Source organism: Folsomia candida, unplaced genomic scaffold, assembly GCF_002217175.1.
Source record: "Folsomia candida strain VU population unplaced genomic scaffold, ASM221717v1 Fcan01_Sc013, whole genome shotgun sequence".
NCBI lineage: Eukaryota > Metazoa > Arthropoda > Collembola > Entomobryomorpha > Isotomidae > Folsomia > Folsomia candida.
The window spans coordinates 3,860,438-3,932,526 of record NW_019091205.1 but is presented as its reverse complement, the minus strand read 5'-3'; the positions used below and the strand labels follow the sequence as shown (position 1 = coordinate 3,932,526).

General features: G+C 37.8%; 4 protein-coding genes across 5 annotated transcripts; all 4 read left to right on the top strand.

The window, feature by feature from the left end:
• Positions 1-24,414: 24,414 nt before the first annotated feature.
• LOC118437504 lies at positions 24,415-25,698 on the top strand. The gene is made up of 2 exons (XM_035856547.1): positions 24,415-24,908; positions 24,977-25,698. The coding sequence occupies exons 1-2, from the start codon at positions 24,842-24,844 to the stop codon at positions 25,696-25,698; spliced, it is 789 nt and encodes a 262-aa protein (XP_035712440.1). The 5' UTR covers positions 24,415-24,841.
• Positions 25,699-27,364: 1,666 nt separating this feature from the next.
• On the top strand, positions 27,365-28,677 carry LOC118437377. The gene is made up of 6 exons (XM_035856334.1): positions 27,365-27,618; positions 27,705-27,803; positions 27,869-28,029; positions 28,108-28,198; positions 28,256-28,424; positions 28,493-28,677. The coding sequence occupies exons 1-6, from the start codon at positions 27,604-27,606 to the stop codon at positions 28,675-28,677; spliced, it is 720 nt and encodes a 239-aa protein (XP_035712227.1). The 5' UTR covers positions 27,365-27,603.
• Positions 28,678-28,736: 59 nt separating this feature from the next.
• On the top strand, positions 28,737-29,650 carry LOC118437376. The gene is made up of 3 exons (XM_035856333.1): positions 28,737-28,908; positions 28,966-29,096; positions 29,186-29,650. Exons 1-3 carry the CDS (start codon positions 28,794-28,796, stop codon positions 29,495-29,497), a joined length of 558 nt encoding a protein of 185 aa, XP_035712226.1. The 5' UTR covers positions 28,737-28,793; the 3' UTR covers positions 29,498-29,650.
• A 29,072-nt stretch (positions 29,651-58,722) lies between these two features.
• On the top strand, positions 58,723-63,793 carry LOC118437461 (galanin receptor 2a-like). 2 transcript variants are annotated; one of them, XM_035856479.1, is made up of 6 exons: positions 58,723-59,161; positions 59,554-59,801; positions 60,353-60,765; positions 62,723-62,930; positions 63,015-63,382; positions 63,503-63,793. In XM_035856479.1, exons 1-3 carry the CDS (start codon positions 58,837-58,839, stop codon positions 60,722-60,724), a joined length of 945 nt encoding a protein of 314 aa, XP_035712372.1. In that variant the 5' UTR covers positions 58,723-58,836; the 3' UTR covers positions 60,725-60,765; positions 62,723-62,930; positions 63,015-63,382; positions 63,503-63,793. The 2 variants fall into 2 exon arrangements, 1 of the variants encoding a protein (XP_035712372.1); XR_004836120.1 differs by lacking the exon at positions 58,723-59,161 and adding an exon at positions 59,175-59,358.
• Positions 63,794-72,089: the final 8,296 nt, after the last annotated feature.

Sequence of the window (72,089 nt, the reverse complement as noted above, 5' to 3'; positions counted from 1 at the left end):
TGGTCCATCTTGGTCATGCAAAAATTGTGTAAAATTGTTCCTAACTCAATAATCTTCTTTATAAACTCCAGATCGGCGATGATAGTGGTGAGAAATATTCGCCATCTGACCGCTAATATCCCAAAGGCATTCTCGACCACTATTCGCCCCCGTGACATCCGATAATTGTAGATTCTTTTCTTCTTCTCCAAAAATTTTCCAGGAAAAGGCTTCATCATAAATTTTCGAAGAGGAAATGCATCATCCCCCAGGAGTACATGGGGAAGTACCTTTCCTCCTACTTGCTTTGGCGGCGGCAGACCAAGTGTCCCAGTTTCCAGCGCCATGCCGAGAGACGATCGTCCGAAAATCCCACCGTCGGACTGAGATCCGCTAGCACCAATATGTACTGCCGTGAACTTGTAGTTGGGGTCTGCGATTGCTAGGAGGACGACCGAGAAGAAATTCTTATAATTAAAATGGGTCGATCCGGATAATGCTGGGGCTTGGACTCTGATGTGTTTCCCATCGACAGCGCCACACGCATTGGGATGGTTCCACTTCAATCGGAAGACGGATTCATTCTCCTTCCAAATCTCTTCAGTTGGTTTTGGCAAGTACCAATTTCTTGCAAATTGCTCGAGTTACTTCACGGAGGATACCGGAAACCGCTGATGGGGAGAACCGGTAACTTAGGGCTAGTGAAACTTGAGAGTTCCCGGATGCCATGTATCTGCACACAATAATCTTCGTTAATAATTTGAATAATTATCAGAATCATTATTCATTGGGTTACCTTAATGTTAGGGCAAGTTTTTCAATGGGCATGATTGGGTGACTGTGTGTCTTCTTACATGTGATATCGGGTTCGATCAGGTGAAGGATTTCATCAAAACGATTCTTGGTCATCCTAGATTTATTAAATATTTAGTACATTGAAAAATCTAATTGTAAAAATTTATATATATAAATATACCTGAAATATTTGTGGTGGTAGTCGGGATCATTGCGAAGTTCGTGAACAAGAAAACTTTCGCCATGCAGCAGACAATTGAACAAAATTGGTCTGATAGACATTGCTCGAGCTTTTCTTTGAGCCCGAAGTCTCTCCCTCCTCACCAAGATAATTTTAATCAAAAGTTTCCGATTAAATGAAGACATTTTTCGTAATTTGAAAAATTCAATTTTTACTTTCTTCGGAGAATTTGGAAGAGAAAGCGAATGGTCAAATAATTGGTAAATAAGCATAAATGGTCACAGAAGGACGGAGTGAGAACGCCATGGTGACATAAAGCAATGATAATGCAATGTATAAACCGGGGGTAAGCAACTTTTTTCTAAATTCGAAAGAAATTCCATATTAACCGGATGAAGTACCAGCCCACACTTCAAACATTACTACTTGCTTTTTCGAGTGTTGGTTATTTACCACCTTAGCAAAGGGGGTGTGGCTCGGAGCACCCCGGACATGAACCAAATTAAAAATTTATGGCCCTAGCTAAAATTTAAGGCGGTCTACGAAATAGTTCCACGTGATACTGCTTCCAAGATCTAACATTTTAAAAACGCTTGGAAAAAATTCCGAAAACTGTTTTGGAAAATCTGTCAGAAAATTTGAGGAAAAAATTTTAAGACATGCAAAATCGTCTGGAGGACCCACAGGACGTTAGTTAATAGCATACTACATATAAGAGTTTTTTCTTAGTGAGGCAAATACCTAACAACGAAAAAAAATTACTAAGTATGCATTTGACCCACCCCAAAAAAGTGACCATCTGCGATATCTCAGTCATTTCTCAACCGATTTCGATGAAATTTTGCACCGATTATTGATACATAATATAGAAACGGGATCTGATCCGACTAAGCGATTACGTGATCTTGATCGGAATTATGGGCAAAAATGTAGCCTTAGAAACACATTTGTAATTATTGCTAGTTACTAGCAAACTTTATCAACAGTTTGATACCCACGAATTGTAGGGTAGTTTATCCTGAAAATTTTAAGTATAAATATATTAAAATCCGTTAAGAATTGGCTTAGTTATTCCAATTTGAAGTTCAGAAATTCCTGCTCGTGCTACGAATCATTGTCATTGAGAACGACGCAAGACTAATAAATTGAAAACAAAATACATTCAAAACTGTAAACAGCACAATTAATCGTTGTTTCTGTAACATGCTTGGTAAACTGCGTGAAATTGTTGTTGTTGGTTTTGCACCTCCAGATCAGGTCTTTTGGTGTTTAGTAATCTAGGCCGGACATTTTGACCAAAATGATATAAATCGGTTAAGAAATGACGGATTTATTCAATTTTAAACACCCAGCATTCAATAAAATTATTCCGGATCAAACTACTGAAAAGGGGTGGTGCAATGCAGTCATCCAATGGAGAATCTAATCACCCAATTAAAAGTTATAAATAAACAAGGTCCCTAAAAAGGGGAAATCTTAGTGGGGGAGTGCAATCACAACTAATAAATAAAATTAGATTGGAGAATTTTTGCATCACCGCTCTCGGTACCATTTTTACTGGAAGCATTAATCGTTTAAATAGAACACTTGCTCCCTCAAAAGGTTCGATGATTTTGCATAGAGTAGCCAAATTAATATATCAAATTGAAATTTGTATATTTTTTTAAACAAATACATAGCTCATAATTATTTAGCCATTATATCTTACATATCTACCTCAGTTAATTTAACCCACTTCTCGTTCATCACTACAGAATAAAAATGTATTCCTTCCTCAATTTATTCAATAAAACTAAGAATTCATGCGTATGCAAAGAAAAATTTATAGTGCATCGAGTAAAAATGGAACCGAGAGCGGTGATGCAAAAATTCTGCAATCTAATTTTATTTATTAGTTGTGATTGCACTCCCTCACTAAGATTTCCCCTTTTTAGGGACCTTGTTTATGTGAATAATATGTTTTTCATGTGAAAACAACGATTGTTTGAGACTATACCTCACCTAGTCAGATAATTTCTGACCACGATGTAGTAGTGTGTGTATCTTGCATATCTACATTGTATGACAAAATTATGGAAGCAATGACATAATTTGTATGGGATCGTCCATATATTACGTCATCAAAAAATCTTGAAAAAACCACCCACCCACCCCAAAATCATCAATCGTCATCATTTCTCAAAAGCACCCATCCACCCCCTATGAGGACGTCAACATATGAAATCTCAAAATTACCAATCGATATTATGAAGCTAGTATTTAGTTCTTCAATTTCATGACCAATACAGCTTTATTAACTCCACTAATAAGAAATGTTGGGATTTGGGTAAAAGATATTAACACAGTTACAATCTGATTACTATTAAGCAAATGGGCATGCATATCAGTCATTTCGTGGATAATGGTATTTATTCTTGCTCAGAACTACAATTAGTAAATAAAAAATCCTACTTTTCATTTTCTTTTAAGCTTAAAAAATTTGAAGATCTTCATGCATTTTTCAAAATTCAGAAATAGTAACATAGTTGCCACCTTTAAAATCTTCTAGAAACATAACTAATTTTGAGAAAATATTCAGAATTTTTGAGATTGGGTTAGAATTTGTAGAATTTATGTAAAGGGTGTTGATTTAATTCGACAACATTGTTTACCGTAAAGGAAATGCTTGTTTTTTGAAAAGTGAAAGTATGACGAAAGCCAACTATTTATCTGAATTACCTTAGGAATTGGTGATTCCACAGTTGACTTTAATCAAGCCTCAACTCTTTGGTTTGGCTGTTCTTTATCCTCTATTTTGTCTGTGTAATTTTGGATATAACTCGATTTGAGATTCATCAGTGTCAAGGATGTGCCGACGAAATTATTTATCTTGTCAAATACCAAGTTTTTCAAAGCATTTATGCAAATTCAACTAGGACATCAATATTTTGGTGGAAAAATGCTTTTTTTGGCTTGGCCTGTTCCGTAATCCGTGACAACATTGTGCAGATTCGACGATATTTTTCACAATGATAAACAATTTATGTTTGATTTTCACATCATCAGTTTTCTAGTGTTTAACTCCCCTAAACCATTTGGACACGAACTTCAAGTTTTCGCATAAATTTCAGCACTATCTTTGTTTTCCTGGTAGAGGCGGGACAAATTCGGATTGTCATCAATACCCTTTGGTAAAAATTATGTTTTGGGCTAACAATTTGTATCAACTTTCTGTCATAAATAGTAGACAATACTCGCATTCAGGAAACCGCTAGCATACGGTCGGAATATTTATGTGCATTTGCAATTTTAAAATTATTTGGCCAAAATCAATGCGCAATTAAACTTGTTTAATTGCGCATTTTCAAAACACGACTAAAAGCTATCGCTCGCCTGAGATGAAGCTATTGTTGTAGTATTTAGTCTAAATTATTGGCATCAGGACTTTGCATATTTGTTCAGATAGGTTTGACTTTAAAAAAATGCCTGTTATTCATCCCCCATAGTTGCGTTATCATATTCGACATCAAACTCAGTTTTTTTAAATATACATTTTTTCCGTATAGTAACTAAAAAATATGCCAAAAATGATTAGAAATGATTAGACAATTAGAAAATTTTCAAAAATATTGAAAACCTCACAAAAAATATGAGTTTTGTACGGGAATCATGGATGACATTTTAAATGTATTATTGTTCCGAGCTTTCGACAGGGAGCTGCTATCTTCTTCAGGGAGCGATATTGATATTTAAATCACAAAAGATGAAATTCGCTTGAATGTCCTGATGCAACAATTCGAAACGAATTTGACTGCCCTAAATTTCGTGGGCACATTTTGACCAGTTTTTTGTAACTCACGAATTTCACTAACGTCCCGTAACTACCTACATATTATTTATAGTTTGAGAATAAAGTTGCTTAACTAACAAAACCAATTCGCTGCGGTGAGTTTGGTCAATTTTTAAACAGCTCCAAATACTATAATTAAGCATGTAAAACAAAAATAATATAATGTCAATGATTTCACCTTCGAGGAAAATAATTAGATTTTATCATTTTAACAGCTATATACGTGATATTGAGAGATTTTTAAATAAATGTGGACTTTGATTTAGCGTAGAAACTCAAATTGTAGCCGTGTCTATTTTCAAAATTGTATCAATAGTGACAGTACTCAAATAGCAGCCTTGCCCAAATAGTAGCCTTGTTCGAATAGACGCGTCTCTATTTCCATTCAACCATACTTCTTGACCGTTCATTACGATAATTAAATTATAAATAAATATAATCGCAGATACACGCTATCAAAGGGATGAGTCGATCAGAACACACGAATATAGCTCATCAAAGGAATCATTGAAGAGCAAGTCGAGCAGAATAATATTCCAATGCACTACGACTCTAAGGGAAAAATTGGTGTGGTTATTTCAATTTAATTTGAGCTTGATCCAGGAAATGAAAATAACAGTTGTATGCAAATAGTAGCCGTGTTCATCTTAATATTTTTTTAAATGGTGACGTTGCCCAAACAGTGGCCTTACTAAAATACATACTCGGACCATAAGTGCCCGTGCATGCATTTCTGGTGATAAATCACAAAGTATTAGAGCTATTTGCTAGAAATTTTTATGGATGACCAAGGCACTAATATTGTTTGGAAATCATAACTCAGTTTTCAAGATTTCATCCAGGGGCTTGTGCGCAAGACATTACTCGTGACGGAAACTGCTCGCTCACGGCACGCGCCGTTTTCAGGACAAAAGGTTTTCAGACTTTTCGCCTTTAGAGACAAAGTTAATAGAAAAAAATGGCCAGATATTTGCTCTACGGAACCCTGACATGCCATTTAGTATGCAGAGGTCAATCAGAAATTATCGCCCTGGATCTGACAGGAGCCAGTTGCATGCAAAAGGCAAATCTCTGTTTTTTGCCGCAAAGGGTAAAAGTTTAACCCAAGACTTATTTTCAGAGTTTCCAAAAGCTAATAGTTAATTCCCTGGACCATGAACGCTTGTATAACCAACATTTGACTTTTCAAGATGCTCTGGTTGGCGACCATTCTGCAAAAATTGTCCAAAAATGGCTTCGAACGAATTTTGCTGACCTTTTTTCATCCCAAGAACGGTCCTCAGCATCTGCAGACCTTAATCCTCTAAATTATGACCGGTGGTCAAAATTATAGATACAAGTATGTTCTAAATCTCACATAACCGTGGATGGCCTGAAGTCATCCTAACGAAAGTGTGGAGCACTTATCTCATGAAAACGCCGCGTGCCGCTAGCGAGCAGTTTCTGTCTTGCGTAAAAGCCCCTGGACGAAATCTTGAAAACTAAGTTATGATTTCTAAACAATATTAGTGCCTTGTTCATCCATAAAAATTTCTAGCAAATAGCTCTAATACTTTGTGATTTATCACTAGAAATGCATGTACGGGCACTTATGGTCCGACTATGTAGTAGCCCGGTCACAGCCACCGATTTTTTAAATAGTAGCCCCGGCTACTAAATAATTGAGTTTTTATTGTATTATTTACGGAAGCCAGATGGCAGATGCAAGTCAAAAGTATTCATACCTCCTACATACATATGTAAAATTCTGCGCACAATTTTTCAGTTTCAACAATTTGGTATGTAAAATAAAAAATTTATGCAGTTTTTGAAAAAAATGTGCAAAAACAAAGAAATATATATAGAAATATATAGAAATATTTAAGTTGACGTCATCAAGAGCAAAACCATCCACCCACCAAGTCAACAATCATCATCAATTCGGAAAACCACCCACCCACTATTTTGATGACGTAATATATGGACGATCCCTATGTAGGCTAAAGAGGCTAAGGACACGTTGGTCTGGTCGCCAGTGATCAACTTTTTGGGGGGAATTTGTTGTACGGCTTATGAGATCTTGCCTGTACCAGTTTTTTCTCGACCTTCTGAATGTGTTACTACAGATTTCTGTGCTTACATATGTACCCTTTGACTCACAATTTATGGGCCTTAATATGATACAAATAGTTTGAATTAATCTTTGACTTAACGGCCGCATCAGGCACGGACGTGGATAATTTCCTCAAATGCTGTACTTGAGGCTGACATTTTCTGATTCTGCATGATTTTTTATGCATGTCACATGTGGTAATTTTTCCACGGTCGCACCTTTATTCCCTTAAATGTTGTCAGTCCGTTTGCGAGTCTTTGTTCGAGTCTCTGTCATCAAATTCTGGTACCTACATAACCCTCGTTTAGCGCGTTCGTCGCTTCGAAATGGCATAGGCAATTTATTTTGCATTAGAAACATTTTGAAATTTTTGAGGCCAGTAGACAGATCTATATATAGATGTGATTTATCCATAGATGTACGGTACTAGCATATAAAGTTGTCCTAAAGACGGGCCACATGACATTTTTTTACCGTGGCCACGAAGTCTTTTTATGTTGCTAAGGAATTTTTTTAACGTTGCTAAGGAAAGTTTTTTAAGTATGTTGCTAAGGAAATTTTTTAACGTTGCGAAGGAAATTTTTTAACATTACTATTGCGGTGTATCGAAGTCAACCGGATGGATTTGATTTTCGGCCCGCCTCCAATGTTAATCAAATGGGAACGTGATTTTGGCGCGTAGAAATTCTGTCCGGTTGACTTCGATCCACCGCAATAAGGAAATATTTTTAGGTTGCTAAGGAATTTTTTTATGTTGCTAAGGAAATTTGTTTATGTTGCTAGGGTAATTTTTTATGTTGCTAAGGAAATTTTTTAACGTTGACAAAGGAAATTTTTAAACGTTGCTAAAGAAACTTTTGTATGTTGCTAAGGAATTTCTTAACTTTGCTTGGCAATTTTTTTAACGTTGCCAGGTAATTTTTTATCGTTGCTAGCGAATTTTTTACTGCTGCATAGGAATTTTTTTAACGTTGCTAAGAAATTTTTTTAACGTTGCTCAGAAATGTTTTTAAAGCTGCCAGGGAAATTATGTATATTCAGAATCATATTCATAATCATATTCAAAATCATATTCAAAATCATATTCAAAATCATATTCATAATCATATTCATAATCATATCTCTTCTCTGATTGGTCGAGCTAGAATTTCGGCAGCCAATCAGAATGCAGGAACGTCACGGAAAATTTCACGGGACGGACTTTTCGAAATTATAATATAGATTATAATTGCGAAATGTGCATGCATTCTGACTGGTTGACCAATCAGGGAAGAGATACATCTTCTGATTGTGCCTATGAATATGATTATGAATATGGTTATGAATATGGTTATGAATACGATTATGATTTGATCATCAATATTGTTATGAATATCATTATGAATATTAATATGAATATGATTATGAATGATTATGATTCTGACTTTGATTGTGAATATGATTATGAAAATAATTATGAACATGATTATGAAAATAATTATGAACATGATTATGAAAATAATTATGAACATGATTATGAAAATAATTATGAAAATGATTATGAATATGATTATCAATATGATTATCACCAAATTCCTTAGAAAAGCTAGAAAAAATTACCTAGCAACTTAAAAAAAATTTCGTTAACAAAATTGGTCAATTCGTAGTATCGTTGTAAAAATTATTTGATCAATTAAGACTTCAACAAAAAATACCCTTAATTAGCCTATTATGACCTCGTTACTGCACTCATTTGCTGTGTTTACTCTGGAATTATAATTTCCAGCTTAGTACATCGCGTTTATTATGTCCTGGAAGACCTTAATATTCTCAAAATATTCTTGTACAATAATTTATGAGGCTCGTTTTTAAGACGGCTAGTTTACCATATTCTACAAAAATTTCAGATTTATAAAGCTGTTTTTCACTACCCCACTACTACAATCCCAAGAGAACGGGTTCCTGAAAGACTATACATATAGCATTAATCACGATTTTTCATGTTAACGTTTTATTTTTAATCGATAGATTCGATCTTCATTCAAAACCAGATTGCCACAGACGTGTGGGTAGTTTACCTGGGCACAGTTGAAGAACAACATCATTATTTTAAGATAATCGGTTCATGAGCAGCTAATTTTTTAACTAAGCTAAATGGTTGTTCTGTTATAGTAAAATTTTCAGACTACCGTTGACCTGATCAAGTTGGTGTTGTTTTAAAAAAACAATATTTAATTATTTTACTCCAAGTTTACTTCGAGAGTAAATTTTTAAAAGTTATATACATAAGCAGTCTAAATTTATGGAACAAACCCAACCTATTTCTAGCGAAAGTTCTTCTGGTACCTTAAATATACTTCTAAAATTGTTCAGCGTTTTTTGGTCAAGTATTTTGAAAATAAATATTTTTATCATTTATTCAGTAAGAATAATTGTATAAGTATACATTAAACAATTCTCATGATTGAACGTCTAACAACTGGTTGCCTGGTGTGTAAATATAGGTGTGCAAATCATGGCATGTAGAAGAACGGTGATTTGAAAATTCAATCCGAAATCCGATCCGAAATCCGATGGAGAGCTTCGGATTGATCCGATCGGATTCTTCAACCAATCCGATCCGACCGGATCGGCTTCGGACCGGAAAAAACCTTGATCCGATCCGACATAATCCGTCGGATTAGGATCGGATCGGATTACCCATTCCTACTTATGGCTGGGAAATTCATATTGGGAATATTCCCAAAATCATCGAAAGCAAGAGGCGTAAACAAAACTTTTAGTGACGAAATTCAAAAGTCACATCAATCCAGACCTATTTTTAACATTGAGTTGAAAAAAATGTAAATAAAAAAATGTAGCCTTGACCGTCTTGATATTCGAAAAACGAGGCCGTGCTACGCCCACTTCTGGTGAGCACCACCATCAGTAGTGTCGCTCGGAGTTGAGAGACAACATCTCTGCTCTCATGACTCTCTATCGATCGTGAATATTGACGAGGACAGAGTCACATGATACCATAAGAAGTACTTATATTGCATATTTTGTGCCCAATGCGGGACATATTTTTACGGGGCATCTGTCAGTGTGGGTTTGGTTAGAATAATCGGATAAATAAAATCCTCAAGCTGGCAGAATCTGACTGGTACAAAGTATCAGCTGGACGAATGCCATGAAAATAAAATACACAATTGAAAGCTTCGTAAATGACATTTTTTTTATTTTTTAAGCCATGGAGTTAGCTAATTGTTTGTGTACAAAAGCGTAGAAGACAATTGGCTTTATGGTCATTTCCAAAATGGAAAGATGTACATATGCGCACCGTATGAGTAGATTTTTGAATACGGAGGTAAAATTAAATATCCCTTTTCCTCGTTCACGATGTTAAATCAGGTTACCGTTACCAAAGTTGACTATGAAATGGGAACTACCCAAAACTCCTAACACGACCCGTGCTTATGTGTAACTACAATGCATAATCTCGTAAAAAATGGAGCAATTCGTACAATCGCATCAATCTATGTGATTTGATTTGATTTGATTTATTTCAATGAGGCACCACACTGCATGGGACTTTACACCTCAAGGATAAAAAAGAAAGTCATACATTACACAATTTTCATTTTGCTTGTACATACATACACCAAATGATGATTACGTCATAGAAAATCTTGATACTCATCCGAATCGAATAACCCGAATAATTCTATAACTCTTTTTGTATTCTGGACATTTAAAAAGTACTTCTTCACCTCTTTTTTAAACATAATTAGACTCATCTTTCCATGCTCATTTTTTAAATTTAATGGTAGATTAGACCATGACATTGCTGCCCTATATTTAAAGGACTTTTTGGCAATATTATTACTAATTAAAATATCTGGCTTATAGTAAGTATTATTTCGAGTATTTCTATATATAACGGTGCTTATTGGTACATAATTGGCAAAATATTTGGGACAGCAGCCATTTAGCATTTTAGACACACATTTACACAACTCAGCCTGCACCATATTTTCCGCTACTAACCATTCCAAGTCGACTGATAAGTCATCGGATATAGGGTCATATTTCCCTTTATTGCATACATATCTTGCACATTTTCTGATTACCTTATTTACACACTTTAAATTATTCTTACCAAATAGCCATACAGGAGATGCGTATAACAGACTAGAGAATACCAGTGCATGTATTAATAGTACCTTATTCTTGCGTCCCACGACATTTTTTAGGGGACCAAGTGACCAAAGAGAGCTGTTACAACTTTTTATTACCTTATCACATTGATTATTGAACTTAAGGTCTTCATCCAATAATACCCCCAATAATTTTGTACAAGTAACCCTTCTAAAAGGTGTGTCGTTAATTTGTATAACAATATCTGATACAGCAGATTTTAATTTACGGGGGGCAAATACAATAAATTCACATTTATTTACGTTCAGTTCTTGCCTGTTTGCTTCCATCCAACACATACTCCTATCCAGATCATCATTCAGATTATTTACAACTTGTTCTATATGATCAATATCACCAGAAATTAACACACCACTGTCATCGGCAAACATAACACATAAACTGTTTTTTAAATGGTACGGCAGGTCGTTCATCATTATCAAAAACAGAATACAACTAATACATAACCCTTGAGAAAAACCTAGATTAGTAGGACGCGTGCTAGATGTTTTAGTACAATTATTGCAGGAGATACATACAAATTGTTGCCTATTTTCTAGAAATGACCTCACAAGTTTAGAATCTAATCATAATCCATACCATTTTAGTTTGTGTAGTAGAACCTCTTTGAGGCCTTATCGTAGGCCTTCGCAACATCCAGCGCCACCATAATACATACTTGATCATTCTCCCATGCTTTGTATGCAAAATCAGTGACCGCTATTAGGGCATGCGTGGTGGAATGGAACTTGCGAAAGCCGAACTGGAATTCTGACAAATTATTAGATTTAAGATAAGTAGAAAGTTGGTTGAATATACATTTACCAAATAATTTAGTTAGTACAGGTTGGATTGCTATCGGTCTAAGCTCATTTGGCGATACTGGATTTTTTACCTTTGGTATTGGAATCACCTTAGCTAGTTTAAGCATATTCGGGACGCTTTCCTCATTAATATACATGTTAAATAAGTTCATGATAATAATTCTAAATTTAGGAGATGTCATACACATATTCATCATTTTGTTGCACAATCCGGTCGTGTCGAGGGATGTCGATCCTTTGTTTTTTGTGCCTTTCCACGCCTTCAGAATGTCTTGTGTGGATAATTCCCAGAATTTAAAAGAAAGGTCGAGGTCGTCCCAGAGTAGTTCGGGTTTTGTAGGTAGTGGTGGCAGTGTTTGGGCGTGGTCCCTTGTCGAGATGTTCACGAAAAAAGAATTTACGGTGTCAGGTTCCAAGTTAATTTCAGCTGCAGGGCTTAGTAGAGGGTATATTTTTTCTAGAGCTCCCCAGAAGTGAAGCTTCTCCACTTTCTTATTAAATTCATGTTTGGCGTCCTCCAGAATATTTCTTTTAACGAGTGACTTGTAGTTCTTAAATGATTGGATATTAGCTGGTGATGGGTCACGACGACATGCTTTGTACGCCTTGTCTCGCTGCTTAATAATCTGTCGTGTTTTGCACGATACAAACTTTTTATGTTGATGCACATACTAAGTAACTGTTCTAATTGGAGCTAGTATATCATAGATAGCTAGTATATCGTTTATCACACCGTGAGTAACTGTTTCGACGTCTCCCTGACTAGCTTCAATATTATTGATATATGTCGCAAGATCCGTATGGTTGATATTGTTGTAGTTTCTATGTTTTTGCTTCTTAATCGGCACTGGTTTTTTAGTGGAGATTATGCATTCTGTATATGCATGATTAGACAGGTGTGGGTTGAATACTGATTTGCTTATAATGGATTGGTTGTTGTTTGTGATGATGAGGTCCAATATATTACCTCCTCTCGTCGGTTCGTCAATTATCTGATGTAGAGACAGTTTACTAATTATTTTGTATAGGGGGGAAGCCGATTTTGTATTACGTAGGTTAAAGTCACCGAGGATATACACATTTTTATGGTATTTACAGCATTCAGATAAGAAGTCGTCAAAAAATTCATAGTCATCTGTTAAGGTTTCCTTCTTGTAGTTTGGATGGCGATACACACACGATATGATGATTTCCTTATTAAAACGTAATTGCACGATTAGGGTCAAATATTCAATATTGTTGGACGGGATATCAGGAAAGTTATTAGGTTTTTTTACTTTAATATTGTCTCTTACTAGCATGGCAATGCCACGGTCATGTGAATCGGGTCTGGCGTCTTTTCTAAATATCACGTAACCGGGAATTTGTCGTAAATTATGATGTGATTTAAGTCTTGACTCACTTATACACAATATATCGATGTCGTTAAGGGATAGGAATGTTTTGAGCTCATTAAACTTACTATGTATTGAATTTAAGTTGATGTGGGCGATTGTTAAGTTTTTTGAATTTTCTTCGTTCGGCGAGGAACTAAAAAATGATTATTATATCTCAACTAGGCTTGCTAAATGAAAAATTATTATTTCTTACACTTGTTGCGGTTGTGCGATCGATTTGATTTGCAGGGCCATGTCGTTCATTGTTGTGAGACCTAATTTGCATATTACTTTTATTATGTATTGCTGGTGATGATAAGATGTTTAATCGACTATGTGACCCACCCTCAGATTCTGACCTCTTATTCGCAACGAGCCTGCCATTACACACCTGGTGAGATTCACGGTCCGATGTTATCGACTTATTTTTCCAGTTTATAGTACAATTCTCGTTATTGTCTTTGAATTCTTTGGCTTTTTTCCTTAATATGGCAAAGTCCCGTCGTAGTGTATAAGGAAGATCCTCATTTATAAAGATAGGTGGCTTGGTTTCCTTCCTTGAATTCCATACACTTTCTCTGTCCGATAAGCAACTAAATGGCACTATAACTTGTCTGCACCCTTGTGCCTTATGGGAACCTAATCTCAACACAGAGTCCACTTTTATCTCTTGTTTGACAATATTGCTGAACAATTTATTAACAATAATACGCAATTCTTCCAGCGATTCGTTAAGAGGGTCGGATAATCCAGAAATTATAAGATTAATCCGTTTTACATCACGTTCTATTTGTTCGTTATGGCATTCTAGATTATCCATACGTGTTGACAAACCAATATTCCCCTTTGTTAGTTTCGCGACATCGTTTTTTAATGTATTCAGTTCAGTTTGGTGGGCGAGGAGACAGACCTTTATATCTGACACAGAGCACTTTATATTTTCTGTTAAAGTATCAATTTTTGAGCTGATACGAAGTTCGTGATTTGTTAGGAATTGCATAATAGTATCACAATTTTGCGGGTCAGGTGATGGGTCGTCATTAGTACTGTCATTTAGTGACACCATACTTCTAGTTCTGGGTCGCTTATTGGTCTCACTATTTGCACTATTAATATGACTGAAATTAAACTCAGCAATTCTTGTTTTCACTGTATTTCCGTTTTTTGTAGGAGATTTCAAATCTTTACTAGGTGCCATGTTTATAAGATTGGTAACGATGAATTACTTTTTAAGACAAAATAGAAACTCCAGCCAGTTAACTCCAGAAGTTTGTAACAGTAGTGTAGGTTATTTCAGTAGGTTGGTTTAACTGTGAGGTTACGAGGCACCCGCTGTTGTTTATTTTTTTTAGTACAGTAATTTAACAAACTTTACTATACGATGTAAATTATTCGCATCCTTTCGCTTCATTATCTATTTGTCTCTCTTTTACTAGTAGTTATGGTCACGTGGTGGTAATTTGTTTGTCAACAATTGATAAAAATTTTATTAAAAATAATGAGAGAGAGAAAGGAGATAAATGCGTGCGTACAGGAGCGTAGCCAGAGTGAGCAAGACGTGACCGAATACGTGTGACCAAATACCCGTTAACAGACCGACAAGATATCTATCATAAGATGAGCTAATAAATGTGAAACAGTGAACAAAACTTTTTCGAAGTTAATCAATCACAAATTAATTAATTAATCGTCCTCTATTGTTTTTTCTGGGGATGCCATACATATTTCTAAATTATTAATTTTGTTATTTCTAAAGCATTTGCAGTATTTTCTAACTGAAATATATCTGTATCAACTGTGGCACGAGATGAACATCTGCAATTTGCGGGCATGGATAATTTCTTGCGCGAGTGAAGGAAATGCATGAAATAAGCGCCATCCAAATGATAATAGCTGTAATAAGCGTGGCACCATTTTCATGGCACCATTTTCTTGAGTTTTGACTTTAATTTTTAAACTGCGAAACCTGACAAAAAGGCGCACAGAATCAGACGTTAAATTTGTAATGGAGAATTATTTATTTTCGTTGACATGGTGAATGCTGGAGAATGCTTTCTGCAAAATTTTCTATTGTCACCTTTTTCGTCAGACTTTCTTTGGTCGAGTCGGCTTGGAGCGACACGATCACGTTGTTCATGAAAACCAGAAAAACTGCCCATGTGTCAGACAATTCTCTGATAAACAATTCTCTGACAGCGAATATGGGGCGTCACATGGAGGCGAGACACGCAGTGCGGGTGGATTTGGGTGGGGATGGGGGTGGACTTATAAAGTACTATGACGGTAGAGCCCATATTCATAAACACCACCTAGATAATAAGTACTTAGGTATTATTGGATTGCATAAAGCGTCGAAATGTTTTTAAAGTTGTATTTTTATCAACAAGTCAGAATTCATGTCATAGCATATAACTTATAGGCTATGACATGAATCTATGGTACATATGTCGGCCCGATTCATAAATATTCAAGACTACATTTATATAAGTAAATACAGTTATGTGTACGTCTTTTCTATACTTCGTGTTTACACCATACTTTCCTGACTTTTTGTGCACGAAATGCCAACCTTAGTTATATATGTATAAGCACCTTAAAATAGTGTTTCCTCTTATGCCCTGACATAAACATTCTACTGTTGAATAAATAATGGAGACCGTCGCTAAGTTACACCTAGACTTAGACAAGGACACAGTGATAATAGGGGCATTATTCCCTTATAGGAGGTCCAATCAGACATCCAGGAATGGTGGAGTGAAGCTTGTCGGGTCAAGTGTGTGAGAACAAATTAAGTTCGGTTAAACTTCAACTGATTTTGACCAACCGATACTTTTGCTAATAATGGAGTATTGTTACTTCTGCTATTTTTCTATTTTCCCATACAAGGTAATCTAATGGAAGCTATTTGGAACTAATACTATGTTCAGTCATAGTAATAACTAGATTAATGGTAGTGCTTATAGTACGTCGACGTTCCGCGGCTAGGCCCTTACCGTGAGAGCAATACATTGTTATTTGCCATATTTTTGTAATTCTATATAGTCTTAGATCTTTGTATGTCATCAGCAGGGCCAAACTAGTTATATAAGTGCAATCTTGGAACGATGGAATGCTAACATGCCTCACAGTTTTTGTCAAATATCATCCAACGAGGTCCCTGCGTTTAAGAGCTATTAATAAATAGTAGATCAGACGTGTAACATCGCGTCCGAGGCCTGAAGCAACCTCAAACATTAATTATCTTAGAACCTCAAGAAGTTGCGTGGTCCAGTGCTCGCGTGCCTGGGTAAAGGTCATACCATGAATTTAAACATCAGTAGAAATATCGACGTACGAAGGGGATATATGTGTCAAACAATTGATCAGGTATTATACCTACTTATATAATAAGGTATTCGTGTATAGAAAACAGTTAAGGTCGTGACAAATATATATCTGCTTTCGTGCAGAAGCAAGCACTACCATTAATCATAATATGTAAGCCTTCACATGCTATGCATTATATTTCCAAATGTTTTCGTGCAATATCTCTGGCAAATCGAAGCCAAGGGTTGGAGAATAATAAATTTATAGATATTCTAAATATGTAGCCTTGGTAAAATTTCACTACTCTTACATATATCTGTCGCCGATACGAATAGTGTTTTGACATTTCGAAAGATGGGTTGGAGCTAGAAATATACACCAGTTTTACTACACTGTAAAAGGTTTAAACAATATGCCATGAATTTGCCTAGATCGTTTAACCCTTTAACGTGTATGATTAACGACAAGAAAATGCATTAAATCGGGGACACCACAAGTATGTTGTGGTCATGGCGCGGGAGGAGAAATTCAGGAGTTTTTAATAAAACTCGAAAAACTGAAAAATCAAAAATTTAACATTGAGTTGTACAGGGAAATATCCAAATTTTCGGAAAGAAAATCTTCAAATTTAGCATTGTGTTGGCATAGGAGAAATCCCTCAAAATTGCAACAAATTTTAGGTCGCGGAGAGAAAAAAGTGAAAATCAATGACCTCCTAGAAACGACAATTGTCTTCCTTCCGCGCCATGACCACGATTTTTCCTTTTGTCGTACTCCCGAATTAAATTATTTCTTATAAAACGACTATTGTCGTCGTTACAGTTTAAAGGGTTAAGAAGGTTTGAACGGCAGTTGTCCATAAGTAAAAAAAACTTATGTAGCATACTTTCACAACCATAAAATATAAATTAACGATCTAGCCTTTCTGGAAAAGTTTTACACCTGTATAACAAAATGTGGATACACCTAAGCTCCAAATGGCAACAGGAGGATCAAAAATGCCGAGAAGGGGTACCCTTAAAGGATATGGATTGGTCTGGGATGGTTTCGCAGTTCTACATGGACAGCAGTCTACACGGGTTGCAATACGTGGGACAACCGCGACGACATTTCGTTGAAAGGTGGGAAATTTCAGATAAACGAGATTCTAATGGCCTCACTTATTAAACTATATGCAATAATTAGGATTTTTTGGTTACTTTCGTTTGGCACTGCTGTCACTTGTGCGACCTTATTAATTCTCGAAATATGGGAAAAATATCGTGTCACCCCCATAATTACGGTATTCCAACCGGAAGCGACGCCAATAAATCTCTTGCCATTTCCGGCCATTACAATTTGCAACATGAACGATGTCAAGAAGTCCAAGGCTGTGGAATATCAAAGGTTAGCGGAGTTTTATTTCTTTTAAAAAACACGTTATTGCAGTCATAAATGAGGGGGGTACTATTCGAAGATTCTAACTAATCTCGACTGAGATTCATGAACACGGTGTCTATACCAAATAGGGAAGCCTTTGGCAGCTGGATCTTTGATTCTAGAATTTCCATCTAAAACAGTTCGCAGACAATGAAACTAGGGCAATAGAAGAAAAATTTGCAATAAAAAAGTTGCGTCAACTCTTCGTAATGGCCGCTATTGTGATCTAGAGCAGGGTTAGTAACGCGGAGATATTATCGTCATTTTTTGAGGCTGAAACTGGTTCAGATATAACCAACAACATAATTCCAACGCCATGGCCATGAATATGTTACCAAGTGGCGGTATACTCCACGGCAGAAAGGAAAACGCCGAAATGGTTTGAAGAACGAAAATCGACGTTTTTAAGTACCCACCCGACTAAATGGATAATTATGGCTCGCTGTGAAAATTTTATAACCAGTAATTGGCATACAATTCCCTAGCAGTAAGGCGATAAGAATAACCACTAGTAACCAGCGATTTCCAGGCTGTAAGAATTTTGTAAAAAAATTTGACCAAGTGTTTCCCAATTATCACCGAATAATCGAACCCAATTATAACTGAGAAATTCTAACGCTAGCTACTTTCTGGTTATAGTTGGAACATAAATATTTACTGTTTGTGTTAATTTTGCAATGTGCATAGAGAATCATCAAAAATTCAACCGATCCTCATGCGAACCAAGATCTCTACATGCTCCACCATATTTGCGAGGCCTCGCCAACTTTCACGGATTTTTTCAACCTCTCCCAGAAGTACGATTCCATACCGGAAAACGTTATTGAGCCGGTGCGGAAATTCAGGAGAAATTTACCACCCGGAACTGGCTGGAAGTATGGACGAGGCGTGTCACAAGTTGTGAGAGATGTGAGAAAAATTATTTTATTTTTAAGGCCTGTCGTCAAGATGTTTTGTTTGACAAAATACGAATAGGCTTATTTTTTGTGCTGTGCAAAATAAACTTGGTCCCAATAAGATGACTTGTACACGTAAAAGACTTGCATTGTAATAATATCTGTATTTAACGGTTTATAATTTTTGTTTACGAAATTTAAGGTCGCACAGAAATGCAAAGAAATGATCCTACTATGCCTGTGGGGCGGAAAAGTACACCAGTGCAGCAGTCTGTTTAGCGATATTGAGACAAATTTCGGACACTGTTGTGTCTTCAACATGGTTCCAATTAATCTGTTGATGAATTTACCGTAAGAAATTTTGGTTACTGTATCTATTTATTGACATGAATTTATTTGTCAAAAAATTTTGGAATGGAGAAACTAAATTTTCGCCAAGATTTCTCAGCTTACGATTAGTCGAAAATGATAATAAACATACGTGAGAAATTTTATGTGAAAACTGGCTCCCTTCTGCTGTAACATTTTTTTTGACTACGCTGCCAAAATTTATGTGACTTGCAATTTTACAGGAATGATATCCGAGACGACAAGGTGCGAATTACCGACTGGGATTCCTTAAATCTTGACACGGACAACATGATTCTCGACAATGAATTCACCTTTGAAACGGAATATAAACAAATATACGGAAATCTACCCAAATTTCCTCGGCGACAGCGTCGACCTGGTAAAAAGACAGGCCTTTCAATTTTACTCGATGCAGAAATGGATGATTATTTTTGTGCAAGTACGGACTCCGTTGGATTTATGGTAAATATATGGATTTTCTATAATAAGCTAATCTTTGTCTAAATACATATATCGCATATCTTAAATTGTATAGTTCGAAAGCAGAATTCTTAATACAAAATAGAACTTAAAATTTTCTAGTTTCGAAGTCAGGTTAGATTTGACCTAGAAGGAAGAAAGAAGCCTTACCCTCGGTATATGTAATTATACAATCTGAAATTAGTTACATATGCTAAAAAATATATTAGAAGTATCTAATTTCGAATTTTAGGCGATCAATTTAAGGGCGCATGCAACTTTTCATTAAGCATGAAATCCTTGAATTACCAAATTTCATGTCTGGCAGGGTATTCCGACCCCGGGTTTTACTGGGTTGGGGTTTTGGGGTTTTACTGGATTTTACTGGGTCGTAAATTAATAAGACCCAGCGGGTTTTACTATGTTAAAGGGGTTTTACTGGGTTTTACTCGGGTTTTACTCAGTTTTATCTATAATTCAAATAGATAAATCAGTAGAATCAGTTTGCAGCTGCATATCTAACTCGAATTAAGTACTCTGATTAATATTCAGTAAATTTCTATTTATTTCGAATTTTTGTTTATGATCTGTAAATCATAATTTACAGCTTAACTTGGAGTTTGATCAAATTCGTGTTTTTCTTGTGTTCCTGGCATTTTGAATTGAAGTTTTTTGATAAATCTTGATAGAATTCATTAATTTAACAAATTGACGTAACATTGTAAATTATGTTAGTTCACCCCAAACATTGAGTAAAACCCAGTAAAACCCAGTAAAACCCCAAAACCCAGTAAACCCAGTAAAACCCCGGGGTAGTTGTTTTCAGGGTAAAACCCCGCGTTTTTCCGAACCCTGATGGCTGGGTAACAATTATTGGAATTATTAGAGAATTTCATATTTGGTTCACTATAATATGCAGGAGAGACTCTAAGACATGAAACAATTAATTTGAGGGAAAAATTGAAAAAAATAATATTTTTAACTAGGCCTTGGCTCATCTGCCCCTGCACCTTCCTGATGTGGAGAATAAAGGTGTCCCGATCAAGCCTGGTACAGAAACGTATCTCAAAGTCGAGCCGGATGTAATCACTGCTGGACCTCAAATCAAGGAATTTTCAATAGTACATAAAATAGATTTTAAAAAAAGCCAAAAAATAACTTGACAGTTACAGAAGCTCACAACGAATGGGTTGGTTGGAAAAGTGCGCCCTATATGGGAAATTGTTATTTTGGGGACTTGCATCAAATTTCTGACTAAAATACAAAAGTTTAATATAAAACCTCTCGAATGGAGGGAAACAACTTCCAATTGATTTTTTGTAATAACTTTTTCGCCCCAAAACACAAAACATATATTTGTTGACCCCAAAGAATTACTTTTATGTTACGAATCACATTTAAACAAACTAAGGAAGCTTGATTTGTCATGATTATGATGACAGATCAAGTTAGAAAATTGACACTCCGACCAATTAACAAAAAAGGTCATGACCTTTTTGGCGACGAAATGGGCCAGATAGGTGTCATTGGAAACATAATTAAGTGACGTTTAAGAAAATTAATGACACATGGGGGTGAAATTGAATTTTAAAAAAATTTGAAAAATGGAATTCCGTCGTGTTGTGTAAAAAGTAGTTAATTATAATTATCTTAAGTTATAATTAGTAATTAATTATAATTATAATTATCTTACAAGTAATTTTGGGGTCAAAATTTTGTTTTTGTATTTCGGGGGCGAAAAAAGTAATTTAAAATACAAATTTTAATTTAGCGCTGTTTCCCTCCACTCAAGAGATTTTATGTGAAACTTTTGTGTTTTAATCACAAATTTGATGCCCGAAAGACCATACAATATTTATCAGTTTCCCATATTTTAGGGCGCACTTTCCCAACAAACCCAATCGTTTGTGAGCTTCTGTACATTTTTGAAATTTAATTTACAGGAGAAACGCAAGTGCTACTTTGGTCAGGAATATTCCCTCAAGTACTTCAAGTATTACACAAAATCAAATTGCGAGAATGAGTGTGTCGCAAATGTCACGAATCTAAATTGTTCCTGCGTGCGATTCTATATGCCAAGTAATGTCAGTTCTAATATTTTTTTATACCCGATTGTCAAAATTAATGGATGTTTTGTTATTTGTTCCCGCTCAGGAAGCGAAAATCATCACATATGCGGATTATCGAAACGCAATTGCACGGAGTCATTGCTAAGTAAGATTTTCTTCATAGTTGTTGTACTAATAGGTCAGAGATTAAGGGGAGTACGCGAATAAATGGCGCCGTTCCATGACGCCAAATTAATTACCGTTTTGCATACTATCAAGTAGCCAGGTAGGAGAGCGCCTTGCCGGAATAGAAAATCTCGCTAAATTGAATAAATTAATGATTCATTTGGAAAAAGTCCACCCAATCGACCACTCACGGGCGTGAGGTCTCGAGGATATACAAATGTCGGATTATAAGATATCAACAAGATGCCTTTAAGGGGTCTCGTATGTTGTTCAATATGGAGTACGTCTTAAAGACATCTCAAGGATTGTTTAAAAATCGGATTTTTTAAATCCGACGTTTATAGATCCTATGGAGACGTCATACTCGGCAGTGGCTGATTAGCTATGAACATACTAGTCAGTTGAACCTGGAGTATGAATTGGTATGTGTTGCTGAAATAATTTATGGGGACAAAAGTACAGGAATACTTATCTAATTCGGAAAAAGTTTTTCTTTTAATGAGGGAAAAATGAAGAAAGCACTTTATTTTCACATTATAGTTGCACACACATTATCAGATCAAACACGTAGGACAAGCTGACTACAAAGGAGTCGTACATTAAAAAACCCTTATAAACAAACTCGTAAAAATGATCTAAAAAATGAATACATTATGTAAAGGTCAAAATAAATTAGGGAAAAATTAGTTTTCTAACAATATTGTATTTAACCAAGCCTATCGTTTATTTAATTATTTTTTGTATTTTTCCATGTATTTCCAAATCGTTAAAAATAATGTATCAAGGCTATTATCAATTAAATAATTAAGTTAAAGGAAGTAATAATATTTTCTGCTCCTAAATGTAGACCGACTTTTTGAGGATGGGCTGGAAGCGGAGTGTCCAATGTGCCTCCCAACCTGCAATGATATCGAGTTCAAAGTGTCATCTACCTATGCCCCGCTTAGACAAGACATTCCATTGTGGGAGTTTAAAAATGGAACTCAGGCGTCCTGGTACATTTTTATATCCACTTGTACAAAATTTAGTCAAGGTTGAGCAAAAACAGGATTCTACAACCATACCTGTTTACTTTCATTCATTTCTAATTTGACTAAGGATGATGGTGAAAATGAAAGTGAATTAAAATGAATTTCCTGTCATTTGAATCAAAATGACAGAACGATTCCATCATTTCAGATGAATGACTATGAATGAAAGGATTTTTATTTTGACAAATTTTACTCCAGTGTTGTGTAATTCTCTTTTTTTACTCACCCTTCAGATAATTTTTTACAACTTTGTTTAGAGCGCATATACTTATTACGAAATTCCAATGATTTAACATGTCGAGAAGGTGATTGAAATAATCAGTGTAGTCATGCATGTTGGCATTCATTAATTTAATGATGAGTGAACAAACTATTCATTCAATATTCAAAAATTGAATGAATACTTTACTCTGATTTTTGAATAAACGCATATTGAAGGCATATCTATTCAATTCGTGTGAATGAATAATGAATGAATATTTTTTCACCATTCATTTTTCCCCATAGGGAAAATTGAGAAATTCATCTAGAACTCTGAATTTAGAGTAAAATGAATAATGAATGAATAGTGAATAATGAATAAATGGTGAATAATTAATGAATATTTTTTTTACAAACTATGCATGAGCGAAGAAGGAATGAATATTTGTTTCAAGGCCTTGAATGAATAAATATTTTTTGAACATGTGTGAGTGGAGTTGTATTAAGATGGGTAAGCGTGACACTGCAACTCTTTGGAACCACCCTTTGCAAAGTCAGTTTTGTGTTTCAAGGAATGATTTTCAAGAGACCTTTCTTATTTTGTGTGGTATAAGATTCTTTTATTTTTAGGGCAGGACGAAACGTGTCAATTCTACACGTCCATTACGTATCGGCTTCGACATACCCAAAGCAAAGAAAAGAATTGTACGGATTGATCGACTTAATCTGTAAGATATCTCCGAAATTATAAATGCGTGCTAAGTTTTAGCAAATTTTTAGTTTCATTTTTTACTCAAAACCTAACAAAAACCAATATAATAAACTATAGTTTGATCATTTTAATAAGAGACTTTTTTACATGGAAAGCTTATGGAGACAGTCTCTTATTTAAATGAGCACACCATAGTTAACCCTTTAAAACCCCCCAAAAAATATTAAAATACGTTAATTCGTAAATAAAATCCTGGGTCTTTCCGAACCCTTCGGTTCAGGGAAGCCGTGTTATTTACATCTTTAAGAACATAAGCGATACGGGAAATTTGAAATTTTTCGTTCGGGAAGGGTTTAGAGTTTTTGAAAAATGTTTTGACGTAGTACGAAACCTTTTGGATATATTTTTTTGCACCACCACAGTATTATCTGAAGCTTATACATGAATACTTATCCTGCCATATGAAAGTCGAAGATTAATTATTTTTTCAGCCAACACCGGCGGGTTGCTTGGTCTCTGTATGGGATTTTGCGTTCTCAGCATACTGGAAATAGTCTACACTCTAAATAAAGTTGTGCACAACCAGTTGTGCAAAAGAAAATTGGTAATTTTTGCAAGAAATTTGGCCAATAAATAGTTGTAACGGAGTCAAAATTTACACAACGGGATTGTGTAATTTTAGTTTGCACTTATGTTGGTCTAAATTTGTCTTCGTGTTGGCTAAAATTATTTTTGGTGATTATTGGGTAAAGATTACTAATAAGTTGGCCAATTTTTAAGCAAAAGTTGTGTAAATTTCCGTTTACACAATTGTTGGGTAAAATTTAACCAACAGTTTGGGGTAATATTGGACAACAAGTGGTTAAAAAAAGTTTGCTCAGTATGCCACCACCAAACGCCACCGCGAGGTGGAAGACTTGAAAATAACGACCGAGTTGAAGAGATTATAATTTATTCACCACTTAAAATTTTATAATTAATTATAAAACTAATCAAACATGACAGAACTATTAGAAAGTGCTCTGCATAATTGTGCTCTCACGCATTATCTTGAGAAGTTTAAGGGTAAGGACATCACAAATAATTATTATACCAAGGTTTTACATAATAAAAATTTTGCAAATTCTCAATAGATAATGACGTCGACGACAACGTCTTGAAGACTTTGACGGATTGTGCCGCTGGGTCCATGGAGGAGCGTCTCTTAGCTGAAATTGTACCATCGGTTGGTCACCGACTAAAGTTAATTGCAGCTGTTAGAGAGGTTAGTCAGTTGAGGTCAAGCAAATTAAATTTACAACGTTTTTCTTGTAGTATTTGCGGAAGTTATTTTGCCTCTTTTAAAGATTATTGGATTCATGTTAGAGATGTACACGAGATTACTGGAAACAATGGGAGGGTTAGATTAAATTGTCCATTATGTTCAATGGTTTTTACTTGCTCTTTTAATCTTAAGAAACATGTTGAAAGACAGGTTTGTCCAGTGATTAGATCATTTTTCTCAAATTATACGCACACAGAAAATATTGATGATGTAAATACAATGTCAAACATAAATCAGGAAATATTTTCACCCCAGCAAATTCAGGAAGTAAATGCCGACTATAAACTTATTTTTGTTAAGTCATTACAAATGTCAGGAGGAATTTCTTTATCAAAGTGCAATGACATTCTTTGCGCTGCTAACTCTTTAGTTAATAGTATTATTGAAATTGCAAAACAGTTGTCTATCAAAATCACAAGCCCAGAACTAGTTGTGACAAAATTAAATACATTGAAAGACCCATTTCCAAGTAATAATTCTTCTCAGTATCAAATTGAAAAAACTTTTAAGAGAAGGGTCGCTTTTAGTTGACCCGAAAGAAATAAGGTTAGGGTCACACTTTAAATACAATAGAAGTTCTGGTTTGATGATGGAAAAGTTTGACAATTCCTACCAATTTCCATTGTCCGAAACGCTCCCCCTTATTCTTTCTAAAAAATTTGATAACACAAATTATCAAGGGCAAAATTCAAATACAGAAATTTTTGAAAATTTTATGTCAGGAAAATTATTTCGAAGTTTCGAAAATAATCCTTTGTGTTTGCAAATTTATTATGATGATGTAGAAATATGTAACCCGTTAGGATCCAAAGCCAAAATTCATAAACTTGCAATGTTTTATTTTACTATTTCCAATTTTCTTCCACATTTAAAAGTTCAGTTACATAACATTTTTCCACTTTTAATTGTAAAGTCTAAATATTTAAAGGAGTATGGAATGAATTTAATTCTCAAACCAATTGTAATTGAATTAAACTCCTTACACATAAATTCCACCAGATTAAGTTTTTTATCAAAGATTCCATTTACACATGTACAAGTACTTCAATTTTGTGGCGATAATCTTGGTTTGCATACACTATTTGGGTTCACAGAAAGTTTTAACGCAAATTTTAGATGTAGATTTTGTAAGATGGGTAAGCAGCAGACTTTCACTGCCATTGAGGAAGTAATCGCACAAAGACGAAGCCTAGAAGACTATGAAAATGATTTACAAATTAATAATGTTAGCTTGACAGGTATTAGGGAAGGGACTATTTTAAATGATATTAAAGGTTTTCACATTACATCCAACTTTGCTCCAGATATTATGCATGATGTACTGGAGGGCATTTGTATAACGGAATTAAAACTGTTTTTAAAGCATGTGTGCCAAAACGGCTTTTTCTCTCTTACAGAAATTAACCACAGGATATCATCGTCCATTAAAAGTTATTCTCATTCCATTTCCAAATTACCAGAAATTGACATCGGTTTTGTTGAAGGAGACAAAAAAACCTGCTTTTCTGCATCGGAAATGAGCCACTTTTTCTTAATTTTCCCCGCCATATTTGGTGATAAATTGTCTAATGACGATAAGCATTGGATTTTAGTTTTACGGTTACGTAGGATTATTAGAATCTTAATGGCACCACAAATAAGTAGGCCAGGGATCAAGTTGCTAAATTATTTAATTTCTGAGCATCATGAAAGATTCATTAACTTGGCTCATAGTAACTTGACCCCAAAATTCCGTCACTTGTTACACTACGCCAACGCTGTAGAGCACTTGGGACCTCTTAAACAATATTGGTGCATGCGGTTTGAAGCAAAGCATCGATTGGCAAAAACTATTGGCAAAAACTCGTACAATTTCAAAAATATTTCCAAGACTATTGCAAGGCGCATATCACTTAACATTGCATTTTCACTATGTGAAGAAGTAGGCAGTGGAATAAATTACAAGTCCGGGTCAAGGACAATGTTTAACGATTTGAAGGTTGTGTTCGATTTTTCTAAACTCTCCATCAATCCAAACGACGATTTACTTATTGTTGACTCGCTCACAATTAATGGCACAAAAGTTCAATCTGGAAATTATTTCATTTTGAATGACTCTGCTTCCGAGTTGCAATTTTGCCAAATTTGTTTGTGCTTAATTTATGACGAGAAGGCTCATGTTGTTGGAAAGCTGGTAAAATGTGAATAATATTTTTTTAATTCATTTTTGTTTAAAATATCTGATTTTGGGAAACCGATTTTAATTGACCCTAAAACCCTAGAGTTAGAATATCCATTATTGGTTGTCAACAACCTGGATGACCCGCATGGTGATGGTTTAATTTGTTGCCCAATTGAATTAGTTTAAAAGAATTTTTTGTACATATGTATATATAGTTAGGGAAATCAAGCTCAGAGACTGAACAGCGAGCAGAGCGAGCACAAGTGGAGGAAACAATGAAAATAATAGTTGTAAGAACCATAAATTTTATTGCATTCAAATTTTGTTTTAATTCACAGCTATGTAATTGGTTGTTAAACCATCTTTTTTATTACAGATTGACAACAATATTAGCGTCAATTCTCAAAATTCTGAGAGTGTTGGAGATTTGACAGTGGATCAAGCGGAAGCAGTTGTTATTTTGCAACCATTATTTGTATGAAACATTTTTTTATTAATTTCTGTTAGCGTTTTTTTCATAATATTTTTTTGTGATTTTAGGATATCAAGTCGATTATTTTAAAGTCTGACGAGGAGAAAGGTACAACAAAAGGCAAGCAATTGTTAGAAGAAATTGGAGAAACTAATGTCATCAATTACCGCATTAAGAACGTAATTAAACGCCGCATTGCTAATTATCTTGTCAAGCAGTACAGCTATTAGTAAGTAATCTCGACTATATTGTCCATATAAGTAAGTATGGTGGTAAAGTTAATGAAATCATGTTTGAATGTAAATAGTCCATCCAAGCACGAGAAACAAAACCTCGCAGAATGTGTGGCATCTCAGTTATTTCAAAATTTATCAAATCAGCAACAAAAAGATATTATGGTTAGTAAACATTGAAATTAACTCATTTCTCATCAAATTAATAAGATTTTTTTTCAGAATTTATTTTATAGTCCGTCGACAGTCATCATATCAAATTCGACAGGATCAAGTGTCCGAAAAAGAATTCCAGCATCAGGACTAATTGAAGAAAGGTTAAGGCATTTACGGAAGAAGTACAGCGTTGGATTGTCAATAAATGTCGTCAGCAGTAGCACTGAATCATACGGTAATTTTGCATTTTATCGACAGTTTCTTCAAAATTCAAATGGATGGAATTTTTGACAATTTGTTTAGCTCCGTCAGAAGACGACGAAGGGAAAAAATCTTGGCTGGCTTACTCATCTAGTCCCCAGAGTCAGGTTTTAGAATATATGGCGCAAACCTACCCTATGAGGACGGCAGAGATTCGGAATACAAAGGATATTTCGGTAACCCTTTCGCAGTGGCCTCGTTTACTAGAAACTGTTGGAATGGTATAATTAATTAATTAAATGTAAAAGTTTTAGCATCTATAATTTTATTATTAAGTACAAGATCTGTCGCATTTTAGATTGATCAAGATCTCTTCTTTCGCCACCCAGAGAAAAATGAGCTGATGCTTCGAAACTGGACTCAAATAGGTCAACAAATTTGGCAAGCCGCTAAAAATACAAAATTAGACGTTACAAACGAGCTTGGAGTTGAACAGCATATCAATAATTGGACAACTGGTAATGAGTGTAAAATATTTAAATTAAATAATCGTATAATAATATTTAATTTCGTAGACCAAGTCAACAACGGCTCACTTATTTTGCTACCGTATTTATTGTCGAATTCTGCATATACTCGAAGTGGAAAGAAAAGGCGTAGAATTACAGGAGGACAGTCTTCCCATTTTTTCCTCCAGTTTGTAAATGTAAGGCTCAAGAAACATTTAAAATTAATTGCATTATAATTATAATTATTTTTCAATTCATTCATAATATTTTTGAATGCTTTTTTCAGGCAACTGAAGACTTGGAAGCATTTCGATTATCGGAATTGACCAGGAAGCAGCCATTTGTTTTGTGCGTCGGAAATTTGAAAACGTTGACCATTCAGCAAGCATACATCATGGTAGAACGACGACTCATAGCTGCGGAAACTCTCGTCAAGGCGGTGGATACATGCTTCAAAATATTCCATGTATTACAATTGCAATTTCCTGAAGAATGCTACGGCGTTTGGAGTTTTTTCGACCACTCAGTATTCAAAATCAACGAAATTACAGCTCCTCCATCTTGCGTTTTATCACTTAGCTCTCAAATAATATTTTAGATAATTTATCTTATGCTTTCATGCGTTTATAATTATCAGTATTTTTCGTACGCTTAATTAATTACATATACATAAATATTAATTCTTATGTGTGAAAAATGTAATGAATATTGTAAATTATGCTAATGGTTTAAATAAAGGTGTAATATTTAATCTACTTTCAAGTGCAATTTAATTAACCAAGGAGTAAATAATCATCAACTAAGGAGTAAATTCTAGTAAAAATAAAAGTAAAATTTACCTATGAATGAAGGAAAAATTAGTTTCGAGTTGTGTGAATTTTACTCTCTAATTGCATGAAGTTTGTCAGCTGGCATTGGTCAAAATTTAACAATATACTTAGTTAATTTTACACAATTAATGAGTAAAGTGATTGGCCAACTGAGTTGGGTAAAATTTGTATAACAACGTAGCAGTCCCAAATTTCACACAATATTGTGGTATAATTTGGTCACCTTTAGAGCAGAATTTCCACAACTTTATTTAGAGTGTACTTTCTGACTCTCCGTCTCTACTGTCAGTCCCGATCGGGAAGGAATATCAGCCGAAAGTTGACCAAGGGCGGGAAAAAAATAGGGTTAAATTTAATGCACCACCAAATAAGCTGAAATTTACCACAAATTTTTGCTGAATTCGCCACCGGATGAATTTCTTCCAACTTTAGCCTTTTTTGCCACCGATTTAGATGGTGGTTACCACAAATTTAGATGAGCTGCCATCACCATATTTCATGAGTATAGGATTATAAGAACAATATAATTTACATTTTTGATTTATTTATTTGTATAATACATCAATATACACGTCTTTTTTAGAAATACACTTGAAATTAAATAACAATGAGCGCTTGTTTAGCTTTCCCGACCCTTGACCAAATTGAACGGTTGTGGCTTCCAGTCTAACATCATAAAGCGTATTCTGAATCAGAGCTTTTTAATTAACGCAAAGAATAATTAATTAGTAATTAATAATTAGCGCTGACATCTTTAATCTAATTAATTATCAATTTTTAATTAGAGAGCTTCAACTAATTAATTATAATTACTAATTAATTACTTCTAAAAAAAGTAATTAATTACTTCTCGAAAAATAATTAATTAGTTAAAAAAAGAATTGTTTTCAACGCAAATTTACAAGCTACAATATAAAATTACGGACGGCAGAAATAATTACCGGCAACTCAAATTTATAATAATCGTTACATTTTAACATCGCCCATATTTCGGATACATTTATGTATCCTTTAATTGATGGAATGATTATAATCAGTCCATCAAGTAAAGTTCAACTGGAGCTGATGATGGTATTTGAGTATTGACATTGTTAGTTTGTTAAGATTTTCATATTAATTTTTGAGAATATCGTCTTCCATTATTGGCACTTATATACTTTACAGTATGCAGTTATTTATTGTAACAAAGTTGAAATTATTGCATGAAATTTAATTATGAGGGCTTGAAAATAAGTCATGTAGAATAGGAGAGTTGCCAGATTAAAAAACGCCACTTTACCTGGGAAAACGAAACAGCGCAAACCAGATAAATCTCAAAAATTAAGTAATTAATTAGTTTATTTAACTAATTTATAATTGTTAATTAGCTGAAAATTGGTAATTAATTAGCAAATTAATTGATTTCACTAATTAATTAAAAAGCTCTGTTCTGAATTACTAAGCCAATTATATCCTTTCGTCCCCTTTTTCAGGACTTCCAACAGAAATTTAAAATTGCTAGATATCTCTCAAGCCATAACGGTAATACTGGCTGGGTGAAAAGTTCGGTTTTTAAGAGACTACTAGCACAGGAAACCAGAGTGTAGTCGGATCGATATTTTTTAAAAATCCGATCCGACTTGGTCGGATTCTTAAAAAATCCGATCCAATCAGACCTGGTCAGATCCTAAAACAATCCGAGCCTGTCGGATTCGATTAATTGGATTAAATTAGATATCCTACTTCTCTATAGTGTAGTCGGATTGATGTTTTTTTGAAATCCAATTCGATCCGACTTAGTCGAGTCATAGAAAATCAGATCAGATCCTACCCTGTTGGATTCGGATAGGATTAATCCGGTTAAGTCGGATATCCTACTACTCTCTAAAGGAGTATTAAATAGACGCAACTAGGCTTGAGTTTCTAAAGTTTAGTAGAATTTTCCTCAGAAAGAGAGGATTCGGTATCACTGGTCCAATTAAAAACTTGCGAACACGTCATCTCTTTGGGTTAAAAAACGTTAATCAGATAGATATATTTTAACTGCACAACTGTGAGAGTAGTGATGACCAGCCGAAAGGTAATACATACGTCACTTCTCCGGCCCAGTCTAGTCAATGATATACAAATATATACACAGGTACATGCAGCAATAAGGAAATTAGCATGATTTCTTTAAATTATTGTGCTTATATTTTTTTACAAACATGTATATCCATGTTTTATCGTCATGAAATATGGTGATGGCAGATCATCTAAATTTGTGGTAACCACCATCTAAATCGGTGGCAAAAAAGGCTAAAGTTGGAAGAAATTCATCCGGTGGCGAATTCAGGTAAAATTTATGGCAAATTTCAGCTTATTCGGTGGTGCATTAAATTTAACCCAAAAAAATATGGGAAGAAGTGAAACATTGTTTCCGTGATAAGGATACCGGCGAAGAGAAAATATTCTATTATAATAATGGCAACGAGGTGATTAATCGACAAGAAAAAAATAATGATAAACACATTGTTAACGATGTTAATCCCTGGCTAAAGGAAAAGAAGATTGTTTGGTAGTTTATAGAATGTGTGGAGTATCGTGACACTTAATGTATTTAGGATTCAGTAATTGGTTTCTTTTATGTTTGCGGGATATTTGTGCACTCACTCTAAATAAAGTTGTTCATCCTTTACTCAAAGTAGAGTGGACAAGGGGATGAGCCAAGAGTTGAGTATAATTTGCACCGAAAGGGATCGCAGCGCTAACTCATTGCCCGAAACGGTCTCACGTTCCCAAAATTTGTCATATTAAATAGCTAATTTGCTATCTCAGCATCGAAAACTTTCAATACAGTCTCTCGATTGTGTTTTTTTAATCCGCGTTACGGTTCTAAATTATATTGCGAGTGGGACTTTCAGTGAATAATGTCATCTTAAAATGCCCCGCAAAGTTGCTTGGAGTAGGTTTAATCAATGAAGATGATTATAAGAGTAGCTTATGGGAGGTCGCTTTTGGTGGGTGGCTGGCCTCCGTATACCGTTTTGTTTTCCTGAATCTTAACAAAACAATTGGAAAGAGATTTTGAGCATTTTGATATATATATTTAGAATATACATACTTGGGAGAAATAAGTATTTAATCCACTTTTCTGTCTTCAAAATTTTTAAAGCCTAGTTTCAAAATATAGGCTAGGTAACATGTCCTTAAATAATTCGTACTCTAATGGAGCTGAGGAAATCGGAAGGTCGATGTCGTTCGCAGCAGTGACAATTTTGCAAGGATTCGCGTCATTTCCATATTTTCTACTTATATATCTGTTTAGCATTTATCCTCATTGGGTTTAGTTAGTTTAGAAATATGTTAGGAGCTTGGTCTTTTTTTAGGAAGAAGTATAAAAAGCCAAACAAGGTTTGTATAATCTCCTTGTCGGCGTGGGGCATTGGGGTGTGCATATGTTTGGCATTGTACGTCTTAACCTCGTTAACATTTGAGATGAACGACTGATGCCTGAACTGAAGTGATCGGAATATTTCAAATTATGTGCGATTAGTGTGTCTGAGTAAATTTAAATATTTGTTTGTATAATTTATTATTCTTCTTTCCATGTTCATTTTACATACGTTTATTTCGAAAAAGCTAAACGACCAGCGCCGTACATAAATTTCCCTATCTGAATATTTAAAAAAATTCCTCTAATTGTTGTCGTCCTAAAAATAAAAAATCTCATCCAGCTCTCGTCCTGCTGGCAGAGATCCTACAATCGCGGCCACATTTCCGCGTTGAACTGCGATACTTATTCTTTGGATGAGAAAAGGCGTTGCCCTCTTCTCGTCCGTGAGGTCCGTGATCCTGGACCCTATTTCTTTGATAAGGGACAGGCCCTCCTTTCCCCATACTCCAGTTGTTTCAACGGCTACGGGAACAAAGAGGAATCTGTCCAGAAGGTACCTTTTCGTACCTTTTTGTCTTCCTGCCCTCCGCCCTCTCGGCTGCTGCACCAGGATGAACACAGGTTTGGGGGAGGTAAGACGGTGCAAAAGTGTCGACGCACGTAAAGTCCCATACCAGGGGCCGCCCTCTTGCCCAAGGAACCAATGTCAGTCCGTCAGGGCGCTTCCCGTCTGGCCGGGAGCAACCGGCTGGCTCTTTAATAGTGGGGGCTCCGGCGGAACGAAGAGCTCGCCAAATCACGTCATTTGCTGCGGCATGGCGGGAATGACGCCCCGCACTACTCTTGCAGCTTAGGCCATGGTAGCCTCGTGATGTGACCATAGCTCCGCATGGACATTTATGGGAGCGGCAGACGTCACATCCAAGACGGAGGGCACAAGCGATGCGAAAAGTCTCATTTGGGAGTAGCGTCCCAAGTTGTGGGGAAGGCACGGCATTGAGCCACGCCCCCACATGAGGTTGTACCATGGCGAGGAGACGGGCTTTATCCTCTTGAGTAGATGCTCCATTTCTTAGGTGGTTGATAGCGGCCTCTTGCTGAGGCATCTCCCACGACGCCTGAACGCTTCTAACTTCCGGCGGGGGGAGTTCTGCAGGTCCCATTGGATTCCATCTCTCTTCCCCTTCTTGCATTGCGGTGTCGGTGCCATGGAGGTATGGCGGGAGTAGGCGTTCTACAAGGGGAAGGACACTGTAAGCGGACGCGAGAAAACACGGAATCGCCACGTCTACAGCGTGCCTTACCCCCAAGCCGCCATCGCCGACGGGAAGGGAGGATTGAAGCCAAGATTGTGGGGAAAGTGAGCAGTTGAGGATCCCCTCCATTGACTCCTTGAGTTTGGCGTCGTAAAGGGTAAGGGCATCGAAACGTCGCCAAGTCGGGGCACACCGCAAGAAATAAATAAGGCGGGGTGTAGAGATGGACGCCGGAAGGAAGAAAAACGCGGAGTGGGAGGAGAGCTCAAGGAGTCGGGGGCCCAGTGTGGAGAGTTGGTCCGTATTCGTCCCCACCACCGCTTCGATAGCTTCGTCGGTAAGAGGGGCACCAAGGAGAACGGCGGTTTCGGGGGAAATCTCCTGTATTCCTGGCGCCGCCTGTCGGAACCGCTCCAAAATTTCAGGGCGGGAATGGTCGTCCGCTCCAAGCACACCTACTTCACATTTGGCGGTGTTGAGATGAAGCCCGACATCCGCTCCCATGCGAACAATGGTCTCCAGTGCCACAAGAACTTTTTCCGGAGTGTCCGCCAGAGTGGCATCGTCCAAATACCACAGATTCAGTTCAGTCTCGATGGCAAGAACGATGGGCTGGACGACCAGGGCAAAAACGGCGGGACCTATCGGGTCCCCTTGCTGGCAACCTCGGCGGGAGGAGATGGGTGTGTCCCCATAAAATAGCTGAGACGCCGAGGAGTAAGCCTGTGATAGAAAACTAAACATTGATGGGAACCTTTGAAGGATAATGGTAAGGATCGTGTCCCGCCGAATCTCATTAAAGGCGTTTGAGAAATCCACTTTCAAGAAGGCCTTGGCTGTTGTGTGCTTGTGGGCCGCATGTGCCGCTGCTTCTGCTCCTCCCTTTGTCCCCACCCCCAGTTGATGTGGTGCGAGGTATTCCGTCAGGCGGGATGACATCCTGGTAAGAGCAATTTTAGAAGCAAGACGTCGCCACATATTTCCAACCGCCACGGGCCGAATTCCACCCGTCTTCTTCTTTAGGGCGGTGAGGGAGGCCCCGTAGAAAATGGGGCAGAAAGAGACCGGTACACTCTGAGAACAACATTTATAAAATTAAGCAGGGCGTCAAATAGATTAGTCCCTGCTTCTCCTTGTTCTACCGCGATAATATCTTTCAAAATTTGTGGGCGGAGGGAGTCCAGCCCTCCCTCCGATCCTGGCGGGAAGCTTGCGATGGCTGTAGTGACCTCAAGCACCTCCACTGCTGCTGGTTCCACTGAATTCTTTGGCGGTACGGGATAATTTGTAGGCTCCGGGTGTGGCGGGTGCTTGGAGATGAGGGCATCAATTGTCTCTTGGGTTCTGGGGGCGATCGTGTCGTCTGAGCAGGCAAGCCGAATTGCCCCCCGGACATCTCCATCCGCCAATTTCGCCTCAACTTTCTTGGCGACACTCTCAATCACTCGAGGTGGCTTGGCGGGAGGTCTTTGTTGTCGTGGTGGGGGGGCGGTCTGGTCCACCAGCCACCCGGCCACTCGTGACTTGACCCATGTTGTCAAATTCTTCACCTTATCAGTCTTCTGTGGAACAGGAAGACACGCATAGGGGAACAGGAAGAGCTTGCCCCATACTTCCTCGGTGTTGGCGGTGGTCACCTCCTCTAAGACCTTGGTGAGGGCCCGAGCAACTTCCTTTCTCGCCCCTTTTGGTACTCTTCGTAGTGTGGGTGTGGTCATCTTGAGGCGAGAAAGGACTTCCCCCCAATCCTGCGACATTGTCTCCTCCGAGGCTGGCGAATCCACCCACCGCATTCCCTCAAAAAACGTGTGAGCGTCTGCCCCAGTCTTTCGACGACTCATGACGTTGGGGAATAACTCCTTTATGTATTTTCCGAGGGTGGTCTCGGCGACTCCACCCTCTCCCGATTGGTCAACGAAAAGTGCATAGCGGGCGAATATATCTGACTTCCTTAGTTTTGAGTTCTGGTCCGGGATTAGGGAGTCCTGAATCCATCGACGCGCAGAGGCTAAAGTGTCTCTCTTTGTCACGCCAGGAGATGATGGCGACACCGACGAACGGCGGCGTGCTGGGGCAGAGAGAATTGATGTGTCCAACGGTGCTGGGCCGTCATTCACATAAATAGGAGGCCCGGGGGAACCATTTCACTCGCAGACTCGCCATTCACAATCGCTGAGAAGACCGGGCCGATGAGCGATTTTCGTGGTCTGCCTCTTGGACGTCGCGTCCCCCGAAGGTTGTGACTCGTTGTCGGGTGGGTCACCCAAAATCCCGTCACGTGATGACATGTTGACCTGTAGCGAACCCTGAGCGCGAAGAGAGCCCAATTGGACTCACGCAGGGACCCAAAAAATATTAGTATATTGGGTTCCTTCTAAAACGTTGCATCACACAAAAAAGGAACGGAAGGAAAAACTTTCTTGCCTTATTTAGGCACTTAAAGTGCGTGAGGATAGCCAACCCCGCAGGTCACGGTCACCCAGAACTCCGCGCCGTGCCCTGGGGATGCAGGGACTACCCTTCTTCACTAACAGAGGAATTGTGGAACATTGTGGAATTCTCCACAATGAAATTAGGCACTGGTGACGGAAGAGACAAACGAGTTCACTCGTGAAAATAGGGGCGGAAGTCCAGTCAAAGAAGCCGAAAATCCGGTAAGGCCTACAAGGTCACCAGGGTGAGCGAATTTACCCCAACTTTCACTATCACTACTTCAGAGGGCTGAATGGGGAAGCAGTAGTCCAGTTTTTAGAAGTGGGGGTGGTCGGTCACTTTCAAAACTTTGACACAAAAATTATATTCCACGAGAGCAGAAAAAAGACGTGCCTTCTCTTCTCCAGCCTCTCACTCTCTTCGTAATTTAAATATGTACATACATATGTATGAATGTACATAATAATTAGAGAAATTATGTAAATACACACTCTTAAAAGTAATGTTACTCTTCTATGAACTAAATTTGTAAAAGGGTAGCATTATTAGCTCACCCTGCGTAGCACGGGAGCTATTGAATTCCTCATGTCCGTCTGTCTGTCCGTATGTCTGTTAATAAAGTTTTTAGCATCAATTGATGCTAAATAAAAAGGAACATACCCCTAATTTTTGCGTCAATTTATGTTATGAAAGTAACTAATTAACACCATTGGCATCGAACAATCGATTACTCACTATGGTGCATAATAGTTGTTGGCAACATTGCTTACTGAACCAATGATTCAACATAAACGATCCAGACATTGTTCCTATTTCGCCTTTTCTTACCCTTGAAATCATTGAAGTCAAAATTGTGATGGAAATTTATCCATTTTTTCTGCACCATTAATGCGAAATCTAATCAGGCTTGTTTATGTCAAGTCGGCTTACAAAGACACACTCGGGTTTGTCATGAAGATAAGAAAAATTATGTATGCTTGCACATTTTGTGACAAATGATTCTCAAAATCAGCCCACATAAGAAATCACGTGAAGGCAAGACACACCGAGAACAAGGAAGCAATTCACTCATGCGACACGTGCGAGTACTAAACTTACTAAAAAGTCAATCTTACCCAACACGTGGTACGGCACGGTCCAAAGAGGCACGAGTGTTACTTATGTTGCAATAAATTCTACTCGTTTAGCGAATTGGTTAAACACTGCGGTCATATGCATACCCTGGAAAAGTAGGAATTTTCTACGATTGTGGGCATACCTAAAGTTTTAATTATGCAAATAAGTAAATATATTTATGAACATGGATATTTTGTCCGATGCTTATTTTTCCTATGTATATATTTTCAAATTTCAATTTCCTTGGTATTGAATTGCTTCATTAGGTGTGCATAAATTTTCATGAAAAGGTGCAAATTTCCCAAAAAATAAAGTAACATTTCTTTTATTCACATGTAACATGTTGGTTTCATTTTTGTAAGGTAAATAATTAACCAATTTGTACATACATACATATTTACCTACAGGTTGTGGTTATGATTACTTCAAAAGAGAAAAGGGGAGATCCATAAATTATGTCACGCAAAAAAGCCCTTTTTTAGGACCCCCGCACCCCTGTTGTCACTCTTTTGTCACGCTAGTCGTGACCCCTCCCCCCCTCTTGTCACGTCACGCCTGAAAATCTTTTTTTTTATAGCAAGAATAAGGTACATGCATATGTTCTATAAAAGAGGGACGCGTAGTAAATATTGCGTAATATCAGAACTCACAAGGAAATCTAATGTACTGTTGGCTGTGTCACCTGGATTACGCACAAATTAACTCAATTTTACCGAAGTTCATGAAGCCACGCCTTTGTCATAGAAGATGTAGTGCAAATAGCGGTTGAAGCGACATATTTCGAGATAACTGAGGAAACCCGTGTAATTATACAGAATAGGAACAATTCTTACCTCTATTTATACTCATATCAAACCATTGATGGAGTGAAAAGTCATAGCATAGCGTCCAAAGATTTGTAAATAACAACCTTTCCCAAAATTCCTGTTCATGTTTTATTATTTTTAGTTTTTAAAAGTTGAAAAAAAACACCAAATTTTTCAGTTTTCTTATATGTTGTTGCTATACATTTTTTTAATTGTTAACATTTTTGAATCATGCAGAAAGTTGTCTTCGATCAGTTTACGTTGTTGAAACCATGAAAAATAGGGTTCTTTTGGAGGAATTTTTTAAATTGTGAAAATTGTTGGAGATTTTGTAATGTTTTAAATTGTTGGATGAATTTTTGCAAAATTATGACGATTTTTTGAAATTATGCAAACTTTATGGCATTATGCATTTCTTTTGATTTACAAACAATTGGATATTGTGCAAATTATTTGAAGGCTTGAACAAAATTTAGAAACCTGGTTTAAAATCTCAAAATCTGAAATGTGGTTGAAATTTTGGATGCTTTGGATTAAAGGTTTGATTTTCGGGTGGACATATATATACATATATCTAAATAATTTCGAAACTGTAGTTTGGTCATAGATGGAGAATTAAAATGTGGGTTAAAGTTTGCATTAAGTTAGGCCTGGAAAACGTGATGTCACGGATCGGCCGAACCCCCCCTCCCCGTATGTTACACTTTGTCACGGATGCTTGGACCCCCTCCCCCCATCTTCAGCTCGACGTATTTATAGAAATTCATAAGTTATGTGGTAGTAAATATTGGTGCTGTGCTACTGACTAACATAAATAGGGTATCCGGTGAGATGAGTTAATCTCATTTCATGTGAAGATGAGTTTGGATGAGATTAGGTGGCCCCTAAATGAGATGCGAACTCACATGAGACAGATAAAATGTGAGATGAGCTGAGCTGTGATGAGTTTTAGTGAGAGGAGATCAACTCACTACTAAATATGAGTCACACTCTTGGGTGTTTTACGTCCAAATTTTAGCTAAGTAGTTTTATCTGAGAAAATATGTGATATTATTAAAGTACTGTTCGGATAATACACATGTTGTCACTACATCATTAGTTTATAAGATCTGTAAGAATTTTGGTAAAATATTACGTAAATTTAAATTTACGTAAATTTAAATTTACGTAAATTACGGGGAATTTCTGTCCATTTTGGACTTTGTAGATTGCCACTAATTGGGCTTTGTAGAATGGGGCCGTCCCGTTCAGCGATAAGCAAGTGTATTATATCGGCATGAAGGGGGGCAAGATCACGTGGAGGTTGGAGTACATGAGCCCATACGCATAAGGCCGATTTCCAAATCCAGCAGTGGAAGTCGAATTTCCGTGGCGAAATCCGCTGTGCTGATTGGAATCCGCTCAGCTGAGCGAAATGCAGTAAGCCGTGGCATGTCACTGAGGTCAAGGGCACATGGAGAAGCGTGAAGACATGCGGTGAATGCGCGTTTCATGCAATTATTATTATTGTTATGCACGTATCAGGCATATATGCTCGTCTCAAGCGTTGATGCGCGTGTTATGCGATAATGTGGGATAAAGGGATAAAAATATGCAAAAACACATCCGCCAAGAATCGAACCTGGATCGCCACCATCATTAGCCAGCGATTCTCTCCTCTATGTTTTGGAGCCATATGTTGAAAGATTTGGTAAACAACCTATGCTTTCTGGAATAAAGAACTAAGGTTTGAATTGCATTACTTGTAATTTATTCTAAAACTCGTTTGCATGCACAAATTTGATTATTGCATAATATATATAAAAGCACAAGGCAACATGGTATAACTTTAGACAATGTATAATTTAGATTTTGGCAAATCAAAATCAAAATGACCACAATAATAATGACAAAAGGAGCAACAAAGACTTATTCTGAGCTTGACTATCATAGGCATTGGTGGTTACATTATTATGTAGCTGGTGAGGCTCCAAAATTTGGGCCCTAGCAGCATTTTGGCGTGAGTTAAAAGTGGTGGTGGTCGAGTTTATCGTCCTGGGGTGAGGTGGACGACCGCTTTTGACATCTTGGTTGGGGGTGGTCCTTTTCCTACACATCTTGGCTAATCGTGCTTTTATCGGCTTTCTCTTTAGGTAGAGTATAACAATGGTTGGTATGAAAGAAAGTATGAGGGAGAAAGTTAGCCAACCTTTAATAATAATACCAATAATAATAATAATAATATTGACTAAATAAAACTACAAATATTTATGTATGTAAATACATACCATAATCCTGGATGATTTGATCCAGGACAAGTTTGTCCAGGATCAACACGTAAAATCGCGGTTCGACTGACCAAGAGGGGGTTGGGAACACATCCGAAGCCACCTCCACTCGTTTCATAATAGAAGAACAATTGTGCTAAACACGTTAAACAATTTAAAATTGCTGAGCATTGTATTATTGCTAAGAAGTGGGAGTATGAAGAGAGCAGATGGACTGAACGATGATGATGGTTCATGATATGCAAAACTACTGAAAGTGAGCGCATTTATTACTTTGTTCACTGTAAACACTCTACTGGAGATGGTGTTGGAGATGGATTTAGTATAATACGGGAATAAATGTAGAATTTGACTCGTCTGCAGATTCCATTCAGCTTCAACTTATTACTAGTTTAAAAATTCTTGCCTACGATTCTATTAAAAAAATGTATGACAAATGACGAATTATCTATTCAGCCATTTCCCGGGTTCTAACTTTTTTTCTTTGATCGCCTACCAAATTTTTTCCCCATGCAATTTTTTACCACATGGTCAAATCGCCAACAATATGAACATCTGCTTTCATTTGACCCTGTTGACGAAGTTGTTGAGACAGAGGAAGGTGATCTTGGTCGGTAATGATCCAGGGTAGGCATTGAGTATAATATGTAGGTGGTGGTGGAATTTGGGGGTTTGAGAGAGGTGGTGGAGAGAAAAGAATCAGTAAATCCTCCCTAGTCTCGCCCCTAGAGTATCTGTTAATCCTGATTCTTTTCTCCTCTGGAAATTGGTCCCTTCTTTAGTATTCAGCGTAGTGGGCCCGGATCCGATTAATCATCCCCTCGTTCACAAATTCCTTCGCTTCCGGCCCACATCAGGACACGAATGACGCTGGGATCCATGTCGCTCGTCTGTTTTAATAAGAAAACATTACTAAAACAATTGATATTAGGAATTGATTTGGTTTAAACTGGTAGAAATACAGTTACCCCGAAACTGTACGGGTTTTGGTCTACTTTGTGAGAACCTTTGGCGCCTCCCACTATTAAAGCCTAAGTCTCACAAACCAGTCCACATAATAGTCAGGAGGACAATCCTCGTACTGGATAAAATAATAATAATAATAAACAGCAAACAATTGCCACCGGTAATAAACAGCAAAAAAAGGTGCCACCGGTAATAAACACTATAAAATCATAGAATCGTGAGTAATAATCAAGACAAACAATATACCTTACCGATTATGCGCTGCTTTGGCTGGTTCCACTCATGATTGTTTTAAATGTAATTTCCACAATTTGACGAATAAATAATTTTCAATTAACAATGGCTTCTCTCGCCCGGTATTCTTCGAAAAATATTTGTAGAACTAAATAAGGAGCGAAATTTCTTCGTATGCAAGCTGACTACTCAAACATAACGGAATGTAATGATAAACTGGATCATTTCTAGCGAAGTATAGCATTGGAGACATGTCTTGATAAGCTTGTCATACAAGCATTCTAACACCAGATTAGGCTCATTGGTATTCATGCTATCCAACATCACGAATCTACTAAACTTTTTTTTAACAGCAAGTCTGCGAAAGTTTGCAAGTTAGCAAATGCTAGGTTTGATCATTGCAAAGTCTTCGCGTTACTTTACTCGGCTCATGTGAATGTAATATAATAATAATTATATTCGCACCGCGAGCAATATATTACACACATATTGGTCCAGCACTTCTAAAGCAAACATATCGTATGACACCAGCATCACTGCATATCTTGCACATATCGCAGTGTCACGATAAATACATCGCTTACATATAGTGCAATTTTGCATGATCGCTCGCATTATTGCATGATACGCGAATTATCGCATAACACACGCATAATCGTATGACTTTGCATTATTGCGTAACTTGTGCATAATCGCATGATTTAAGTTGATCCGATACATTTTAATACAAATTGATCACCAAGATCTCCTGGGTGGCCGTCGGTGGTACGTAGTTATCCAGTAGGATTTCTGTGGCGTGCGATCAGGGGGAGGTGGTGACCGTGTAGCTTCCGCAGTATTTGCGCAATGAAAAGTTTGAGAATGGTAAGCCACCCGTGAAGGAGGAGATGAGAGTAGTAGTGCTGATCGATAAGATGACAGATGAATGAGATGAACGGTGGTGCCTTGAAATTGATCGTCATGTCCGTGACTGAATCTTTCTAATTCCAATGGGTATTCACGATGTTGGAGAAATTTTCTTAGGAAAGGATAATGAGAGACTCTGCCATCTGTAAACCTTTCACCACCTAAGTGTGACCTGGTAATGAAAACAACTCGTGAGTCCTGTAATTTGGGAGTTATGTACATCACGAGGGTATGCTCGAGGAGAAAAATGGCCAGACAAAGAGGAAAGGCGCCCCTTGAAACGTGCATCTTACTTCTTTGCAACACCAGGTTTTAAAGTCCTTGAAGGTGAAAGTAAAAGAGAGAATTTAAATAAATTCACAAGGGAGCGTCCATAAATCACGTGATCGATTTTTGGACAATTTTGACAAAAGTTGATTTCGTCGATAAGAAAGACAGCACCTCAAAAGTACCTCAGTGTCGACCCATTGAAAGATTTTGGGCATAAATTGAGAAATAATACTCTCATAAAAAAGGCCACCAAAAAATTTCAAAAAATTTCGGCCAGTTATGGAGAAATTCGTCATATGCGTTGGTAAAACGAGTTGCAAAGCGCTCGTGAGGGGTCCTCGACAAAGTTGTCTCTGCATTGGTACGGAAGGGGTATCTGAACCACTGAAGGGTTGAGAAACTTTGGTATGTTCATCGTTCGTATTCCACCAAAGTTTCGTTAGATTTGATTCATGAATTCATTTGCTGCAGGTCAAAATAGCTTGACACTTAACTTCACCGGACAGTCCATACTGTAAAACGCATGAAACCTATTTCTCTCCAAGTGTGATTTTTTGTGGCGAATTTTTTGCGTAAAAAGTTTTTTCACGAAACTGACCTATTTCCGACAGGACAACACATGGCACTAGGAGTGGCAATCCGATCCGAGAAAATCCGATCCGAAATCCGCGGATTAGGATCGGATCGGATTGTATTTTTCCCTGATCCGATCCTAATCCGGTCGGATCGGATTGACTGCTTAATCCGATCGGATCAATCCGAAACTGGTCATCGGATCTCGGATCGGATTTCGGATTGGCGAATTTATTTCACATTCCCCCAAAATGTACACACTAGCACTACGTATAAACTGGGTCTCACTTCACTGGTTCATAATTCGATATTGTGATTTCTCGATGTAAACGGGATGGATTCTCTACACTCCAAAATCAAGGGTGGGTTGAAATTAAAAATCAAATCTATCCGGTTTAGTTATAGAATCCACAATAGTTAGAACAATATCTTGCATACGCATGTTTTACTCGTCGCGGAATTTTTAAATAATCATTCAGCCTGGAAAATCCTTATTTCGGCTGAAAGATTCAGCCGAAGTCGGAATTTTTTAAAACGTTAATTTTTAGAATTTTAACCAGGTTGCAGAAATTAAACATGTTTGCTTAAAATTGCTTTTCTGAAATCATTTTTATAAGGTCTCATCTACAATTTATTACTTATTAAGATAAAGGACAGTAGTTTTCAGGGTATTTCTGAATATTGAAAGACGAACAAATCCTAAATGGATTAACTTTAAAAGCTTTTGATAGGGTCTTTTTTAAATGAATTAATTGTTTAATTTTAGAATATCACTAAATAATAAAATTAGGCTCATAAATCGTTCATTTGTAGCAAATCATGGTCGGTATTATTTCTTTGTTACTTTATATTATAGACACTAACTTCAATAACAAATTTCGTGCCGAGCTGGTTGAGGAAAGTTCCAATTCAATGTTCCAATATGATTCATGAATTGCCTAAAAGTATGAATTACCTGGGCGGGTACCCGATACTGACAATGCGATGGTGTGAAGTTTAACCCTCCGATTTGGACGAAATTTCGAAATTATATGGCCAATACAACCAACGTTTCTTCAGCCAGCTTGTGCGATGGTCAGAATTTGGCAAAATATCTTAGGTCAAAGATCAAAAACGGTCGATTTTCACCAGGCGGAGGACGCAAACTCAACTTCCATTCTCTTCCAGTGTTCAAAATTGCACATTTTTCAACTTTAACCACAAATATTTTTCAAAATTTTGACCATCACACGAACTACCTGAAGAAACGTTGGCTGTATTGGCATGGACCACTTAATTTCGAAATTTCAACCAAATTGGAGGGTTACACTTCACACCATCGCATTGTGAGTTAAATGACGAAGCAGGGTATCAAGTTACCCGAAAAATTCATATATTTTATCAAATTATCGGATTACAATCCGATCCGATCCGAAATCCGACGGATCAATCCGAGTCGGATCGGATTGAGGGTTTAATCCGAATCGGATTCATCCGAACACCTGCTTAATCCGAACCGGATCAATCCGAAGGCGTCATAATCCGATCCGATCCGACGGATTGCCACTCCTACATGGCACAAATTAATCCAATAATAATATTCCTGGGCCTTTTTAAATCCGTAGTTAAATTAAATTTTAAAATTATTGAAAGAATTATTTAATACTAATGAGTAAGTATATTAAGTAATTTAAAATTCATGACATCTTAAGGACAACTGTATACACTTATTATCTGAAAGAATAATGAGAGTTCTATGAATGTGCAATGAAATTTGGAAGAGTGGTATACATATCCATAGATCGGAGTACTCCGGGCTTGGAGTACGTACTCCGGCCTCCGGAGGCCGGAGTACGCAGCTTTTTCTGGAGGCCGGAGTACGCGGAGGCCGGAGTACACGTGGCCAGCCGGAGGCCGGAGTACACGTGGCCAGCCGGAGGCCGGAGTACGCGGAGGCCGGAGTACACATGGCCAACCGGAGGCCGGAGTACGCGGAGGCCGGAGTACGCATGGCCGGCCAGAGGCCGGAGTACGGAGGCCGGAGTACGCAAAATTTCCGATCGCATAGATAGGAGAATTCCGGGCTTGGAGTACGTACTCCGGCCTCCGGAGGCCGGAGTACGCGACTTTTTCTGGAGGCCGGAGTACGCGGAGGCCGGAGTACGCGTGGCCAGCCGGAGTACGCGGAGGCCGGAGTACGCGTGGCCAGCCGGAGGCCGGAGTACGCGGAGGCCGGAGTACGCATGGCCGGCCGGAGGCCGGAGTACGCGGAGGCCGGAGTACGCGGAGGCCGGAGTACGCAAAATATCCGATCTATGTACATATCTAAACCAGACCCAAGATTGTCAATAAAAATTTAAAAACACGCCGTATTACGAATTTAAGATAAAAAGAGGTTAACGATTTAGTAAATACATATTATGTATCAAGTTTATATACATCCAAAATTAAAAGAAAAACTTTTCGTGGTATGTCACGTGACTGCCGAACATTACCCCCCCCCCCCTTGGTGATAGAACGTGACAAGTTTCAGACCCCTCCCCACCCTATGATCGATCACGTGATTTATGGACGCTCCCTAATAAGACTGTTATAATAATAGTCGCGGAGTAATAGATGAATTTGCCCTGTTTTTTAAAATATGGCCACCGCGAATAAATACCATAATTTTCTTTCATTTTAGACTCGATCGAGTTCGGTAATGCAACGCTGCATTACCGTCTTTTGGCGGCTAAATTTCAGCCAGATTGTGACCCATGAGGCGGACATACATCCCCTGGATTGGAATCATCCCTGGTCTCTTGTTAATTGAGGCCTTGATCTTTTACAATAAAGGGACGGAAAACCTAACCCTGTATTATCTTTCCCGTTAGATTTTTAGCACCCATTGGTTTTTGCAGTATTTTGCAAAAATAAATACTGAACAAATCAAACGCTGAAGTTACAATACATACCTATTTTACAGGAGACTCACCTGGAGAAACTTCCTCCCAGATGTTCTCTTGTCGCAGTTGTCACCAAGCTTTTTTAAATCTACATGGCTTAAAGGCACACATCCGTGTAGGTCATGAAGATCGGAAATACTGCGCATGCACATTTTGTTACCACCAATTCGCAGAATCAGCCAATTTGAGAAATCACGTAGAGGCGAGGCACGCCGAGAACAAGGAATTACTTCACTCGTGCGACACGTGCGAGTACTAAACTTACGCAAAAGTCAAGCTTGTCCAACACGTGAGACGGCACCCTCGAGAGAAACACGAGTGTTACTTCTGTTCCAAAAAGTTCCACGAGTTTAAAGATTTGGTGATGCACTTCGGTCGTATGCATACATTGGAAAAGTAGGAAATTTTTAGAATCCGGAGGATGAGTGCATCCAGTTTAAAATGTGTAGATTTACGTTGTGCACATGCACATTTTGTCCAAAGATAAGTTTGAACAATTGTATTTTTTCTCTGAGTTCTTAATATGAAATTGTATAAATGCATGTTTGGATACTTATTTACATATATATTATTCAAAATGCTCATAATAATCCTCTATATGATGATGTCTGTAATTTACTTAAGGGGCGATCCATAAATTATGTCACGCGAAAAATTGGGATTTTCTAGACCCCCCTCCCCTCTTTAACATGTGTCACATAGGCACGATATCATTGGAGCCTTGGACCCCTCCTCCCCCCTCTAGCGTGACATAATTTATGGACCGTTCCTAATGCCAATTTCGAGTTTATCCACTTTCAAAAAGGGTAACACGATTTTTAAGGTTTTCGAAGTAAAAATTGCCCCAAAATGTACTGTAAACGTACATATCTATTTATATTGTTGTCAAGGCATGGTGAGTTATTTTTATCCAATGTGGAGGAAATCAATGCATTTCTTGTTGACTTGCATATCGTAGCTGTTGCTAAAAAGTAACCTTTTCACAAACTTGGAAATCCGTGCCTACGTGCTTTACTATTCGGACGCATTAATGCCATTGTACCATTCAAACTAAGCAACTCTTAGCACTTGCTTCACTTCAATACTGCTAAGTATTTACATGTAAGGATTATAACTTGGCAAATAAATCTGTAGTTAAAAAGAGTATTCAGTAAAAAAAAAGTTGGAAATATATTTTAGCCGGACGAGGTTTAAATTGAATGGTGAATTAAATCTCGCCAAATTCTTGTGTATTTTTATACCCAAATTTACTAAGCACGAGGTTAATTTAATCCGATACATTTTCATCGAGTAAAAAAGTCTGCCAATTTAGACTATTTAGATTAGATGGGTATCAAGCCAGGGGGGAAATGGGAATGTTCCAAGTGCTCAAAAACCTTCGAACGCAAGGCATACCTTGTCCGTCATGGAATAACACACGACCCCGGTGCGAAGATGAAATGCAAGGTAAGCCTTTAATCGGATAAAACTACAAGTTAAATGATTAAAATTAAAAATTAAAATTGTAAAATTCCAATTTCGCAAATATTTACGCAAGATTTGTAAATCAGTCTTGCAATCTTGGTTGAACTTTTTCTATTTCGTTATCTGGGGCTGTTGTATAACTTTTTAGAATTAAAAATGAATGGAAGGGTACACACATATTTTTGGTGAACAAGTTTGAATTACTTAACTTGTTTCAAGTGACTTTATTTAATAACAGCACTAACTTTAACCAATTATCTCAGTAATTATCCTCATCAAAAATTTAAATTGCATTAATTTTTCTTTATCCTATTACATTTTATAATAAAAACCGTCATATTCATCCCCTCCAAAAACTATTATACAGTTTTCAATGCTTAAAAGCCCAACAGCATTCTGGTCGCACTCGGAACGGACCAGTGCGGGCAGCAATAGAACTCTGGTGTATGCATATACTAATTTTGAATTGTTAAGATTTGCAGCAAAAATTACAAAAATCGGGCAACCTTCTATGCCCACATGCAAAGAATTCACATCAAACCGGAGTTGCACAGATGCCACATTTGTCACCATTTCTTCTCGTTATCTTCCAACTTATGGAAACACGTTAAAACCGTTCACAGCACGTTACGGGAGCGAAACCGTTTGCCATGTGGATTTCCCGGTTGCGAGAAAACCTAGTTAACCAAGTGTGCCCTTGCGAAACACGAAAAATCTGAACACGCCGAGAATCCGGTCCGATTTCGGTGCACCCTTTGTGAAAAAGAATTTAAAACCCGGGCCGACCTTCAGGGTCACATTTTCATTCACACGACAGAGAAGCCATTCAGTTGTGCCGCTTGTGGTAAAGGTTTCTCCCATAGGACGAATTTTAAACGTCACCAGGTACTTAAACGTATTTTTTAATTAAGAACTAAAAATTGCAGTAAAAAAATAATCCGAGAAATTACTGGAAATGATTATGCAAAATTTCATGCATCCCATTATGCATGAAGTGGTCATGAGCCTTTTAATTTTGCAACTTCCTCTGAATTGTTTGCCCTCATTTTTTAACAAAAAAATAATAATAAAATTGTGTTGGCATTTTTAGAAGGATTGTTAAATTTGTCAATTTTTGTTCTTATCCAAGATTAGTTTTTAACTGGGTAAACAAATATGGGGAAACTTAGAACTTTCTTTCGTCGGACAGTCCATATTATTGTACATGATGTATACTTCTGCAACAGAAAATTCATCTGGAGAAATCTTCCCGCCAGAAGTTTTCGTGTCACCTTTGTCCCCAGGCCTTCTTCACCCTAGCCGTTCTACAGGGTCACATTCGTGTTGGTCATGAAAATCAGAAAAATTACCCATGCACATTTTGCAACACTCGATTCACAACATTAGCCAGCATGAGACGCCACGTGGAAGCGAGACACGCCGAGAACAAGGAATTAATTTATTCCTGCGACACGTGCGAGTACAAAACGTACGTAAAAGCCAATCTTGCCCAACACGTCAGAAGGCACGGTCCGAGGAAGCACGAGTGTTACTTCTGTGGAAAGAAATTCGTCGGGTTTACCGAATTGGTGATACACTTCGGTTGCAAGCATACTTTGGAAAAGTAAGAATTTTCTAGAATTGTGAGCATCCAGTTTGAATTAGGTATGTATATATATGGATTGCAACCATTGGAACGCTGATGCAAATGTGACATCAGCATTTCAAAGGTCAAGGGATTCAAAATACATAGATGTAGTTTTCATATGTATCTCGCCTCTCATGTGTGTCCAAACCATATTGTGTGCAGGAGGAGATCATGAAGGGGAAGAGAAGATAGGAGTGAGGAGCACAGAATGATGATGTACGTCATCATGATCATCATGATCATGAGGGCGTAGTTTGTGCATATGTAGCGTAAGTAAAGGTAGTGATCAAGTAGGCGTGGCTTATGTGATCACGTATATATAGAGTAAGCAGAGAGAAGAAGAAAAGAGTGTAGTTTTAGATACAGGATCAGCAGGTTTAGTTTTAGTGATCATCAAGATCAAGTTCAAGGTTTAAAACTTCGGAAACTTAATAATAAGTTCCTGTCTAGATAATTAGTTAAAATATAAGTTATAGCATTAGCTCTCCCACGTATTAATAATACGAGCATTTCTGTAAAGTCAATATTTTTCAGTCGGTATTGATGTAAATAAAATATTCATAATTATTATAAAAAAAGTTTCTACTACAAATTTATTGCACAACGTCACAAAGAAAAGGGGCATCCGCGAAAGTGGATGTGAATCAGGACACGCAATCCCATAATAGAATAGGGAGCGTTACAGGATATATCTGAATTATATAGAAATTAGGTATACATACAGATTATACATACATTTTATGTCAGAAACTAATTTCTGCCTTATTATTTTCTCTTACATTCATATAATTTCTAAATAATACGAACTTAGGTAGTTATGCATTTCGTATCAAATTATTTAATGAAAGTTACTCTTTCGTGAAACGTTGCAAACAGTATTTATAGTCTCCAAAATAAATATTTATAACCATCTCGTTCTCCTCTGGAATGATGCACATAGCATTAAATACCCGTTTAATAGACGGACTATATTGTGTGCTTTGGCAAAAATATGTCACAGTTATTTTCTTCCCCAATTTCTTAGACAATTATGGATTTATGTAGGTATGTATATATGTATATAAATATGTATGTGCATAAGCAATAGTATGTAAGCAAGTATGGATTTTAAAATAAAATTGAAAACTGCTGAATTAAACTAACAAACAAAGCAAACTACTTGAGTAAACGTTTACATGGTTAAAAATAATGTGACCCTTTTTAAAACGAAATGTGCTCTTAAGTCAAATCTTCAAAATCCACACTCTTTATCGAGTTATCCTGGATCTTGTTTAGGTTATTACTTAATTTAGAATTAAGATTGCATATCCTTTTAAAAAGGGTAACCTTATTCATTTTTATTTATATTTTTATATGTTTTTTATATTTTTTAATATTTTTAATATTTTAATATTATTTATTTTTTAATTTTGCCTATTTTTTTCTCCTCTCCTTGTCAGCGTGGAACGTTGGTGTTGCCATATTGTTGGGGTTGTACGTCTTAACCCCGGTACATAATCTTTGAGGTGAACAAGACGCTGATAAATTATGGGACTAGATATGTCAAATTATGGGTGATTCAATATGTGAGTAAAAATGTACATATTTACATAATAACTGGAGAGATTATGTACACACTCTTAAAAATAATGCAACACTTTTTTAGACTAAAATTTCGAAAGGGTCAGCATTATTCTTAAGAGTTTGCAAGTAAAAATTCTTCGAAAATATACTTTAAATACAATAATGTTGTCAATTGTCAGTTATTTTTATCCAAAGTGAAAGGAGGAGTCAATATATTTCTTCGTTACTTGCATACCTACATACCCATTGGCTGCGGTTAAAAAACCTGCACTGACCCCCTATCCATTCACATTACACTTCCGTACATACATACATACCTAAACTAAACAACTCTTCTGTACCATTTATGTACTAAGCGTCTTCTCAATTATGTAAATATTAGGTCGACAACATGAGTTAACAGGGGTTTATGTACTATAAAAAAACGTGAAATACAATTTAGCCTTACGTTTCACCAAATTTTTGTGTACTTGTAGAATATTGTTATACATACTTTAATCCAACACATTTTTATCGAATAAAAGTCTGCAAGTCGACGCAACATGGATATCAAGCCAGGGAAAAAATTGGAATGCCCCCAGTGCTCAAAAACGTTCAAATTCAAGTCAGAACCTGCCCATCATGTCGTCACACACGATCCGGCTGCAAAGGTGAAATGTGACGTAAGCCTTTCAATTAGAAACTTGATTTTCAATTTCGACTATGTACATATGTGTGCAAATTTGCAAATATTTTTTCAAGTTTTTGTAACACAAACTTTATTTTTATTTAGATCTGCGGTAAAATTTACAAAAATCCAAAAACCTTATCGTCCCACATGCGAGCAACCCACATTAAACCGAAACAGCACACGTGCGACATTTGTCAGCGTGTTTTTCACACGTCTACCAGCTTTCGAAGACACGATAACATCGTGCACAACACTTCCGGGGAGCGACCCCGTTTGCCATGTGGGTTTGCTGGATGTGAGAAAACCTACTTAAACAAGTGGCATCTCTCGCAACATGTGCAAATGCACCATTCCGATTTCCGGTCCGATTTCGGTGCGTACTTTGTGGCAAAGAGTTTAAGACTCGGGTCATCCTTGGCCGGCATATTTTCATTCATACGACAGAGAAGCCGTTCACTTGTGCAACTTGTGGCAAAAATTTTGCCGACAGGAACGTGTTGAAAATTCACGAGGTAATTAAGCAAAAGATTTGCAATTGTTTTTTATTTCTTACATGAGCGGAGTATGGAAATGGAAAAATTACATTAATTTGTGTAATACAAAACACGTCCTAGTTTCTCGCATTTCTCGAAAGTTTTGCAGTATTTTGCACTTCATGGAAACACATACTGAAAATACATATGTATATACTTAGATTTGTAATAAAACACTGAATTTCCAATGGGTACATGTGTATTTTACAGGAAACTCATCTGGAGAAAGCTTGCCGTAAGATTTTCCATTGTCCCAGATGTCCGCAGACTTTCTTAACTCGACACGGCTTCCAGACGCACGTTCGTTTTGGTCATGAAAATGAGAAGAATTTCCCGTGCAAATTTTGTCCAAAACGATTCTCAGTGCCAGCAAATATGAGACGCCACGTGGTGACGCGGCACCCCGAGAATAAGGAAGCAATTAATTCCTGTGACACGTGCGAGTACAAATCTTACTCAAAAGCCAATCTTGTCGAACACGTGAAGCGCCACGGCCCAAGGAAACACGAATGTTACTTCTGTGGCAAGAAATTCGTCAAGCAGAGAGAATTGGTGGAACACTTAGGTCGTATGCATACCTTGGAAATGTAGGAACTTTCTAGAATTTTGGGCATAAATAATGCTTGATTTACGTACATATGTACATACAATTTTAGCAAGTGACACGTTTTTGAACCTTGATCCAAAATTAAGTAAACGATACTAAATCCAGAGAAAAAGTTACTCTTGGTGAAGTTAGTAACGATACTATGGAGTTAGTGTGGTTAACTTAATTTAGGATTGAGACTGAATTCACTTTTCGAAAGGGCAACCTAATTTTTCAAAAGTATGCACATAGGTTACATACATGTACACATATTTTATCCGAAACAAATTTGAACCGATTTTCTCTTAGGAATTCAAACTTGAGTAATTATACTTTATATTAAATTGTCACATTGTTAAATTTAAAAAATATTAATGATGTGTACATAGATTTTCATGTGATAAAAAATTCTGTTCTTCCTACCTCTTGGTAATTACGAAGTAATTTACCAGGTAATTACCATTATTAAACGCATTAATGCGTTTAATACTTGCATATTGTGTAGTGTGATTTATGTTTTTCCATAATAGTGCAAAGATTTCAAATTTGTTTAAGGTAAGTATCTAAATATGTAAAGAAATACAGGCTGTATTTGTATGTAATTAAGAGGGAAAAAAGCACAAACTAGGTTTATGCACAAGTACATGTGGTAATAAATACAGAGGTTGCCCCATTTATTTGTGTGAAAATTCGATAATTATTCTGACCTACAACCAGACCTTTTTTAAATGGAAAACTTGCTCCATATGACGGCCCTTGTTCTTAACTTTAAGAATGCATCGCTTTTTACCCGATAAAAATACTTTCAGTCACTTTTCTAGGGTGTCTTTCTTTGACTACTTTTTTTAAGCGTTCCAAAATGCAGCAAAAATCGTAAATTCTCCGGTATAGAAGTTGTTGTGTCAGGATGAAAAATCCTAAAAAATCTAAACGGTCAATGTCTGATGACTCACACGGGGTTTCTTGATTTTTCAGGACTGCAGGACCAAAACTATCGTCATCCGTTTTTGCGCACTGCTGAGTTTTCTCAGTAGAAAGCCGAAAAAAGTTTGTGATTTCTAAATTCGCAGATATACCTAGGACATTTTTGCTATAATCCTTCAGAAAGCAGGTTTAATTAGTCTCGGGATAATTGGTCTATTGCGTTTTAGCAGTCTGACCATGCTGCATTGGGATTCGGGATTTACCTGGTGGGTTAAGTCGCCCAACCGCATTTTCAGCTTTTTGGGGCGTTCAGCAGTGGGTAGTTTTTCGAAGGTGATAACGATGTTAGACTATTGGATGGAATTTGAATATATCTACCATGCACTGTTGCGCTAAATAGCCTTACGACATTTGTCATCATGTCTTCTCCACAACTTCCAACTTCCGAAAACATGTTAACACCGTCCAAAATACGCTTGGGGAACGACCCCGTTTTCCATGTGGATTTTCCGGCTGTGGGGAAACCTCCAAGTATGATGTTGCGAAACACGAAAAGATTCAACACGCCGAGAATCCGGTCCAATTTGGGTGCACTCTTCGTAAAAAAGAATTTAAGACCCGGGCCGAACTTGAAAGTCACACTTTCATTCACACGACAGAGAAACCGTTCAGTTGTGCCACTTGTGGGAGGGGTTTCCCCCTCAGAATGAATTTAAAACGTCACGAGGTAATCATATTTAAAGAAAGAGAACATTGCAGTGAAAAAATCTGCGTGTCAGAAATATTTAAAAAAAATTGTCGGCATAATTTCATGCTCGAGTGAAAAGAAGATCAACGCCATGCAGATGATAAGCCCAATTATCAAAGGCTTTGATAATATTCGATCCGACGGATCGGATCGGATATTTTTATCCGACCAGTTGCTACAACATGGCCGGATCGGATACATGTATATTAATAATCTCGATGATCCGATCGGATCGGATGACCAACCTTAATCAAAGCGGGGTTGGCCTGTTTTCCAGAACACTACACCCAAAATAACCTGGTGTCAATCCAGTGTTGTCACATATAGACACCGCGCGGTGTCTATATGTGACTTCACCGCGCTGGATTGACACCACATTATTTTGAGTGTACCCATTGCAGCTTTTGCAGTCTAGAGTATTTACAAATTGCACAGAATCGAAAGCTGAAATTGCAATATATGTATCAGAGTTGAGTCGGACTTTCAGATAAAGGATACATCCGAACCCAATCATTCGGCTCGGTTTGGATGTTTTTTTAACCTAAAAATTCGGATTAGATTCGGATTGATATTTTTTTAACTGAAATAGAGCAAATCTTATATGAACCCGATCACTTGGAAATTTATCCTCAAAATGGTCAAAAATGATTTTTAAAATCTCAAATTTTTGGTGCTTATTATAAACATTACTGATATTAGGTATCCGTGAAGAAAGGAGACCTTAATCAATCACTCACTTCGTATGTAGTCTTTTTCGTCGCGCCCGCCGTTAATTCTTTTCCGGAAGACTTTGCAACTTCATTGTTAATTTTCTCCCTCCGTAACCAAAATTTTCTTTAAGTATCGACTGTTTCACAAAGCTGTGAGTATGTCTTCTCACATATAGCCAAAATTTTTTTAATTGAGCGAAGATAATGGATGTATGTGGGATTTTAATTTTTCAGCATCAAAATGATTTTTTTCTCGATTTTTTCCTTGATAGTTATTGCATTGTGGATTAGCCCAAGTTCGGTCCAAAAAATTTGCATTTTGTATTTTATGATACACCTTGATGAAAGGAATCAGACGGTCTATTTCACATTTCCGAAAACAAACCTGTGCGTCCTCATAGCCCATATGAACTGTGGGGTCCGAAACATGCCCAAATTTACCGAACGCCAGCCAAACCTGAGATTTTTTGAGAAATTTCGAAAAATATTTTAATTTCTGTTCGGTTTTCAGTTGAGAGATATATTTGCCATGAAAAAATTCCCTTCCCGAAGTTTCTGTCACGTTTTTAAGGACGTAGGACTCGTCGTCAGTGACCAATTATTTTGGTGACATTTTGTTGCACGGCTTGATAGGTCTTGCGTTTACCATTTTTTCTTGACGTTCCGTATGTTTTGCTGGAGATTTCTTTGAATATGCTTTGACCCGCAATTTATGGGCTTTAATATGATACAAATAGTTTGTATTAATCTTTGACTTCATGGCGTCATCAGGCACGGACGTGGATGAATAATTAAAAAAAATGATTCAATCGTTATTAACTTTCGAGGGGCCTATATGGTGGTTTTTTCTCATGGTGCGTATTTTAGGTTGACATTTTCGGATTCTGCATACTTTTTTATGTATGTCTCAATTTTTTCACGCCCACCCGCTTCTCCGTTGAAATGCAGTCAAGTCTACTTCGAGTCGTTGTCACTCAAATTTTTGGACTTACAAAAACTCGTTTCCCGATTTCCTCAATTTGAAGTGGTGTAGGAAATTTATTAAGTAGCTTCAGCTACTTTATGCGAAGACTTTGTCTGTCTGTCTGTCTGTCTGTCCGTCTGTCAGCAGGATAACGGAAGAACGGATTGAGATAATCGAAATCGGTTTTCGCCATTATACATATGACCCTAGGGGGAGGATCCTATCAACTTTTGGGGGCAACCGGACCACCCCCCTTCTCGCCAGGGGGTGTGGTCGGGGCAAAATGAGATTTATAGTGCAATTTGATCTATGGATGAAATAGAGTGAAATGAAGTGATCCCGAGTTGTGCCACACCCCCTCGGCGCCAGGGGGTGTGGTCGGGGCAAAATGAGATTTATAGTGCAATTTGATCTATGGATGAAATAGAGTGAAATGAAGTGATCCCGAGTTGTGCCACACCCCCTCCGCGCCAGGGGGTGTGGTCGGGGCAAAATGAGATTTAAAAAAATTGAATCTATAGGTGAAATGGAGTGAAATTGAGTGTTTTCGCGATGTCATGGGAGTGGTTGGGGTGAAGTAGTCTGAAGCTACTTCCGTATGCGCGTTTGCGACGGTTTATTTTCCAATGAAAACTTATGAAATTTTTGGGAGACGTGGTCAGATATGTTTAGCATATTTTGCAAGAATTTCAGATTTCTAACCCTACTTTTGAGGACTCTGCTATTAAACGCCCTAGTGATCGGGTTCATATAAGATTTGCTCTACTCGGATTCAGTTCGGCTGAATTAGAAAAAAAAGTGTCAAACCGAGTCAACTCTGCAATATTAAGAAATATTAATTTTTGCAGAAAACCCACCTGGAGGAGTCTTCCCGTCAGAAATTTGATTGTCAACTTTGCCCCCAGGCTTTCTTAAGTCGGCTCGGGTTACAGGGGCACATTCTTGTTGGCCATGAAAATAAGAAAAATTACACATGCACACTTTGCGAAAAACGATTCGGAAGATCAGACAATTTGAGACATCACATGGGGGCTATTCACACCGAGAACAAGGAATTCGTTCACTCCTGCGTCACGTGCGAGTATAAATCTTACTCAAAATTCAATCTTGACCAACACATGAAACGTCGGCACGGTCCAAGAAAGCACGAGTGTTACTTTTGTGACCAGAAATTCCAAGAGTTTTTCCAATTGGTGAAACACTTCGGTCGACTTCATACCTTGGAAAAGTAGGGCTTTTCTAGAGTTATGAACATATGTATAGACGAGGGATGTAAGACTAAGGATGATCATACGTTTAAATTATATATGAACATTCTTAACATTTATTTGTAAGTAAGAGTATTAATGTATTAATCCTTTACTTTACATGTAATTTTAATATATTTGTTTATACGTATATTTATATGTACTTTGTATCCCAAAATAACTTCTCTCTTATGCTGATACATAATATCAAACTTGAATCTAACTTATTAAATATAAATTGTTAGGTTGCAAAATGGTTTTTGGTGATTTATAGATTTTCATATGATTACAGTTTTTCCGTAGTTTCTTGCAACGCGTTTAACACTTGCATAAGTTGTTGCCCTATTTTTACTTCAGCAATCTTGATTAAATAACTAAGTACATGTACTTAGTTACTTAATGTTACTTACTCAATGTTTGAGTATCATTGCGAACTTATGTACAATGAGCCTGACATGCAGAGGGTCTCTCCTCGTTAGCACATAAATATTTAAACTTGTCGGTAGGATTTGCTTCCATTATACTGCAAGCATTTTAACTTTTTTAATTTGCAACGAAGTGCATGCTACATTTTCTATTACTCCACAACAGCAAAAATACATACATATGTAGGTCTGTGTATGTATGTATGTACATATATGTATGTTTGATTTTCATAATAAATACTTATAGTATATATGTGGCTATATATTTATTAGTCATATAAACACACGTTATTTACATACAACTGAAAACAAAATTTTTATACGCTCGTTATTTCCGGTCAACGAAAGCGAAACAGGAAACCACAAACCGAGTGTTTTTTTCCCTGCAGCTTTCTTGCATCTTAATTCAACAAGTGGAAAGAAATTGGAAACATTCTTAAAAATGTTTAAAATACAATTTTAGGGGAATTGCCATTTAATTCTCTTATGTATATTAAACAATTCTAAATAACATTTTCAAAAACAGGTACATATAAAATCATGTCGCTAAATGATACGTATCCTCACGGAGCTGAGGAGGAGTTTGACGTATACAATTCTGCCACGATCCGCGTCATTTCAATATTTTTTATCTGTTTAGCATTTATTTTCATCGGGTTTAGTTTGTTCGGAAATACGTTAAGTGTTTGGGTGCTTTTGAGAAAGAAGAATAAAACGCCGAATACGGTGTGTCTCCTCGCTTTGTCGGCGTGGGACGTTGGGGTGTGCATATTTTTGGCGCTGTTCGTCCTAACACCGGTAATCTTTGAGGTGACCGAGACGCTGATAATAGTGGTGGGAATATTTCAAATTATGGGAGATTTGTGTGAGTAAATTTTTAATAAATTATGCAAATTTGTAGATACACACTCTTAAGAACAATGTTACATATGCATTTACTTGGCATTTACTTTTCAAAAAGATAGCTTTATTTTGAAGAGTGTGCAGTTTCCCAGGAAAGGTTCGAACTTTTTACAAGACCCTGACATGAGTACCCCTAATCAAATAATTATTCCAAATCGAGTAAGTATAAAGTCACATATTTAAAATGGGTCAAATCTAAGTAGCTCCCAAAGTTAACTGTTATGAAATTGCAAATTTCTTAATAAACTTGAGATAATCTGTAATCTGCGTAATCACAAATAATTTTTATGTACATCTTAAATTATTAAATATAGTGTTATATCATAATCCTTACTTAATAATTTTACTCCTCAGGTGTAAAAGGGTCTACTTTTACGACATGTGCGATATCGATGCAACGAGTCATTGCAGTGTTTTGGCCACTAAGGTTTAGCCAGGTTGTGACCATGAGTCGGACATACATCGTCTGCTTCGGAGTCATCCCTGGTCTCCTGCTAATTGAAGCCTTTACCTATTACAAGCAAGCGACGGAGCACTTAACCCTGTATTATCTACCGGCTGGACTAATCCTGGTTTTTGCAAATTTGGCTACGACAATTAAGGTATGGATGGATTATTGCAAGCAAAAAATAATGACCGTACTCTGGTCAACTTCGCAAACAAATCTCGTACATTGAAAATAGCAACGCCACCTGCGAAATTTTGTTAAACCTGCCTAATTTCGCAAAATATTTTGCGGAATAATCATTTTTTCGCTAATCTACCCAGCAATTAGGCATGTTTTCTTTTTATTTATTTCGCAAACTCATCCTCCTTATTGAATGCTTTAGAAATTTCAAATAGCATGAACACGGAAGCCGAATCAGAACAGGATAACAGCTTTGCGAAATTGTATTTTGCGAATAATCACTATTTTTTAATTTGGTGATTGAATTGCGAAAATGCGGAGCAAAACATTGTTCAGCGTACGCGGAATAGTTAAATTTTCGCAAAATTTGTGCTTGTCGCTGTCAACGCGATGCTAATGTTAAGCTTGGTTGACATTAAATTTTTGCTCACCGGTTACAAATTTTTATAACCTGCAAATGTTTTGTATATGCTTTAAATAATTGCATCTGTTAATTATTAAAACACAATTTTTGAAAATTTTCAGCTTATTCAGATTCGCAAACAGCGTTCCACCATGACTCGGAGTGAAGTCAAGAATCGAAAAGCGACCATAATGCTGCTCACAATATCGGGATTCCACGTGCTTTACTTGATCACTGTTTTATTGATGGTCCAAACCGCGGGATTGTTTGCAACATTTTTTACAATTGTGTACCTTAACCTGTTAGCAATTAGGCCCAGCTTAAACGTAATTATTTATTGCGTTTTTGGCCAACGGATACGAGATGGTTTTAAGAAGCTGTGTTGTTTTTGGGTGTGCCTGTGCAAAAGGGGGGAGAATCGTGGGGACGTTGGGGGAGGGAGTACTTCTCAAGGGCAAGAAGGCAGTGGTTTATCGGCCACTACGGGAATTTAACTTCTTTCGTACTACAAAATTTTTCAGAAAAGTTACCTTCGGTAAGACTTTGAATTCATAATTACATACACCTGATACAAACCAATTAAAATTTCAATAAATTTATATTTGTTTAGTTTTTATTTGACTAAATTACGAAAAATCCACTTTTTAAGTTAAAAACTGGATTTTTTCGATATTTTTGCTCTGAAATTTTGGAATTTTGCATGTAGCAGCCAATGCTAGAGGGTGTTCCGGAAGTAATGCAACTTTGGTCAAATGCACATATAAACTGAACCAATGAATTTATTTAGGCGAAATTTTGGCCAGAAAGAGACAAAGGTTAAAGCTAATTACTTTTTGCTTCGAAAGGTCCATAATCTCCTTCCTCCCAATTTGGGGAAGCTTTTGTCGGGCGCTCCCCATTAGTGCTTCGCCACTGTTTTTGGTTATCTTTTTTGGGATTTTTGACCATATGTGGTGAAATAAGTTCAAATTTTTGAATGAATTTTTTCGATTACAATATTCTTTCTTGGATAAAAACTAAAATTGTTCAATAGGTCTTGTAGTTGGCAAATTTCGGAACCTCTCCCATGTTAATTGCATTTGATCCGTTTTAAGGCGGGACAGGATACTTTGGCTCAGATTTATTTTCCAGTTTTGCATAAATGGTTTTCTTGGAGGTGGGAGAGTTGTACTACGTGCAAATAAAAGCATTTTGATAATCTGAGCAGTAAATCGTCTTGTACAGGAATATCAATTTTGATTAAGTTTGATTACTTCAGGTCAAGAATTTTTTCTGCGCTACTGCTTGCTACTTTTATTTTACTCTTTACTATATTTATAAGCTTATAGAACCTTCTAGGATTTGATGTCCAACTTCTAGGCTTTAAAATAATGTATGGTGTTAGGTGACAACTTCAAGTACTTCAGCGAATTTCGCTCCGACATTGCAAATTTCTGTTTGAACGAAGTTTATTACTTTCGGGGCTGTCACACGAATGGGTCGACCAGATATTTTTTGGCGATTAGTAGTTTTTTACAGCTCATACTTTAGTAGTACACAGCAAATTGTCCCTTTTGAAATTTGTTCTTTTTTAAAGTGAGCACAGCTCAATTTCATGGAGCGCGTAACCACTTTTGCGTGGTAGTGGCGGACGATGGTTGCGAGTTGCTCGGTGGTATTTGACCTTATTTTGGAACGGATAGAGATATCGATTTCTGGTTTTCGGATTCTACTAGATAGACGTATAGACTACAATATTTACCCTATTTCGAATTTGGGGCAAATTGATACCCTTGGATATATGCATTTTACCAAAGTTGCATTACTTCCGGAACACCCTCTAAAACGCAAAATTCCAAAATTTCAGAGGAAAAATATCGAAAAAAATCACGTTTTGCCATCGAGATTTCCACAAAATACCGTATAAATATTTATTTCTTATAAATTTTGAGATCAAGGTAATTTATGTGTTTATCTGTATAAGCTGTCTAGTTGAATCTCTTGCTTGTGAGAAATACGGGGACGAAGATGAGACAATGGCTCTACAAATTGTCTAGGCTTAAGTCTGTAACTCAGTTCGTAAACTTACGAACATCAGGTTATAAATGTAGCTGTTTTTATTCGAATTCAATGTGAACCTTTTTATGCGAATAAGTGTGTTGCCGAATAATGCTTTTTGTGAGCGAAAACGAAACAGAACTACGAGTTTATTAACTAGTTGAGAGACGAACAAATACAACTACAAGACGACGCTTCTTTCTCTCTGGAGAAGAAGAAGCATCTTGCCTTGGGCAAAATCACCCTTTTCATCCCAAAAGGAGAGATTTTGCCCGTACATGAAATTTTGAGTAATACATATCCAAATCATAATAGTGTAACAGTAAAACGACCAGTTTTACGGTTACACTGCCGACATCAAAACAAAATTTACAATTTTGAATGGAATGTAAAGGAGATGAAATTTACAATGGAAAGTATTTATACAGCAGTTTTTCTTTTACATATTAATATAGGTATTCCTATGTACTATTTTATCATGTTGGGTGGTGTGGGCTCCGATTCAGTACAAATTTGGAGTTTGTACTTGCCGATTCAGCATTTTTTTATGAATCTGGTGATGTGGCTAATCCGACATAGTTAAGTAGGTGAGCTCAGATAGCAAAACGTCTTTCACCCTGCATTATATACTACAAACTTACAGCTACAACATTTCTCAAGATGGTAAGTACAATTCGAAATTTTTAGAGGTTTGTCGCCCCTTGAAAATAATAATTGATTAAAATTGTGTGTACATATGTAAAATAGATTGGTGTCCTTTTGCTATTCTGCTTGGTGGGGACGGTGGTGGGTAGAGGACAATCCGTGGAGCAAGTTAATGTCCCCAGATGACTTCAGGGACCTCTTGTGTAATCGGAATCGGTCCCGAGTGGAGTCTGGACTCCCTCATCAATCGCCATGTAGGGAATGTTTCAAGAGGGGCAATGCCACTCGCCATGCGGTCTTCTTCATACGTATGGTGCCGGTGCTATACGAATGTGGCTGGTGGGAGGAGTTCCCACAGCCAAGCAAGGGCGAGTATTTTACCGCCCATTATGTTTGTACAGCAGATGAGTGTGGAATGCCCTTCATCCCCGCTAAGTGGAGGCGTCAAGATGTGTCCTGTTTTATCCACCGTATGTTATATACAAATATCTTGTTAAATGTTAGCTAAATTAAAACATGGACAAACAGTTCACATTCTCAGCAAATGTATGTACATATAATTTAAAATATATATTTTTTTTGGTTTTCAGCGGATTTACCAAGCCAAATGGCTTCAGCAGTAACGAAGGACATTTGTCTTTCTCCAGAAACGTACCTTCGCCAACGCACCGCCAATATGATGATTAATTCCCCGTATTCGTGGTGGTCCCAATTTTGGGACCGAATTTCGGTCCTCGAGGTAGACGACCATTACTGAAATGCTGGATGTACTACCGGATCGCCTCGAGCCAAGAACGCGATCACGGAGGAGACAAAATTACAATTACATTTAACTTATGTGAAAATATTGCAATAAATGGTGGACCGAGATTGTTCACAAAGAGTGCTACAATCTCTTGTAGAATATATATATTTATGTACTTACATACTTAAGGAGAATTGTGTACGATACACTTTCTCAATTTACAAACAAGAGTACGAAATCACACAGTATTGGCATTATTTTAAGGAACTAAATTTCAAATAGAGATAATCTGGACGTATGTTAGTAATTGTTTTTACATTTGGATTCATGTCATTTCACTAGAGAGAGAATTGAAGGACATGTGTGAGTATATAGAGATGCGTATGTACACATACATTATTAAGGGGTGAAAGCCCTTTATAAGATCGTTATGTCCGTCTGTCTGTCCGTCCGTCCGTCCGTCCGTCCGTCTGTCTGTCCGTAGCTCCGATAACTTTTGAACGAAAAGACATAGACACTTGAAATTTTGAACGTAAACTCCTAGCGTCAAGGGACAGGACGAGTTCGAAGATGGACACTGTGACATCGTCACCTGTGACGATGACATCGTCAGTGACGAAAAGTGACGAAAAAGTGTCACGTGTCAGTTTTGACATGTGACACATCATTTTTAACTATTTTTCAATGAGGAATTCGAAAATTCATGTCATTTTGTGTTTGGACGTCACCTGTGACGATGACATCGTCACGGTGACGAAAAGTGACGAAAAAGTGTCATTTGTCAGTTTTGACATGTGACACGTCATTTTTAACTATTTTTCAATGTCAAATTCAATGGTGACCTCCATTTTGACCTCAGAGGTCATATAAAGGTCCCATAAGGGTTATCAACTGTTAAATTTGACACAAATAAGACACAAAAGTCGAAAACACGTCAGAAGTGTCAATCTTAACAAATTTTCGAACAATTTGATATTCACATTGACGTATGACACTCCTTTCACCCCTTGGTTACATGCGTTGTAACGGTTTATTATCCATAGGTCTGGTTGTGCTGCTAACATATGTACATAGGTAGACGGAGTATGCATATTGAAAGAGTCTGCATTTACATATATACGTGAAATCAATCTTACAAAATATCTTAAGTCATTAGATTTGTTTATACAATTATATGGAAATGAGAGTATAATTATGACATAATATTTATCAGATACAGATTAAAGATGTAGGCATTTTTAGACCATAAAGAATGGTCGCAATTTTGTACCTTTTTATTTGATTTATTTATGAGTCAAACAAAAGTGAATGTTGACAATAAAAGTTACCTCAGAATTCATCCGGGATGAGATGAAGTTCGTAAAAAAAACATTCACTCTCGATTGATGCATAGTTTAGCTTCTTAGTTTATCATGTGTATATATATATATATATAATGCACTAAAAGCTATACATATGGTTATTATGGGATTCTGTATAAGGAATGAATATATTTGAGCTACATAACTACTAGTAAAATTTACAGAGTGTTTTTACTATAAGGGCATTCCGTGAAAGAAAGAAAGATCTTAGAGGTAGGATCGTTTAGTGGTTTACTGGTAGAGAGGTCGAGTAGCCACGACATAAATATCCCTTTTATCGGGACGTGTGACAAACCAGACAAACCCTACAGGGAGGTGGCAGGTCGTAATGATTTACACATCATTTGAGGGAAAGCCCAGATCAAATGAATCCAAGCCAATTCGCGAAGGCCAAAGTAATTTATGTTAGTTCGATTTTTATATTTGATTAGGGAGGAGAGGCACATACCGAATAAACGGCGTAGAAACTTACTGGGGAGTAGGAGACCTAAATAAACGCGTTTTTTATTCAGGAAAGCCTCAAGGATTGAGGATTCAGTACTCACCAGGAATCGTACATTCCTGCGTTTTAGTGCCGAAAGAGAAAGAAAACAAATTCTGGTGGAGGTATCTCCGGTCGAGCCTTCCATGGGTTCGCTTAAAATGCATTTTCGTACGAGTAGGAGTGAGTTGTTGGGTATTGAGGAAACGAAATAGATTGCAGTTTCAAAGGGCTTAGGATCACCCTTTCCTACTCGTACTGGGCCAATAAGGAAATTACTGCAAAATTTAGAGAGGTGAGTTAATGTCTCATGATCAGTGGAGAAAGAGGACGTGACTTCAGGGACAAAATCTGTCCATGTTGACAAGAAATTTGGTTGCTTGTGCCGAGGTGTGGGGTGGGGAGGAGGAGGAGGATGGATGGAATTTTTATGGCCGTGGTCAGTCATTTCGCAACCTGGTCAGGAAACTCTGTTCTGGGTAGAGGCGGTTCGGTTCCACGTCAGTTGAGTGACCTGGGTGAAAGGTAACGGCTGGTACAGATCCAATAGTTCTATTGGATTGTAAGTGAGGATGATGGTAGGAGATTTCAGGGTAGGACGGTAATCGATAGGATTGGTTGATTTTGGAACGTGAGGATGGTAGATAGGACTCAGGATCTGGTTGATCGGGCGAAATGTCCACACATTCTATGCGTAGTTTCTTTCTACACGCAATACAACAGACCACCAAAACACCTAGAAACAAGAGATTAAATACCAGAATTGTTGAGAGCCAAATTGTGATATGGTGTGTTAGTTCAGTGTCAGTGAGGGCTCGAGCAGGACTGACTTGCGTATACGCGACACCAGCGGCAACATGAAATTTACGATTTAATAGCGTTAGTTTGTAGAGCAAATAGAAGATTATGCATGCAAGAAAAATATCTCCAAACAGAGAGAATCCTCCGCTGTACAGGTTTGCATGAGAGGCTAGGTGGCTAATAAAACTTCCTTTTTCCGAGAATTGATAAGCTTTTCCTACGTCTAAGACGAGGTCAGATTTAAACCAGGAAGGGTTAAAAGCGCTACTGAAATTCTGATGGCCTTCGCTAGCCAGAAGAGCTTGGTCTAGGCGAATGGCTCGCAAGATCTGGTCTCCTGGCAGATAACTCCAGCGTGAGGGGATGATAATTGAGACCTTTGGAACAGTAGGGGTAGGTGTTGAATGCACATCATGATAACAGGGGAATGGCGGACGTACGTCATCATGCAAATTTTGTGCAAATTTGAGAGTGCACCCACACTTTAAGTGAATAAGATACGACCCTTGGGTGATGGAATTATTGGATAGTGAATGACGGGTTAAATGCTCCGAGGAATTTTGACATTCAATCCAAGTGGTTGTAGAGGGAATGAAAACGGCGTAACTATAGGAATTATCCTGAAAACCCAAGCTAACTACTGAAATACTTGCGGGATTGCTATCGACGCATTTAAAAGGACAAGCCGTGTGGAGGACATCCTTGGAAACACCTCCAGCGGTTAATAAGGCCTGGATGCAATCGACAGAACTTCGGGCGGAAGAGGAATAAGGAAAGAATCGACAGAAGTGGGCATCGATATTACAAAGCGATGCGTCCGAATTAGTAATCGGATAGACATGATGACCATGGAAGACCACAAATAGGTGGCTGTCCAAGAGATGGCAAATCTGAGCGGGTCTGTTGGGCGGGACGTGGCGGAAATTTAAACTGAAAATCTCGGCCAATTAAAAATTGGATTTAAGGGGGCGTATTGGCACGTCCAAGCGAATCGTTAATTTTCCATTGGCGAGGTTGGATATACAATGGGCCAAAGGATGTTGGAAATAAGCACTGATGTGAGTGCGGGGGATTGCTAATTCCATATTTGAGCTGGATAAAGAGTTTTCAAGGGTACTTAACTCATGCGAGAGTTGCGAAGAAGTTACAGCAAGGGGGCTCAGTTTTAACTGGGTACAAGATGAGAGAATATGGGCATAGTGATTTGCTTCTACAGAGCGCATCAGTATTTCAGAGATTTGGGCCATATTGAGCAGGGTGCGAGTGGACCCGGAAGATAGACCTTCCAATTGATGAGTGACCTGAGTATGCTCCTCATCGAATTGGTTGGTCAGATGCGAGGCTAACTTTTGTAGGCCCTCGTCCGTATCGTGACGGAGGAGGTTGATACCTTGGGCGAGCACAATATTTGTTTTCTCAGTCGCATGAATTGCTTCTTTCGTTTGTGAGTAAAGTTTTTCGGCGTCAAAAACGGTAGATCCAATCTCAGGAGGGTTAAAATAATTGAATATTTTATGTCCAAGATACACCGAGGCGGCACCAAGTGCGGCAGAAGCGGCTACGATTTGTCGCCGGGGGCGAGCAACTGGGATTTGTCCGTTGGGGCTTATTTGGCGGGTTTCTCTGCGACCTCGTCGAAAAAGATCGGTGACCTCGGAAGAATTGATGTCTGGGGGACTTTCAGAAAGTGTCTCATTTAAGGGTGTTTCATCTCGTTCAACAGACGAAGATGTGGTTGGTTTGGGGCGGCGAGGAATATCGTTGGTCTGAGAGTGGAGATTAACTGCTTCCGATTTTGGAGGTTCGGAGGACTCCAAAGAAGAGACGTTACGAGTATGTTGTACGATCAAATGGGACGAGGGAGGCGTAGAATTTCGGAGGAAACTGGGGATAGGAGGATCCATTCTGAGAGCTGTGTTGACGGCTTTTCCTGTAAGGGCTCCAATTATGTGTGAAGTGCGGGTATTAATTGCATCAAGATTTGAATGCAGCATTTGAAAAATCAGGCAGGATGTGCTGATGTTATCGGGGGGAAGAGAGTTGCAATGTTGGTTCATTTGTGAAGAATAATAAGCGTGGGGGGAAGTGAAAGTGAAATGGATTTGGAAAAATATCGGTGTGGAATCGGCGTAGATAAGTACGGATTGCGGGGCTGGTTTAATGTAAATCCCGAGACCACATGAGTTCGGGGATTCAGGATCGCTTCTTCAACCGCATGAGAACAACAGGTTATAGACAAGAGAATCAACAACAGAGAAGGCGAAAGGAGAGCCATTCTGAAAGAGAAAAAAAAATAAACGGTGTTATTCATCAGTGCGGAAGCGTACGACCGGTTTAGAAATACGTCCAAAACGAGAACGTCGTTGTGGAATAGTACTAACAGAAGGCTGGGTGTGAGGTGTTGGGAGAAGGATGGATTTCAATTCTTCCGGTAGTTCAAAAGTAGAGTCGTGATGAGTAGATTCGTCATCATCTGAAACTGTAAGGTCATTTTGGTCGCGTGGTGGGAAGAGGAGTTGAGGGGGCTCAGAAATTAGGGTGAGAGGGCGTTCACCAATTCGTCGTAGGCGCTTTAAGTGGACTACCTGAGTAGTAAACGGATACGTGAGCATCGCAATGCGGTAGTTTTGAAGAGAGAGTTTCTCCACAATTTTGTACGGCCCAGTAAATAAATTACTGAGTTTTGTGGAAGTACCAGGCTCAGATTTTATTTTCGTTAACATCACGAAGTCATTGACGAGAAATGCTAACGGCTCGTGGGTACGATTATAAAGGGAGCGATGTCGCTCTTGGCTCTGAAGGATGGCATACTGTGCTGCTGTTCTGGCGGCCTGTAAATCTTCGAGGAACGACGGGGGAAGTCCACCTAAATCAAGACCGGTTTCACAAGGCAAGAGTGGATGGGTTCCGTAGAGGAGAAAATGGCTTGAAAACCCGGTGGTGCCATGAAGAGCCGTATTGATGCTGAAGACGATAGCAGGAAGAACTAATTTACCAGTCGGGTCTAAATTCTGGTCAAGTTTCTGCATTTTAGAGTAAAGAAGAGGGTCGGCTCTTTGAGCATCGCGGAGAGCTCGTCGGTGGTCCGAGGGAAAAATAATATTCAGCTCGGAAGACAACCTATTACTCTGATCTCGTTTTTGAGACTCGTTCAATTCGTCAAAGGTTAGACGAGAACACATATCTGCCAGATGATGTGTTGCCCCACTAGAATAAACTATAGTTGGATTTGGTGGTCTAGAAGGAGGGCTAGCCAATGTGCTCTACGTAGATTTTTCTGTTGCTTTTGACGGAGAAAGGAGCAGACGTAGGTACTATCCGTAATGCACTTGAATCGCTTCATGTACAGGAATTCTCTAAATTTCTCCAAACTCCAGCAAACCGCTAACACTTCCAATTCACAAATTGGATAGTGCTTCTCACTTGGCAGAAGGGCACGAGTGGCATACGAAATGACGACAGGTTTTTGGTCTGAAGGGTTAATTTGAAGCAACACCGCCCCGAGACCAGTTAGACTGGCGTCAGTATGTAATAAGCATGGCCAGTCATGGTGAAAGTTTGAGAGGATGGGTGGTGTAACTAAGCATGTTCGAAGGTGGTCGAACTGAGCCTTACACTCATTTGAGAATTCGAAAGAAACGCCGTTCTTTAAAAGGGGAAATAATTTATTTGCCCGGATTGCAAGGGAAGGGATAAACCGACGCCAATAATTTAGACTGCCGAGAAAACTGCGCAGCTCAGTCTTATTGGTCGGATATTTCATATCCTTAATTATATCTACTTTCTTGGGGTGGGGAAAGTAACCACTCTGCGTAATAATATAACCGAGGCATTTGGCTGTGCCGGATGCGAAAGAACATTTAAAGGGGTTAAGAGTAAGTCCGGTTTCTCGAAGTTTGTCAAGGGCTTGTTTCAAATGGAGTAGGTGGAGTTCAAAAGAACGACTGAAGACGAATAAGTCATCCAGATAATTGAACACTGATTTCCACAGCATTTGGTGGAAGGATTTCTGCAATATACTAGAGAAAATCTGAACCGCGGAAATGAGACCTTGAGGTAGGCGCAACCAACGAATAGTATCGTCATTTGTGATCGTTCCGGTTATGTGTTGATCCGCAGATGACACCAGTATTTGAAAATATCCCATTTTCATGTCGAGAACAGTTAATTACTGAAAGTCAGAGAGAAGTTGGAGCACATCATCAACCGCAGCAAGAATGGTCTGAATATCGTATATTGCTTTCTCGTTGACTGATTTGTAGTTAACCACCAAACGACCAGTACCATCCGGCTTCTTCACAAAGAAGCACGGGCTAGTGGTATTACATGGGCTACGCTCGATAATGCCCGCTTTCTCGAGTCGGGAAACCTCCCGGTTGAGTTGTTCACGCTCAGCTAGCGACATTTTATATGGACGTGAATGGGTGGGTTCGAAGGTGGGTTTAAGATAAAGTTGAACACCATCCTGGTCCTTATCAAAAGGACCTTTAAATTTACCGAGATCGGAATAATTGACTCCGTCGAAACAAAAACAATCTCGGTAGGGTCTTAAAAGATCACGAAGTTGGGATTTTTGGTCGATTTTTGATCGGTTAAGTCGTCCGCAAATTTCAACGATTCGAGTTGTTCATCTGACATTGGAACAGAAACCTGCGGGGGTGAAGGAGGTGCGGGGCGAGTGGTACTAAGGTGCATAGAATTTGTTGAAGAAGGAGGACTCTGGACGGAGTACATATCGCTGATGGGGCATAAATGACCTACGATTTCATCCTGGTACAATGTTTGAGGATTTCCAAGACCAGATAAAATAAGAAAATTGAAATCGGATGGATAAGCCAATAGTCCAGGACCCATAACTTCGTGTTTAAGCAGAAAATTTGGAGTAAATTCAAATAAATGGGGAGCAGCAGGATTGAAACATTTCTTCAGTGAAACTTTTACAGGAACTTTTTCATATCCTTTTGGGCCAAGAGTGAAGGTATGTTTCACGCGAACAGGGATGGGGTCACAGGGTAATTCCGATGAATGATTGAATGCTTCGAGATGATTAAGTTCGTCTAAGGGAATGGGAACATTTGGTTCCCTAATAGATGGAGAAGGAACAGACTCATCAGCCTCTTCCTCGGATAAAAACATTTTAAAAATTTCACCGTGAATGTGGATCTGCTTAGTTAGGTAATTAATGTGAGTCCCGTGTTGGAGAAGGAAATCATTGCCAAAAATCAGATCGCGTTTTAAGGAGGGGATAATATACACTTGTTGTTTATAACGCTTTCCATTAAAGATGCAAAAGAATCGGATGGATTTGGAGACAGTAGTCTGACCTGTGACTCCAGATACAGTCATTGGTTCTATGTCGTAATGTGGAAAATTGCGAGCAAATTTAATACTGCAACCGGAAAGACTGGCTCCGCTATCGAGCATTAAGAGCTGAGGAAAACTGGGACCTGGTTTATCAGTGAACATGTCCTTCTCGATTTGAAGACGTACATACACAAGAATAGGCGTTGAATGAAGAAGGTTATAGAAACCGAGGTTGTTAAGTTGGCTTTCGCTCGCTTCCGCCTCGCAATCAGCAGCAAGCGAGCTTAGTTTTCCGGCATTTGCTCCGCTAAATCGCGAGCACGAATTAACCGTTGTCGGAAGATGGGACAATCGCGGGCGAATTGTCCGAAATCCAAGCATTCAAAGCATGGCCCTTGGCCATCCGAACGGCGAAAGTTTCGAGCGCGATCAAAAATGGACTTTAAGGAGGGTCCGTTATTTCGTGACGGGGAATCGCGTCCGCC

What these genes read in the sequence shown, in the direction of transcription:
- LOC118437461 (XM_035856479.1), top strand. Translation starts at nt 58,837, where the DNA reads ATGTCGCTAAATGATACGTATCCTCACGGAGCTGAGGAGGAGTTTGAC. An exon ending in TCAAATTATGGGAGATTTGT is followed by an intron (nt 59,162 to 59,553) that starts GTGAGTAAATTT and finishes TTTACTCCTCAG; the next exon opens with GTGTAAAAGGGTCTACTTTT. An exon ending in ATTTGGCTACGACAATTAAG is followed by an intron (nt 59,802 to 60,352) that starts GTATGGATGGAT and finishes GAAAATTTTCAG; the next exon opens with CTTATTCAGATTCGCAAACA.
- LOC118437504 (XM_035856547.1), top strand. Translation starts at nt 24,842, where the DNA reads ATGACAGAACTATTAGAAAGTGCTCTGCATAATTGTGCTCTCACGCAT. An exon ending in TTATCTTGAGAAGTTTAAGG is followed by an intron (nt 24,909 to 24,976) that starts GTAAGGACATCA and finishes AATTCTCAATAG; the next exon opens with ATAATGACGTCGACGACAAC.
- LOC118437376 (XM_035856333.1), top strand. Translation starts at nt 28,794, where the DNA reads ATGCTTCGAAACTGGACTCAAATAGGTCAACAAATTTGGCAAGCCGCT. An exon ending in TATCAATAATTGGACAACTG is followed by an intron (nt 28,909 to 28,965) that starts GTAATGAGTGTA and finishes TTAATTTCGTAG; the next exon opens with ACCAAGTCAACAACGGCTCA. An exon ending in TTTTCCTCCAGTTTGTAAAT is followed by an intron (nt 29,097 to 29,185) that starts GTAAGGCTCAAG and finishes TGCTTTTTTCAG; the next exon opens with GCAACTGAAGACTTGGAAGC.
- LOC118437377 (XM_035856334.1), top strand. An exon ending in GTCAAGCAGTACAGCTATTA is followed by an intron (nt 28,030 to 28,107) that starts GTAAGTAATCTC and finishes GAATGTAAATAG; the next exon opens with TCCATCCAAGCACGAGAAAC. An exon ending in CAGTAGCACTGAATCATACG is followed by an intron (nt 28,425 to 28,492) that starts GTAATTTTGCAT and finishes CAATTTGTTTAG; the next exon opens with CTCCGTCAGAAGACGACGAA.